At 43.1% G+C, this 62157-nt stretch overlaps 1 protein-coding gene across 1 annotated transcript; it reads right to left on the bottom strand.

The window, feature by feature from the left end:
* Positions 1-12787: 12787 nt before the first annotated feature.
* On the bottom strand, positions 12788-59807 carry LOC108554840 (neurexin-3; the record flags this gene model as incomplete). Its single annotated transcript, XM_017910243.1, has 2 exons — positions 58974-59807; positions 12788-12835 (listed from the first exon to the last, which is right to left on the bottom strand). Coding segments are annotated over exons 1-2 (663 nt in total), but the record flags the coding sequence as incomplete, so codon positions are not given.
* Between the last annotated feature and the right edge of the window lie 2350 nt (positions 59808-62157).

The raw sequence follows: 62157 nt of genomic DNA on the forward strand, positions 1-62157 counted from the left end.
CAAGAACCACCGAACTCCTACACACCTCTCCAACCAACATGCTGCCAATAGGAAGAATGCACTCACCACTTACACGCCTTGACAACCAATGACAGCAACACCTGAACTTATAAAATACTCGAAGACAGGAGAGCAGACACAGTCAAAAATCCAAAACCGATACAGTAAATACATCCATTTTTGTATCACATCGAAATAAGTTCTTATGAAAATCTCAAATAACTAGTTTACGTTTGTAAAAGGACGTAGACCTTGTCTAACCTCTTCCCATTTAATTTCGGACAAAACACACATTGAACATTGGGGGATAGTATTTTTCTTATATTACCACAAAGTAATATTTGTACGAATTTCTTCACGGAAGAATGACCAGCAAAAGGGAAACCTCTGTGACCAGTTGTCAACGTGTTGACAGAATCTAGGTCTCTTTCCTATTCTCCTAACTAAAGCGTCGCAAGTGTTTAGCAAGATCCTCCAGGGATTTAACATAGATTTATCAAATATATCCAAGGGATCTCGGAATCGAAGAAAATGATCAATCCGACCTCTATTTTTGCTCTTCCTACTTACAACCTTTTCACATCGATCCTTCAATCAATGTCGTCCAGATCGGATTCCAGTTTCCAGCGTCTCTCGTGAGAAGTCTGCAAGTATAATCTAACGCGATGAGTTTCCGTCCAATCTGAAAGCGAGGGCTCCCTTAACGGAAGCTAGAAGGATTCTCCAAAAGTACAGAGACAGAATTACGAGGAGAGTAGAGAGCGTGCAAGAAAAGGGGAGAGAGAAAGACGGAGAGAGAGAAGTCGAGTGGCCATTCCACTCGGTAGGTTAAGGACACTGAAACGGAGATCTAAGGAGGCAGACCCACGACAATAGAACCGTCAACCAATTGTTCAACTACTCGGGCTTTTCGCGATAGTTCGACAAGATCGATAGACACTAGCGCATTCGTCGAAAGGAAATTCGATTTCAAGAACATTCCGTCTAATAGTGGTATTGCGGTGCATCGGGAAACCGATGATGCCTCGAGTTTGCTGCAGTGTAATTAATTTCTCAACCGCGAGCTTTAAATTTTATTTAACTCACCCGGAGATCTCTGAAAATTTCCGACATCTTTGGAAACCAGTCCATTACACGGAGCACGAAAAATATCGAAGATCGGGAAATTGTAATTGTCGAGCAAAGACAACTTATAAGATCTAAATTTTACTTTTAATACATAGGAACTTGAAACAAACTTTATTCCGCGATGGCTCGAATCTCGTTACAGATAAAGGGGATAAAATCACAGAAAGGTAGATGGGTATTCTCCAAGTGTTGCATCTATAGAGATGCAGAACTCTATGGCTGATACCCTACAAATTTTTCCTCTTCCAATTTAATCTTGGGTTTTATTTTAATCTCGTGTCATGCTCTTACCGAGGCAAATGAAAACGCAAAAATACTAACGATTAAACGAGCAAACGCGACTGGTACACGGATACTCCGATCGAAGCTGTGTTCTAACTTATCGACTAGGCAGGTTAACGCGTAAACGTCTCCGCCAGCTTCGTGAAATCGTTTGGTTCATTATCCCGCAAGTGTTCGAAGCCAGACGAGAATGTACGTATCAATCAATCCTCGACGGAGTTAAATTCCATGGCAGACAATCGGCGAGCAATCAGACACCCCCGACGAGCGAATACTTTCCACGTCCCGTCATGCCATATAGCAAACGTTCCGATAAGACTGCATTATACCTGGAAATTATGCATTCGCTCTGATAAGATCCATCGCGCGAAATTTCAGCGATTGTGGAGCCGAGTGTCTCGCTTTCTCTTCGATCCTCTCAACGTCCTGTCTCTCTGTCTCTCCCTCCGCCTTCCTTTCCTACTACTATTCTATCTGCCGGCTCCTCTTTCCTCCATTCATCCTATAATCGACCAACTGTCTCTCTATCTCTCTTTCGAGAGAATCAACAGCATGAACCAGCTTTATGCAAATCACCAAATCTCCGCATAATGTGCCTCGTAAGCCTGTCTACGGTTGTCTTAGCTCTTATGGCAAAATGGCGGCCAGACATCCTACCTACATCCCCTGTATAATTTAAGCATTTCTTACGCTTCTGATACTCCCTATTCTTGAAATGTACGCATTATACGCGCGGATAGCTCCGTTTCGCGCCGTAACATATCGCCGCGGACGTAATTATCCGCGTGTAAATGCTTCGTCGCCTCGCTCGACTCGAACGAGGCTCGATTCTATCGGAGAATGTCGTTTACGCATGCTTTAACGATTTAATGCCAGCGAGTTGGCGAAAAAATTCTCACTCGGTAGCTGAAAGATAATATCTCTTTCACTTGAGAGGTTGGGAGATGGAAAATATTAAGATAACGGGCAATTAATGTCGAAAATATGTGTTACAGTCTTGATAATGCTTATTTCGACGCCTAGAACTTATTAAAATGCAAGTTGAAAGTGAAATAAACCGAATTATCATATGATTCATCGCCTTCGAAATAAATTTGTTTATTTTAATTTTAATTATTCCTATTTTGATTCATCCCAAACCCATCGAGAGCAATAAAGAAATTAATTTTTCAAGATAAAAGCATATATATATATAATATTTATAAATACATAATATATTATAATATTTTATATTATAAAATAATATAGGACCTCATAAATGCACCCAACACTCTGCTTTTATAATATTACTAAACTAGAAACAATTTAGCAATGATCATTGCGATAAACGATCTAATCGTTTAAACGTAGAGTATTTCGAAAGTTTGAACGACTAGCATATTGGCGCGCAATGGGCGCCACCTATAATGGTGTTAAATAAAATTATCGTAAATGATTAAAGACGATATGATTATTGCGTCATACAATGCTTTCGTATGATCAGCAATATGTTAAATCGCAAAAATGACGCTTCACGGCAAATTAATACACTGAACCGTGATAGGAAATACAAAAAACAGTATTTTCTCTTGTATACAATGCTAAAAGGGTGTTGGTTGCAAATTAATTGGTCGGAAAGAGGCGCCTTCGAGCGCGTTGAAAAAGGCGGCTTACCCCGTTGAAATGCCATGGAATGAAACCCTGCTGGACAATGGGCGTTCTGCACAGCCTAGAATTCCTTTTGCTCTTGTATTCTTCTTCTGTTTTCCGTGGTTTTTTGTTGCCACACTCGCGACACTTTCATTCAAACGAGCACACAGCACGTAAACGTAGAGAAACAAAAGTCGGAAGTGACGTCACGGATTTGGTGGCGCTGCATTACGTCGGAAACAGGTGCGGAACTAGCGCGGGTGCAATGAGCGCCCTCATGAAATATGAGTCGTACGCGTATATATTTGCAAACATTTTATTCTTACACGTCAACAATTAACGGTCTCGAACACTGTGATAATATTAATGCTTCCTACGGATATCGATGCTTCAAATAATATTAATATAATTTAACAAAATTATATTCTGGATTTCGATATACGAAATATAACACGAAAAGATTCGTAAAATAAACGTTTCGAACATCGAGTGTTTCAAAAGAGTGAAAAGAGCTAATGTTTTATGGATAATTCTAGTTGAATTAATTAAATATTTAATTCTGTTGCAAATATGTACGTCCTTGATACGCTACTTACCACACGTATGTGAGAATATTCCCTATTAACTCACTACCGATACTATTGATACTAATATATGATACGACTGTAACTATAGAAGCGAATTTCAAAATTTTTAACGTTATATATTACATAAAATAAATATATATGTAATTAAAATAGTTCCACCATACAATTTCTAACATGAGTCACGTACGAGGTTCTCTACGAAACTAAATATGGCCGTTCGACGATCAGCCAATCACAGCGCAGTGACGAAGCGTGAACGCGGGATAAGTCGTGACATCTTGCTTCTAGCAAATAGAAACAGACGCTGCAAATTATTATATTTCGTGGCCGAGAATCATAACAGTGTTCGTGTTTACATTCCAAACTGGGTTCGATACGTCGATGTTCTGCGCATAAAGTCAACGTTCTTAGTACGAAGTCGATGTTCGCACGAAGTCAACGTTTACCGTACGAAGTCGACGTTCTTCGCATAAACTCAGCGCAGTTTCGTCAAAGTCATCATAATCATCGACATTTGGTGAGTTATTATCGTATTACTTTCATCTTTTCCTCTATTAGTCCTTATTCGAAGTGCTAGATATAACCTATAGCTCTCTGCACGTAGACGTTTCGTGTCGTGTTTATATTGTGCACGAGGTTAGATTATATCGAGAAATCGCAACTGTTCATCCGTTTTGAATAAAACGTAATCATTTTAACCTATCGTTCGTGACTCGATAATAGAAAGGGAATGCTTATTTTTCTCCCCTGTGTTGGTGAAATATAGACTTATCGCGAATATTCCTTTAATATTTCCAAATTGTCAAATCAATTAATAATACGAAGTTCCATATGATATACGTTTTTCGATATATTTTCGTTTCATTAAATTCACAAATATTGTATAGTATATTCCACTGTGCACACGAATTCATTATAAATTCGCTGTAATTCACGGTACAGAGAGACATCATTTGCAAAAAACGTTTCGAAAGTTCCAAATAGTCTGCGATTTGTCAAATACTTTTACAGAATTTCCAAACTGTGAAACATGGAGTGCCAAAAAATTCGTTTGCACAGAGTGCTTTCCAGCCAAGGTTAACCGGGTTTCAGCCGCGATTAAAACGGATTTTTAATTTAATCTGTAATTTAACATTGGCGCACGGTCGACGTCGTTACGTTTTTACGCCACTTTTACAAGTACCGCGAGTACAAACACAGAGAAATTTCGGCGGCTAAAAATGTTTGATCGTGCGTCGTCGTTTAGGGAATCGAATTCGAGCGAATGCGACCGTATAAATATGGATCCGGTATCAACGCTGGGTTTGATGCTCCGTGTGTGCACTTTTAGCGTTTTTAATGGATATTCCACGATATGGAGGGAGGAAGTCCGCGCATTTTCATTTCGTCAATTTCCGAGGTTAATTTCGACGATGTTCGTTCGGGGCACGACGGGAGTGACAGTTCAATTTTTCCACGCTTTAATATGCAACTTATATCACGGATTATCCACGAAGAAAAATTTTCCTGAAGCTCTTCCGTTGTGCACACTGCGAGACAAAATATTGCCTCTCTTGACCGATGATCTGTGTGTTTTAATTATATCCTACGCCGATATAGGTTATGTTCGGCAGTTCCGCGCGGATTTCACGAAACCCGCGAATTTTAAACGTCGCTGAAGCGAATTCATTGCTTTTCGGTCGAAAGAATGCTCGCGGCAACGTAAATCGAATCGTTGCTTTTATTATCTTGGAATTCGGAACGAGGTGGTATTCTCGTTACCATTGTTCGTGTAATTTATCAATTGTAACCGTTGCATGATAATTAGCGGAAACGTAAACGGGGTTAATTCTACTGTTTGAAATTTATGTGAAACAGATACATCGGACATTTGCATTCTTCTATTAATCTTTTTATTCGTTTATTCCGTCCGCTCGAGTTTCAAACTAAACGGAGAACCGTGCTTCGTCTTTTTTTAAATTTATTCCTACGTTATCCCGGCCCATCCCGCATCGCAATTCCAGTTTCCTTTCCGCGGAATCGTTAATATCTCGCTGATTAAAAAGCGATTGTGTGCTCCGTGATAATAAAGATGTTCGACAGCGGCAAGATAGGAAAAGGCAGCCGCGCAAGTGGAATCTTCATCCACTTTGTGCAAAACGATATTACGCGATAGGACGATGGATTAAATCCACTTGCCTCTTTAAAACGCTGTGTACTGTTAATCGATCCGACGGAAATTACGTGTCCACTTTGGAGCGCGGTGTCATTTTAAAACTCGTGCGATTCCAGCCTGCAAATTGAATTCCAAAGTCGTACTGCTATATTGCTTGACTAACAGTGTCGATACTCGCGACAGGCAATACTACCACGACTGTTACAACGTACGAGAAGCGAAACACGGTTCACAGGAAAATGCATTTTAAGAGGACAGACACCGATTCTCGATTTCAAGACGTAATTTCTGCGAAGAAATAGAACTCAAACGGAATTATTCGGTGTAGTTGATTGAAATCGTAATGGAAATGGTTCAGAATATCTCATTTCTCGTAGTCAAGTGTCCTTAACATTTGGGTTACCTTTATTATTATTTATTTATTGGAATTGTGGGTTTTAACTGTAAAATAACTACGATATATAATACGTATTCTCTATTAAAATTTTATTTCCTTAGGAGGGTACATCTGCCTTTGAATGCTTCTCTAGAGAGACTGACTGACTCGCAAGGGAGTGTCAAGAGGGTACATGACGATTAGGCGGTTCGCCTAACCCCCCATTCTTATCGAATGTTTATATAAATTTAGATGTTATAATCTGTTTATTCATACTTTATATCCTAGATTGATTTTTATATGCTGCTAAACTTATCTTCTCAACATTATCTCGAAGAGAAATTATTTCTTAAACCCTGCGATACTCGGAGTAAGGAAAATCTAAGATTCAGGTTCCATGTCGGATAGTAAATTTGAAATACGAAATTGTTTAAATTTAATTTATTTATATTGATAGGAAGCAAGTCGTTATTAAGAAGTTTCTCAGCTGCACGAATTAGCATTCGATATTCCATTTGTTGTTTCACGAGTAAATGAACGAACTTAAAGGCATGGCAGTAGCGCGTACAGAAGTATTTATTAAAAATTGAGGCTCTGTTTCTTTCTTACGTCACTGCTATCAAATGAAGTTTAACGTGTTTATGAAGTTTAATATCGTTAACTGAGAGAAGAATGAATTGCTTTAGAGAACTGAGTACACTTTGCCATTATGACTGCTGCAGCCCTTGCTGTTGCTAATTGCGTCTCTTACATCATGTTTTAAGACGATTACGTACATAAGTATCAGAGGACCTTAATCCAACATTGGCCTGTATTTCCAGGAACTGAGATAAAATAGTATTAAATTTCCGTTTGGCATAAACTTCGTACTTATATCGATGTTCGCGTTGGTATTATCCCCACTATACACGGATTCTTTCTTTTGTTGCCGGTAGAGTCGGATAATCCCTTAGAAGCAATAACAGAAAATTGATGAAAATATATATATTTCATAGGATTTTGTACATATTTTTTATTCATTTAACTGCAAACGTTATTTTCTTCTTCCTTTTTCTTAAGGTTCTGTTATTATTAGATGTAACGTTCTTCAAAATATTACGTTCCTTTGATGTAGTCTTAGGCTTTTGAAAATTAAGGAAACCGAGAACGGTATAAACACGTTTTCTATTTTTCCCGTTTTCTTTCGACGGGGCAAAACCCTCGATACGCGTATCAAAGTCCTCTTGAAATTCTACAGCGTCAGTTGAAGAAGCCTCGAATTGTCAAGATTCTTTTCCTAGTTTCGCTAACTGTTCTCAATATCGTCAAGAAGATTATATCGTCGAGTACGATAAAACAGTATCGAGTATCGAGTGGTTCGGTCTTTGTAGCTAACCGATGGCAGATAGGATCTGCTGGAATTATGGGACTCTTTTTATTAATCTACTTAACAGAGCGAGTAGATCGAATTATAGTTATGGAACCCACTTTCCCACGTGCCAACTTTTCTAATTTTTTAAAACTTCCAATGGTCGCGATACTTTTCCAACGAAATTGATTTACCTTATCTATCCTATTTGCAGCTATGAGAGAAACAATTGCAAAATTCCTCAAAAAGTTAAGAGAAGAAGTCAAAAATTTCTGCTTGATTTGCTTTCGTATACAAAAGACGATCTTAGAAGAAGAGATCAGCGGTATGTCGAAGATTTATTATTGCATCGCTATGAAATTTCCACTCCTAGAGACCCCTTCTTCCATTTACAATTTCGCCGCGGTATCATTAAACTGGGTACAACGAATCTCTCTGCCAACGCGTCCTTTCACGAGGAATCACCAGCAGAAGTAAGACGAAATTGATGCCACGGGATGCACGAAGGAGAATAACAAAAATGGCTGAATAATTTAACGGGTGGCGGGTTTTACACGCGCGGGAAACCTGAAAAGGGTATTCAGTTGAGCGAGAAGTCCTCGTCGGGTGCAGCGAGTGCATAGAGCGGGCGGAAAATTTGAAATCTTAGAGTAGGCAGTGAAAGGGTTAAAAGCGTACTTAAACCCGGAGGACATAAAGTCGTAAAAGGCATCGCTGGCCCATTGACGTATGAAGCTGTAACCCGGTTCGCGTGGAAGATATCGCTCGATATGGCCGGCATGCGATGCCTAAACGTGTTTACAATGCATCAGTTTTATGATCGGAGTTGCATTACCAGGCCGCGGACCATTTCCCTTAATGAACATTGCGCGCTTTTATCATACGCCATTTGTCAAATCACACTTTTGCCCGGCGGCTTCGCCTCTCGGAAGCCGCCCACCCAGGCAATTTGTTTTCATTTCTGCTAACGATTCGCCCGCCTCCATCCTCGCGGCCCACTTTCCATGCAGCCCAACGTACGAATCCTTTCGAAAGAGTGCAATCCTTTCCGAACGATCGATCTTGCCCAACGTGGCTTCTTCCTGCGCGGCTTGTGCGCCCGGAGGAACCTTTCGCCAGGGATTTATGATACGCATCGGTGTAAATTTCGCTTAGCCCGGGATGGATGAAGATAGATAATGCACGGGCTCTAATAATGTCAATTATCGGGGGAAAAGGAGTGTTCCGTGTAGACGGAATATGGACGAAATAATCGATGTTTCGGCTTCTAGGAAGTCTATTCGAACGTTAGACAGGGGGAGCAAGAATCTAGCGGTGTTACAGCCCATCTAACAAGGAGAGTGCGAGTCCTTCGGGTCGTTGATTTAGTTGAACTTTGCAGAAACTTGGCTTGGTTTGTAGATGACTAAATAGTCGTCCAGTTCAAGAAAATATACCATTATAATGTGGTAAGAACGGGTTAATAAATTATAAAGAATTAATAAATAATAAATCTTCCATGATGCGTGTTGCATACGGTGGACTGCCTAAAGAGTGTTACATTGAACCCTTCGGCAAGGTTTTCATGGACTCTGTGACAGCTCGTTGTGTTACTCAATTCAGCTTCGAGGAGAATTAATAAACTAAATGGGTCCTCGAAGCAAAGATAGATCCCGATGCAGAGTGAAGCTATCTAAATAAGGATTCCTCCGATAGTTTTTCAGATATTTATGATTAAAGCTTTATTATTCTTGACTACCGATATTAACTTCCGTATAGTTATCTATATTTATCATGTGCCATTGTGGCTTAATGGTGACATCCGAAAATTCCTACGCTAGTGGCCCAGGTAATAATTTTTATCCATCTATATTTTATTTTGCATTAATTTTTCGCCCATGGAAACATATAATTTTAAATAAATTGTGAATAAAATTTTTTAATAAAGAGGTACTTACATATTGTTGATTACAACAGTGGTGCTTATCATAAAAGCAGGGAATATTATTATAGGAAATCTGCTATTTATTAATAAGCCTTTAAGAAAACTGACTTAATTAATATTTTCAAAAATGTCAAATATATACTAGCATTTTTAATATTTTTATTAAGAAATTTTATTTACAATTTATTTAAAATATTTTGTTTTCATGGACGGAAAATTAATACAAAATAAAAGCAGATTGAAAGAAAAAGCTATTAATTATGAACAAGATCAAACCTCAAGGCCATCATCAGCATGAAAATTTTCGGATGTCGCCATTAGGTCACAATGGTATTTGATAAATATTCGAAACAAATTTGTAATTAAGGCGATAATATAACTTTAATCGCAAGTGTCTCAAAAACTATTGAGTAGATCTTTTATAATGATACATTTTCTTGAACTGGGTGACTAAATCTACAAACCTGCAAAGTTTCAACTAAATCAATGACCCGAAAGACTCGTCCTCTCCTTGTAAGCTCAGTAAAATCTGAACTTTGGTTTGAGAGTTCTGCATTCAACGTTGTCGCTTTGTCACTCGACTTCATGATCTTTCTCATCACGTACGTATACATAATTCATCTATGATACTTTTTACACGATGAATGCCTATCATATAGAAAGAGAACTGTGCACTGTTTCGAAAATCATTAACAGGGAGTTTTGGATCGTCTAATTCTTAACGATATTGCAATTAATCTAGTATTAGTTTGCCTAAACAGCCCTATTGAAATTTTCGTAACACACCGATACTATGCAGGTCTCTTTCGTACATTATCGATACATCATTAGGTTCGTATTAAACCAAACAAAGCTCTCTCGTCTTACGTATTCGGGCCCTTCAAGTATCGCGCTAATTGCGAATGATAATTTCTCTCAAAGCGAGAAGCGATATCAGTGGAGACTGCAATTAATTAAGCCCTCTTTCGCGAGTATGGCTTCGAAGTTCTAAGCGTGCAATTACACGGAGTAGGATAAATTCGCGACTTCTTTGCAGCGGCGTTAGAGCAAAATTGTTTCCGTTGTTCCCGTCGATACGACGGAGAGATAGAAATAACGCGGATCGCCCCGAGAAATGGGAAAAGCTCGAGCGAATAACGGCGGATTGAATTTTCCCCGGATGCCGAAATTTCGTTCCGTCAGGTAGAAGGAGAGTGGTTCAAATAATTTCGCATAGCGAGTGGCAGCAGTTTGGTGTCAGGCGGAAAATAGACGAGAGAACGTGTAATATTGTTGCTCCGTAGCAAATCACAACGGCACGCTAGGCGACGAAGCGACGTATCGTTATTCCAGCGAGCATACGATGCATCTGACGCAATGCAGTTGTATGCACTGTACGTATGTACATACGTGCGGCGCATTGTTTTCACATTTTCTCCTTCCACGCCATTTTCGACTTTACCTCGTCTTATCCTCTTCTGCCTACGCTTTGCTCCGCGCTGATTTTCTCTCCGTCTTCCCGATATTCTTATCGCCCATGCTATTTGCAGTTAATCCTTGATTTCATTTTCCGAATATTCATCCATTTAAATTTATTTTCCGCCTGCACGAATGTCCATCAGTATCTTCGTCTCGAGTATCTTTACTTTGGATTAATTTTAGAAAATTAACTCTCTGACAATTATAGTTGTCTAATTCATTAGTACCAATTAATAGCTATTATCACGAGTGTTAGAACTCGATCGAGATCGAAGGGTAGTTTGATGTTCGATTAAACTGCTCCTGGCATTAATCACCCTCCACAGAACAAATTTTCCATAAATTTAATTGCCATGTAACATTATTGCGTTAATTATTCCGACTCTATTTGCTATATGTCAACACTAACCGCTTTAATTCCCAATCAAATCAGCAGAGATCCGTGACCACTGTTAGGAAGACATTACTAATTATTATTAACCCTATTGTGGTTCCGTCTCCATCCAGACTCCAGGCCCATTTCTAATTCCAAATATGAACGTTCCCATTATAGCTTAATTCCATGCAAATATGCCAAGTAACAAACGTTCAGTTTGCTACAATTAAGACTTTCATATGAGCAGTTCACTGCACAAATCGATTAACTCCACTTTTTGGAAAATCTTAAATTTAAGTGTCAAAACACTTGGTATAGTCTTAACTTTTTATATTTAAGATTTTTCGAAAAGTGGAGTTAATCGATTTGTGCAGTGAACGGCTTATATTTTGCTATTCCTTTGTTCCAGTTCGCCATAGTTATATAGTATCATCACATAGAATGTCTTCTCCAAGTTTAAATTGTTAAATCGTTTAAAACTTTATGTATCAGTTATATACATATATTATCTTTTATTTTTCATTAGTGACACAAAACGAGCATAATATTCGACGTGTTTAATCCTGCTGTAAGATTGAACATGCCAAATTTTTTGAACGAATCGTATGATATTTCGTCAAACACATGTCTTCTCCAAGTTTAAATTATTAAATCGTATAAAAGTTTATGAATTAGTTATATATATTATATTTTATTTTTCATTGGCACCTCAAAACGGGTATAATATTCGAGGTGTTTAATTCCGGTGTAAGACTAAGCTTGCCAAATTTTTTGGTCGAATCGAACATTTTGTCGAACGCAGCCAATTGCCGAATAGCCTGTGCAGCAATTTGCATCCGGTATAACACGTTCCAGCGACGCGAGCTAGCTATCATTTGCCGGTGTTCCGCAAATCTTGCTCATTTTCGGCCGCATAATCACTCACTGAACAATCCTATGGGCAAGCAGGGCCAAGTTCGGTAATAGGCTCGTAAGACGAACACACAGGACGATACCATGCGCATTCCCGCGCGTTGTGTGTCCCATGTTACATTCAATCCCGTACGCTCCGAATTGCTATTCGCAAACAACGCGTGGTTTCTGCATACATGCATCGAATGTGCGGTTAATTACGATCGCGTATGCGCTCGCGCGCACCTGCGTTGCGCGTGTGATCGCGCGAGTACACCCATACCCCTGCGTGCAGACGAGCGAACGAAGTCGGGCGGTGCAGCGTGTCGTCGCGTTATCGAGACTCTATTAATTGGATTCGCGTAATTTGATTACATAAGAAAGACGTCTGAATACCCACAAATTCATCCTGCGAAGCTTCTTTCCTCGCCCCGTCACGGCAAGTCGACGGGGCGCAAGGGAGACGGATCACGGGACCACCTTATCGTCTTCAGCTACGTACGGCCTTTGAAATCTAATTTCCATGCCGGCTTCGATACACGCGGGTATATTCGATTCGATGTCGCTTCGCAAGAACGACGGAAATCAGGGGAAAGTCGCGTTTCTGGCGTTTAGGGGTTGCGTCGCACTTACCCTCGGCGATTTGCGCTTCACGTTCTCCACGCATGGATATCCACCGCACTGAAACAATAGGAACGTCTATTATTACGTTGGGGTCGTAGAGAAGAGGGTGAATTAAGTGAAATATTTTATTTACGAAGTACCGAGTAGGTAACGCGATTATCTATGGTGTTTTCATATCTGACGAATCCTGTCAAAGTTAAGACAATATTGCAATGGATCGATTTGTGTAATAGTTTGACAGGTGTCGTAGGTTAACACTTTGACTGCCACGTTGGTCATATATGACCGGACATGGTTTCTCTGTGACGCCATAGTGGTCATTAGTGACAGGAGCGCTTCAGCTACTTACAATTATAAAAATTAAATAAAACTTGACAGTTAGTGCATTTTTAATATAACAGCTAATTAGAAGATACTTTGAAATAAAGAGTACCCTATTAAACGAATACAAATTTTTATTAGATCATCGATTTAAAAAATATTAGAACAAATCTTGTATCTAGCGATGCACTGGATTAAAAATAAAATGGCGTCCTGAGGGAATCATGTGATTTAAATGTGGCAGTCAATGGGTTAATATTCATCGCAGTCCTTAAACTGTCAACTATCTTAATTATCTTAATTTTCTAAGTTTTCGTTTCGAAGATATTTTAGTCCAAGAAGTTCATTTCCGCTTCTCATTTCTGCAGTCTCTACACCTTCTTACGTTCTTATTTAAATTGAGTCGTCAAAAGTTTTTCGTCCTAGATATTTTATGCAAGATTTATATTTTACCTTCGATACCTACATCGGAATATTTTTTCCATAAAATGCAATAACGCGTAAAAAAGTGGATGGGAGTATGGATCGTATTATAGATCGGATATGTGTGGTAATAGGGACTCGATAAGTTTAAGAAATAAGGTTTTTATATTCATCCAAGAAGTACGCCGATAATTAACACGTTAAACGTCACGTTGATCCCTACGGACTTTCCGTTTGCGCAAATTCGGTCCTCTGGGACCAGCAGCAGACTTTAGGTTGATGATACCACCGCATATTTTAGCCCTCACGTACTGACTGTAAAACTAAGTATTTCCTTCAACCGAGCTCGGTTTTCATCCAATTAATGCTTTAAGAAAAAGAACATAATATTTAAAAATAGATTACTGCGATTTATTAAAACAAGTTTTAGAATTTGGGATTGCAGTGGAGTTAAAAAAGGAAGGAACATTAATTATGGAAAGGCAACGCTTTAATAATTGGCAACTCGATCGGTGTGTTACTGTACAACGATTGCTTAGAGACTGATTCGTTTGAACAGAGGAATTTGGCTGGCGACCGACACGTACACAATCATACATTAATATGTAATAGAAAGAAAACATTTTAACATTGACGTTACATGTAAAATGTCTCGACTTATGTCTATATTCAAGAACAAGATGAACAAAAGTATGGTATTTCTTCACAGTCATTACAAAGGGTGGTAACTTTTGGTATTAAATTTTTCGCCATCTTTGGTCCCAACATTAACGATTTCTTATTATAAAATTCAGAACAGTATCTCCTAATTTTATGCATATTACTTTCCTTCTTTTCCAAATGATGCTCAAATTTTGTCCCACTGTCAGTCATCAAGCGGGCCTAAGCGTGTTAATTTCGAGTAATACCCATACGTTGAGCCCTTTGCGAGTTTACACACCCCCGTAGGATGGAAATATTCCGACCATGGCAGCTTCTCTTCTCGCAAAGGAATTCCAAGATGGATCTCCTTACACGAGTTCAAAGAATTTCTCGTGTCGATGCCACCGCCATATTTTGTATCTCGCTATAGCCGTTGCCCCGCAAAGATATACGGTCCCATGAAAAAAGATTATCCGACGATCTTCTATGCTTCGCGTCTCGAGTCAGAGAGAGGGATATCTTCAAAGAGCTTACAATGCGATTTTGGCGAATCCTTTTCCACCCCGACCGTTTTCGTTCTTCCATGTTATCGTCTTATACGTGCACGTCGTGTCACGGCCGGTGGTGTGTGTGATAAGATAAGTTCCCCGTGGCTGAACCATCGTGCGATAAAAATATCACCATACCACGTCGCGATCCGCGATTAGTTCAATCGATCATCCACGTTTTCGTCAAAACCGAAAATCCATCCGATCTGTCACACAGCACCGTCGTCTTAACAATTCCGACTGTGCTTCGTTGATGCTGAAACTATCCATATCGATGCTTCTATTACTAGCATTCTCGGTATGTCGCTCGATTATTAATTTTCCAATTCGTAGACGGGATAGTCTGCAATTTCGTCGATGGTACTAAGAATTAGGATGTCGATGGTATTATTTATTCATCGAGAAACAGACTATTGCGACGGCAATAATACATGGATGACGTACCTTACCGTGCTTCTTGAGGATTAGCAAATTATAAATCAAAGACAAGGGCTATGGACAGCAGTACTTGGGACCAGATCCAACAGACGGGACGCACATGTGTCTACGTGTCTAAACAGACATACCCATAAATCTTGAAACTAAACAATACCAAAGGGAAACTGCACTGACATCCACCTTCAATCACTCTCCACCAATCACCGCAAACCTGGACTAGACAAGTCAGACGATAGTTAGAAGTCAAAGACGAAACATCAGGCGGTTTTGAGAAGTCAGGCACAACGCATCGAGACGGTAGTTTGGGACAGAACGAGAAGACAGGTAAAGTAAAATGGCAGAAAGTGGAGACGATACAACGCATACACGAATCACTCATACAATCCATCAAATCGTGTAATAAAGTGTACATACAAGACAAATGGCGCCTTATTACACAACCTAAGTGGTCGGTATCCCGTAAGGATTCGGCATACTGAGAAGAAGGCATCGACAATTGACCAAGGTGCCTTCGCTACGGTACACAGACAAACGGAATAGTCACGTGAATCTATTTAACCCCCTGGGCTACTATAGGCGCTTAGAAATTTTGCGTTTGTGACGGATGGCGCATATGGGCGCTTAGAAATTTTGCGTTTGTGACACGGAAGGCGCATATGGACGCTTAGAAATTTTGCGTTTGTGACGGATGGCGCCTATGGCCGTTTAGAAATTTTGCGTTTGTGACGGATGGCGCCTATGGGCGCTTAGAAATTTTGCGTTTGTGACACGGAAGGCGCCTATGGGCGCTTAGAAATTTTGCGTTTGTGACACGGAAGACGCCTATGGGCGCTTAGAAATTTTGCGTTTGTGACACGGAAGGCGCATATGGGCGCTTAGAAATTTTGCGTTTGTGACGGATGGCGCCTATGGCCGCTTAGAAATTTTGCGTTTGTGACGGATGGCGTCTATGGTCGCTTAGAAATTTTGCGTTTGTGACACGAAGGATGCCTATAAACGCTTAGAAATTTTGCGTTTGTGACACGGAGGGCGCCTATAGGCGCTCGGCGTAGTTTGGCTTTCTGACACGGAGGGTGCTTGTTTTCACAAAAATGGCGCACAACGTAACTCAATTCCTGCCGTTTAGTACGGCCACTGCGTATCAAAATCTGCCGTAGTCAAGGGGTTAATAACAGAGTCAGGTTAGAATAGAAATATTAATCGCGTTTTTATGAGATGCTTGCAATTATTCTCCAGCGAGCACCGAGACCACGGAGTCCATAACTCGATACGTATAACCTCGTTCTATTTCGCCGTTGGCGGTCTCTAAAAATTTAATAACTCTAATTCGCACGGTGTTGTGCCAGCGAGGTTGTAAAAACGTACGAAACGCGTTAACCCAGGCCATCCAGCGTCCCTTGCAGCTTTATCATTCGATAAATTATCCAGCTACCCGCCGGGAATGCGTTGATACCTTGTATACGATACCCGCGACGATCGCAGCGCCGCCCGCATAATCCGCGACTCCTTTTTGTAATACGCCCATTACGAAAGTACTTGGATTATACATATAATGCCGCAACCCAGCGCATAAAAGGCGAGCCGGGTTACAAAGGAGAGCATTACAATGGCCGATGTAAACCGACCCAGTGTCGAGCTTATCAAAAATTGTATGCCTTGTATATCCTTGCAACGGTGCACGCGATACAATCGCGTTCGGTTCTGAAAGGCAGATTCGAAGCAGGTCGACGAAAGTGTTACACCTACGATGTAACGACTGTGGTAGGATCGGGTTAATAAATCTCAATAAGAACTTTTACTCTTGATATAAACATACAAATGCGTCAAACCCAAAAACAATAAAAGGCAAACACATAAAATAGTCATTATAATGAGACAAAATTTGGCGTTGACATGGTTGACCAAATGGCGCGAAAGTAAGAACCTTCTTGATTTTATTCGGAATGGTGTAAGAGGTAATAATACAATTATTAATGAACGTATTCGACAGAAATATTTTTACAACCAGGCTCTGCTGTCACTGATGAAAGATAGAAAAACAATGACTTATATCTTGGGCTATTTAATTACAACTGAAGGCTTTACATTCTTTTGCGTGATGAAGGCACACCTCCATGGACACAACAATGCTTCCCGCGCTTTTTGCAATTTTTTTCTCATCTTGCATGCACTCTCTCTTGCAGATTTGTCGTTTGCCAGGTAAAGAAAGGAATGCTGGTTGTCTAATTAAAACTATTCTTTGGGCTGAACTTAATAAAGAATGTAGAAAACTTTATGGCGTTCTTAAGCGTTTATTTATTAATTTATTGGTATTGTTAGCGGTAATTATTAAACGCTAATATTTCCGCGAAATATTATGAATAGTAATATACAGAATATATAATAGTAATAATAATATAATAATATACAGCGTATATTATGAATAATAATAATCCAGCGTATATTATGAATAATAATAATCCAGCGGTAATAATTGAATGGTGGTTTAAGCGTTTATTTCGGAATGGTGTAATCGGAGACTTGAGTTTTCCTGCACACGGTGGACTGCCAAAGAAAAGTATCCCTTCGAATCCTTCTACAAGGATTTTATAGGCTCTATGACATTTGCCCATTGCGTTATTCAACCTAATTCCAAGGAACCATCCAACTTATTAATTTTCCTCTAAGCAAGGATGGATCCCGATGTAGGGTGTCATTTAAATAAAGATTCCTCTCAGAGGACGTGGAAGGATAAAGATGACAGGCTTTTGAAATCGTAATCCGTGCACTCGGTCAATCTCGCGGTGGGCCCCGCGAAAGGATTATTTAAAATAACAGCGTTGCGTCGCGGGATTATCAGAGAAACTTTCGTCTCCGTACGACCGATTTAATTCCGTTGTGAAAAAGAAGGAAAAAGAAAAGGAAGGAAAAGGAAAAATGTGCAATTCCAATTTTCCACCTTTACAGGGTCGGATTTCGGGAATCCGCTTACAATGTCCGCTACCCCTGTAGGTCGGGTTCCTTTTTGTTTTGAAAATTCGACCGGTCCCGCGGATGGCAAAGCCCCTTATAGACGAAGGAGACTTGGCCGAATTCCATCGGCGAGTCAAACGACGGATTAAGGCCAGAGCGGATAAATTCCGTGCGTAGAAATTTCGACTGCTCCTAATCGACGGGAAATGAATATTAACGGGCCCCGTTTATGCGGCCACGCGCAGCTCTCTAACTGTCGTTAATTATATTTCAACTTTTCCAATTTGCTCCTGACTAAATATTGCCGCGTTACCGAAACTTTCACGTTATAATTTCCCTCCCCCCACTCGAGACAATTTTAACCGGCTCATTACCGAGCACGATAATAATCGTTTTCCGCTGATCAGCTTTTTCCCAGACGATTTTGCTTCTCGCTGGAACATGAACCCGTTGCGTTTGTCGATTCATGATGAATTGATCGAACTGGGAATATTAGCATGGCGTATATTATCTGATGTATTCTCTGAATGAACGCAATTTTATGATAGACTATCTCCGGTTTAACCTGTATTCGAACATCTAATCATTACCAAACTGTAAACCATCCGAAGTTAAACTTCAATTCTGTAGTTGCCTAACGAACCAATTATCCTCGATTAACCCCTTAAGCGTCTAATCCGTCACACTCGTGGCTGTATATACGATTTGGGAAATTTCAATCGCGAGCATAGGTCCCTTCATTTTGGGTGGTAATTAATGCTCCTCTTTTTACGTCAGAAGGGTACAGTTTCGTCGGATTTCTTCAAATTTGCGGAACGCTTAAGGAGTTAATCACTCCGTGGCTTTTACATCCCTCCAATTAGCGGATCTCTTTCAAGCGTACCTTTCCTTTTGACAAATTTTAATCGTTCAGCTAGCTAGTTAGCTGAATGCCCGTAGTTGTAATCTGTAGGTGGTTCCGGGGATCGGTGACTTGAAGGGTGTCCTTTTGAAATCTATACTTCTGACATACATACAAGGATGAGTTACGTCGGTATTCTTTTTATCCTACGTTGAATAAGTGAGCACTATTTCCACGTCAGTGCCTCGTCGCTGTATCCTATTTAGTCTCCACGTGACCTGTTTACTTTCTTCATTTCCAGGGTGCAATATAATTCTATTTGTAAACGGGATACTTTCGACCAATAATGGAGATTCGCGTGACCTATATATAACGTTAGCTATAGTAGAGAACATGCTCCTATTATCTCGCCAACTATCAGACCCGCATTCCTTTCGCGTGCAAACCCTTCAGTCTACACAGCCTCTAGATGAGAGATGAAAAACGGAGAGTGCATCGTATATGTAACATCAAAACGCGCCATTATACTCCGTATATTGGGTTATACTTGTTAACGTAACTACGAGCTAACTTAATATTTAATTAATTTAATGACCAGACCAGTTTCTTTTAACAAAGTACTCTCGTGACATTAACGCGTTAGGTGCCCAGCCCGTTTTGCTTGCCGTTCCGTTCAGGCCCAAACTCGATCTTCAAATGGACTACCGCTGACGGACGAAGTGTTCATAAAACTCGGAGATACTGTACCAATTGTTATAATAGAAATTTCCAAAGTTAGGTCCAAAAATGGCGAAGAATTTGACACCAGAAGTTAGCATCCTTTGGTCCTAGCCTGGGCCGGTCCCTGAGGACCAATCGGGCCCAAATGGAAAGTCTAGCACCGATCCCTAGGGACCTACGTGGCACTTAACGTGTTCATTTAACGCGAGAGTATAGGAAGTTCGCGAGACCGCCGATATAGTGCCACGCGGCGCTAGTTGTCGAGTTCGCGACGCATCTCTTTTATACGAATGCATCAGGGTATCTATGGCTAGCACGGAAGCTACGAATCCGCTGGCAAACTCTGAAGGAAGACTCCCTTTTTCTTTTCTCTTCTGTTCTTTCGTCGCACATTAATTTTTTTCTTTATGGAGACACTCAAACTTTCCAACTTTCGAAAAGTTTCCCGATTTTGATAAGAACGAACCTGCTACGTGAAATTGGAAGGGAAAACGACACCCTTTGATAACTAACTTTTCCGTGTTTAATTCGGCGGTAATAGTTAAGATAAAATGGGACACGTTTGAGTCCAGAGCAAGAATTCAAGATTAGTATTCATGGGATAAAAATATCGTTAACTGGAGCAATACTGTCGTTGAACCAAACGGAGGATTTAGGAATAATGATGAAAACGGTGGGATATTCAGGTGTGAAGCTCAGTCTGTGAGAAAAAATCGATTGACGAAAAAGAGGATTCCAGAGCAAACGTGGTGATCTCGACTACGCACCATTCGATATTTACGACTGATCTTTATTGTCGCGGAAAACTAGGACGTTCCACGTGTCAAGTATACTTTTCAGGAGGACGTATCGCCGAGCGATTCAATAAATGTGCCAGATTGCATCTGTTCCGGGACAAGTCTGCACGGATACATCACCTTTCCCCCGTAATCGTGATTCATAAAGTCTCGTTTGCTTTGTTGCAGGCACAAAACGTGTCTAGCAGTTCAATAAAACTTAAAGCGTGTGCCGGTGGCAATAACGTCTGACGTAACCGTGTTACGAGAGCGATAATCTCGTACGGTCGTGGTATACAGAGGGGAAGAATATACCACGAGAAAAAGCAGAGTCGAAGACCATTATGGAGCCCCTGCAACCTCCCCCTTTCGACGATAAATTCACGAGAAACTGGATGTTGCGATCCCCTTTGCGATCGTTAGTCCGCGAATGAATTAATATTCCACGAGGAGAAGAGTATTATAGCGATTTAGGATTCAGGTCGCTTAACAAATTTATATCCATGTACGCTCCGAACTTTCTATTTTTTCATTAGCATAGGCCATAATTCGTGATCTCGATTGTGCGATATGCTGTGATATGGAGTGTAAATTGCATTCTCGGATTTTCGTTGTTCTTTTTAAATTGCTCGGAAATTCTTCTCGAACTCGCCGATTTCAGAGCGTGTAATTTGGGTCGTTTTCTAATCCTTCGGATGTATTCCTATGGTTTGAGTGATTTATGTCAATTACGTCCACGTAGATCTCCTCGTCTTGATATATTACATGCGAAGTCTCTAAACGCTGCCATGGTAAAAGCTACTGTCGTGACAAGGATGAGCTGTTAAGAAGGCCGAAGGATATTTTCCTTGACTTTCTAGGACAGAGAACGCTGGAATATTAATTGGAATAACAGACGGAATTATCGAACATCTCGTCGCTCTCATTCCTTCGTCTACGAGCAATTTAGAATCGTTGCCTGCGAGTATAACTTGACCGATACGAAAACGATGGAGCATTGTTGACTCGAAACGTCGAGGATTTGCGAAACGTGACCCGTTCTTCGATGAGAAGCTTACTCGTCCTAGTCGGTGAATGATGGAAGAAGCTGAGCTAAATTTCAATTAAATCTCCCAAAAGACTTACTTGCTACGATCATTTTTAATCTTTCTTATCGCTCGTCTCCATTTGGGAATCTTCTCTTGGAATCTCCTCGAATTCTCAGGTTCGGTTGAGCGGGCATACCAGTGAGAATACAAACGAAATCCATCGATCATTTTACATTCTTCTTCCAACGAGTTTCCTGTCCAGACGTTCGAAAGAAATTCCATCGAAAGATGGAACGAGTGGAGCACTTATAAATCGCGTATACGCGTTTAAAATCTTGCTATTGCACTCGAAGAGGGACGCTTCTCTGGCACTAGCCAGGTACCTCGAGGAAATCGCGTATTTCGAATTGTAGGAAGTTGCTGGTCCACGTGGAGGCTTTAATACCGGTGGTTTATGGGTCGGTGGCGGTCGAAACTCGGAATTGCGACGTTCGGAAAGGTCCGGTGGTCCTTGGTCGTATCTCGATTATTAGGTTTACGTTTCAGCGGAGATGCAAATATGCAGTTTTGCGCAACGGAGTTTACTCTAGGAAGTTTCGCCTTTTGTAAACACCTGCAACTGGAAATAAGGCTAAAACGAGCCGAGCTTTTTGATCGCTCGTGTGGCTCGTTCGTTCGAACACGCGATTCTTTCTTTCGCAATGCTGGCCAGTTTATGAAACTTTTTCTTGTAACTCTACACGAAAGGGGCTGTAAAGGTCTGTACAACCTGCAGAGCGAACAGTTTCTCGGGAATACCTGTGTTATTCCGAAAACATGAAGAGCGAATAGGGTTCGCGAAAATTTATGGTTCACGCAGGTGCTTGGTATTTATGATTTATCGTCGGTCACGAGACGTTCGATTTCCAAGAAATTCACTCGGACTAAGGGGTACGTACGTATACAGGGTGTTGGGAAAAGATGCTCGACTTAATCTCGTGAATTCTTTCCTTGTCAGCAATAACTGACAATGATTTACGAGAAGTTGAAGCTGCTTTGAGCGTTCGTGATACTAAAGACAGTTTATGGGTAGTAAATTAGCAGCAAGTGGTAGTTGACGAAGTAAATTAAAAAACAAGCTTAATCTTCGATTCTTTTCTTCGCTAAGTACCTACAACTGTAGACTACAAACTGTCACGAGGTGACATGAATTTTATTTTATTTTATCATTTTATCACCAGTCAAAATCGCCTTATTATCTTGATAGAATCATTTACAAGCCTACTAGACAGCACTCGAATCGTATATATTTGAAAACCTATATTTTAAAAATTTGCAAAGGTCGTGCGACGTAGAAACAAGGAACCCCACTCGTCGGGACTGAAAAATCCCTATTCCGGAATATCCCTATACGTGGAACGTTTTCGCGTGAAATACGATTACATGGCGGCGTTTGAAGACGGCAAGGGACGAAGGAAAATGCATTTCTCGCGACTTCCTTGGGATTATCCGATTCGGAGAATCGGTCGTAACCAGCGAGCAAACAAGAGATCGGAAGTCAGGCGGTGCAGGTGACTCGATAAAAGGAACGGCGCGGGGTAGGTTTAAAGGACAAGGGTGAAAGAAAGAAATAGCATCTCGACTGCTCCAGGTGGCGAGAGTAGACGAAGACGTATCGATTATCTCGCTCGACTTTGCGCAAACGAGACCGCAGCGGCGCGAAAGTACGATCGAAGATAAAGCCACGTTTCTCCCTCCCTGTAAGGCTGGCCGAGTAGGAAAAGGACGAAGTAGGGGGTGGCTCGAGCCTTCCCGGCAGACCGTCCTACCCTCCGAGGATAAAGCTCCGGGGACGACTTAATCATCGATGGGCAAGGCCTTTTTCCTCGATCCGACAAAAGAACGGGGAACTGCCGCAACGTCTAACGATTGCGAACCCTCGCGAGGAAAAAACGGACAACCGATTGTTCATCGTCCGAGGAACTTCCCGTAGACTCTTCCGGGGCTAATCACCGATTTTGTAGCGCCGAATAAACCTCGATTTCCGGCGGATATTAGAAATGGTTGCGGCCATCGATGTCTCTTCCCTTTGTAATTTCCAGTCGTGCCTGGATATTTATTTCTTCAACCCCCTGCGGTCCAATTCGACTTCCATATTTTATTCTAACTGGCCCCTAATCGATTATCATATTTGGAAACCGTCCCCAAGATTTTATTCTATTTTTCTATATTTTCTATTAGAAATAGCTGCGACCATCGATGTCTCACCCCTTTGTAATTTCCAGTCGTGTCTAGATATTTATTTCTTCAACCTTCTGCGGTCCAATTCGACTTCCATACTTTATTCTAACTGGTCCCTAATCGATTATCATATTTGGAAACTGTCCTCAAGATTTTATTCTATTTTTGTATATTTTCTATTACAAATAGCAGGGGCCATCGATGTCTCATCCCTTTGTAATTTCTACTCGTGTCTCGATATTTATTTTTCCAACCCCCTACGGTCTAATTCGCGTTCCCTATTTTATTCTAACTGGTCCCTAATCGATTATCATATTAGGAAACCGTCACCAAGATTTTATTCTATTCTTCTATATTTTCTATTAGAAATAGCTGCGACCATCGTTGTCTCACCCCTTTGTAATTTCCAGTCGTGTCTAGATATTTATTTCTTCAACCCCCTGCGGTCCAATTCGACTTCCATACTTTATTCTAACTGGTCCCTAATCGATTATCATATTTGGAAACTGTCCTCAAGATTTTATTCTATTTTTGTATATTTTCTATTAGAAATAGCAGAGGCCATCGATATCTCTTCCCTTTGTAATTTCCAGTCGTGTCTAGATATTTATTTTTTCAACCCCCTGCGGTCCAATTCGACTTCCATACTTTATTCTAACTGGTCCCTAATCGATTATCATATTTGGAAACTGTCCTCAAGATTTTATTCTATTTTTGTATATTTTCTATTAGAAATAGCAGAGGCCATCGATATCTCTTCCCTTTGTAATTTCCAGTCGTGTCTAGATATTTATTTTTCCAATCTTCTGTGGTCCAAATCGAATTCAATGATTTATTCTAGCTGGTCCCTAATCGAGTATTATGCTTAGAAACTGTTCCCAAAATTTTATTCTATTTTTGTATATTTTCTATTAGAAATAGCAGGGGCCATCGATGTCTCATCCCTTTGTAATTTCTACTCGTGCCTCGATATTTATTTTTCCAACCCCCTGCGGTCTAATTCACGTTCCCTCTTTTATTCTAACTGGTCCCTAATCGATTATCATATTAGGAAACCGTCACCAAGATTTTATTCTATTTTTCTATATTTTCTATTAGAAATAGCTGCGACCATCGTTGTCTCACCCCTTTGTAATTTCCAGTCGTGTCTAGATATTTATTTCTTCAACCCCCTGCGGTCCAATTCGACTTCCATACTTTATTCTAACTGGTCCTTAATCGAATATCATACTTGGAAACATTGTCCAAGTTCTATTTTTATATTTTTATATTTTCCTCGACAATGATCTTATCTAGTCAGGAAGCTCTGTCTCCCAAAAATTGTGTTTTTGAAGTAACAATTACTCGAGGAACATCTTCGACCTTTTACACATTCATCAACCCAGAATCGAATTATGCAGTTCGATTAAAAAATTAAATGCCCGCTGTATAATTCCTACGTGAACTCGCGGTGACAGCGCAACAAGTTAATTAAACGTCATCGAATAAAATTCACCGTGGCCACATTCCATATATCATCGCGAACGTGTGAGGCGTGTATAACAGAGCGAGCTTGAAAATATACTCGAGTATCATGATCTGAAATCTTCATCGAGGTCTGTTTTAATATCCACGCTTCTCCTTAACTTCTTATTCATTCAAAAGCCAATTCAAAAACCAGGAACGTTATACATTTTCACTTTTGTCTTAAGGTGTCTCCGACGTTTGGAGCCCTAGCTTGAAACTGGCGTGAACATTTGAGAGTTGCAACGGACCAATCGTTTATTCTTTTCTGACAGTTGCATGTCATTCTTCGCTGCATTCAGACGGGACGGGTCGAACTTTACTTTTCACCATGATTCCAGACATCGAATCGTACATTCCACAACTGTATTATAATTCCTCATTTTCTCTATTCTTAATTAACCACTTTGCGCTGCCAAGAAATTCACAGACGCGTGTGCCAGAACGATCCAATGTATACCACGTGTATACCACGTCGTTGGCGATTCTGCGACAAAAGGATTACGACGTGCGTGACACGTCTTCCCAACGCAAGTGGTTAAAATTGCTATTTCACTACAAACGTGTACACTGTTTCTTAACCTTAACCACTTGCGCTGGAAAGACGTGTCACGCACGTCGTAACGCTTTTGTCACAGAATCGCCAACGACGTGGTATACACGTCGTTAGGCAATTATTACAGAAACACTGGACCGTTCTGGCACACGCGTTTGTGAATTTCTTACCATCACAAGTGCTTAAATCTACAATAGGAACCATACCGATCCCTAATACTGAATCCAGAAATGAAAAATTGACGTGTATTAATCTTACAGAATTTACGTCGAAATATCGTCAATATTTGTACCATTATTTATTTTCTCAGAAAATAAAATTTTGATTGCATATCTACCGAATAATAAAGCCACGAGGTTTCCAAAATGGAGTGGACCAGTTGCACTTCTTGGAGACTCGATTATCCAAGCATTCTCGCCACTCGTGGAACGCAACGGACAAAGTTATCGAGAATACGACCATCGAGATTCCTACTCGGCGTGAATTTCGACCCCGCGATCAGACGGGCCTGGAAATAACGAGTACTCGCGTAGACGCTCGTGCTACATCTGCGAAATTAAAGCTCGATATATACGACGCCGAGACGCACTGGCCGGATATTTCGGAATTTACAGCTCTAATACCTATCGAGCCGCCGGGTTTACACATCGACGTAGCCGGGAATGTCGATATCAGCATCGCTCCTCATTTTTCCTCCCCCGTCGCCTTTCTCACGTCGAATTACGCGATCGAGCAGCAAGAGAGCTCCGGGCACCGAATTTATCGAATTTCTCCAGGGACCCGGCCACTGGAGCTGCTTTAACGTTCGAGATTCTCGACGGCTGCTGCAACACGACGTCGTCGTCGTCCAACAGGGAGGAAGTGGAAAAAGAAGAGGAGTAGGCGGGTGGCACGGGGCGGGGCGGAAGCGAAAATAGCCAGAAGAAGTCGGATGTATAAGTGAAAGGCATAAAAGTGGAAGAAGGGAGTATGTCGGGTCCAGGGAGGAAAGTAGACGGGGGTGGAGGGTGTATCGGGGTGAGCGGGAAATCAATGGTTTATAAATAATCGCAGCGTCGCTGGCGTCGAGATCTCTTCCTCGTCTTCCGTTTTACTCCCGAAGCTACGGTATTAAATTCCTATTATGTCGGTGCTGAGTGGAAGCCAGGTTGCCGGAGGCAAGAAGACGGTGGATAGAGACTCGAGTTAAGGGTGTAAGAAACGAAAGACCCCGAGCCGAGGGTATAAGGTATCGTTTGAAAGGAGACTCGATGGCAGTCGAGGCCAGACTTCCACTTCTAGACATTTTCTTCGGACCCCTTCATACATACAACCAACCACGACGACTCGCCGCTTCGTAGCCTCGCTTCCGCCTTGTCTTTTCCGCTCGGAGGGAAACGAAGAGCCGGGTGTCCGTCCATCTCGCTCCTCATCTCGACGTCTGACCAGAGGACACCTGGGCCGGTTCCCGCCTCGTGGACAATTCGCCGTGTTCTATCGCGCGAGGAATAAGCGTTGGAAGAAAAATACACGGTGATTTATTCAACGTTCACGATGTGATCCGTTGTATCCTCTCCTATAGCGGAATAAGAGAAAGGATACTTTCGGAAAAGTCGATCCTTTTCGGTGAGAAATCGTGGACTTATCTCCGGAAGAGCTTGCTCGATGAAATATTTATATTCGCGGCGTACAGTGGACACGTAGTTTAACGAAGTCGTGGCCACGGTCCGGGAGTGAAGAAGGGAATAATAGAAGTTGGCTGGAGGGAGGAAAGGGGCGCTTATTAAAGAAAATTGCGAGCCATCGTCCAAGGATAACAGTGGCTCGATTTCCTCGAGCCGAGGCAGAAGTTGACTCTGGCAAACTTCTGCGAGTTAAAGCGAGGATCCGGGAAAATCTCGTTCCCTACAGACCAAGTCCCGACGGTAACAACGATAACAACGATAACGCGCCGCTGACGACGCTTCGAGTGGCATTCCCGTTCGATAAAAGCTGCACGGCCACGAAGTAGTTCGGTAGTCATAAATATTCTAAAACCAGCCAGAGCTGGCAGCGTGTGAGCTTACTCCCGGCTCGCGTCTTCGCGTTTTTCGACCTTTTCATCCCTCCGTTCCGCGCTCTGCGCTCGCTGCCTGCAGCCAGCAGACGCGGCCTTAACGCTTTTCCAACTTCAACGTGAACTTCGGTCAGAGTAAATAGTTCCGCTCTGTAAACACCGTTGAATTATTCATCGATTCGACGGAGATAATTCATAAAAGAACACGCGCCAAGCTGTCAACCTTTATTCCCTTGATACAACCACGCCGAGAGGGACGTGGAGTTGCGCGGGACAAGGAACCGTGGTAGCTTCTCAGCAAATTCCAAGGAAATCTCTGATACCGTTCTGTATATCGTTATGGTCGAGATGTTCAAAGATGACGGAAACGATTTTCTTCAAAGAAATTACGCTTTTCCCACAGTCGTTCGGTTATAACGTAATTCACGGTGGGCAGAAATATAAATGGATTAAGGGCTATTTGCGCAGAAAATATTTGCATTTCTATGGATTCCTATGTGGAAAATAGTTAATCGAATGTTGTACCGCGGTATTTTCTTCAAAGAAATTACAGTTTTCCCACAGTCGTTCGGTTATTACATAATTGACAATAGGTGGAATAATGAATGGGTCAAGGGCTAATTGCGCAGAAAATATTTGCATTTCTATGGATTTCTATGTGGAAAATATATTATGGAAAGTTGTGCCGTGGGATTTTCTTCAAAGAAATTACAGTTTTCCCACAGTCGTTCGATTATAACGTAATTAACAATGGGTGGAATAATGAATGGGTCAAGGGCTAATTGCGCAGAAAATATTTGCATTTCTATGGATTTCTACGTGGAAAAATAGTTTATGGAAACTGGTGTCGTGTGATTTTCTTCAAAGAAATTACAATTTTCCCGCAATCGTTCGGTTATAACGTAATCGACAGTGGACAGAATAATAAATGGACTAAGGGCTATTTGCGCAGAAAATATTTGCATTTCTACGAATTCCTATATTAAAAAATGCTTATCAAAAATTGGGCCGTGTGTATTGCAAAGTGTAAATATTAAAAATCGTATCTGTATCGCTATTTTATTTCGGAATTGCGTAATAAATATCGTTTGTCTGCCAATATTTAAATCTTCGCCGATATTTTTGTTTTCATACGCGTTGCACGCGAATCGCGGTTTATTTGCAGTTTACGGTAAATAGAAATATCAGAGGTTCGGGAATTATTTCGAATCTCGCGTGGATCGTTAACCGTCCGACGACGAAAAGTTCCCTTGATTAGCTTTTAACTCGATATTGGCGGGATAGGGCACATTCGTGCTGGGACGAAACGACTCGCGTTCTGCCTTCCAAGGTTGCGTTATACGACCGAGTTTCAAGAAACACGTAAAAGCTGCGAGATACTATCGGGTAATAACGGGAAGCACAAGCGATTTTGCTTCGAAATTGAAGTTAAGAGCCGCGAAGTAAGAAATCACGATCCATCTCGGGGTTACCGTGATCACCTTTGAATTCCTTTTACGAGCATGACGTTTCTTCGAATGACTTCGTCCATATCGACGCGCCATTTTACACGGAACTCGAGAATAAATCCAATGCGAGTCTAGCTTCTTATTTCACGATTACTCGCATTTCCATACCTCTGCCATATTTCTTTATTCTTCCGCTTTACAGCGGACAATGCAAATGATATTTTTGCAATCTTCTTATCTCGAATCGAGTTTAATGCGTATACGGAAAAACTTGTCTCGAAAGTTTCACGGAAATAAAAGTCAGAGGCGTCGTAAAGGAAGTTTAATATACACAGCGGTTTGATATCTGCCATGGCGATCTTTGTAACGGGTAACGAGAAGGCAATCTCACGAAATATCTGACAGTCCAGGCTGATCTGTCTGGATAAAACACGAACGATTCCTAAATATTGTGGAAAAAATATTGACCCTTTGCACTCTGAGCAATTTTTAATATCACCTACCAGCAACTTCGTGTCATTTTACCTTTCTTGTTAGCTTTTATAGTGCAATGTTTACCTGTCAAGTAGCATTTCATATTCATCGGTTCTTCTGCCAAAGGTATACTGATATAATATTTGTCAGTAAACACATGGCAACCCAGTGCTTCGGAAATTTTATTTTTAACAATATTTGATATAAATCCAGCACAATTTTTGTTCCATACCGATTACAACGGAGTGCTAAGGGTTAATCCCTTAACTCTTTATTTAATTTCTTTTGGCTAAAGAAGAGTGGGAGTTGAAAGCTTTTCTGCTATAAAGCTGATGATAATTGGTTGAGCAGTAAATAAGAAATCGTAAGATAATTAACACGTAGAATTATTTAATTTCGATACCTCTTACACCATTACATTATTTTAAATTTGACATATTAATTAATATCGATCTTCGAAATTTTACTAAATGGCGACTGAAGGGTGCCCCTCGATTGCAAAGGGTTAATCTAGTCCGAATAAAATTCGCATGTACATTACTCATTTGCAATATCGTTACACCTATTTCGATATTCAACTCTCTCGTATTTTATTTTCTGATATCCCAGTAATATCCTAAACGAGTGGTCCTCGACCTGTCTCCCTCGCGTAGCGTAAAGTTAAAAAAAGGAAGAAATTGATATAGGGGAAACCTAGGGAAACTAAAATTCACCGCACTTTACGAGGCATTTTTCGCGATACAGTATGAACTTCGCTCGTAACTCTGCATTTTCCGCAGTACTGCAACGATTAATCAGAAGATTGGTTGGTCGAAATCGGCGTAAAAGTTTTCTGGAGAACAAGCACCATCGACTCTCCCTGGGTCTAGAATACTCGTGACTGGGTTAACACGTTGACTGGCATGGTGGTCATCAGTGAACCGTGCCTGTCTCCTCAGTGGAGCCATGGTGGTCACCAATGTCCAGCGATACTAATTTCTTAAATTTATATTTCCTTTATTCTGACCAATTTTAAATGAATAGAGAACTTCGAATAGAAGACATTAATAATTTGTACCATTCCCACTTGAAGTGAGCCAATTTTACTCATACAAGGAAATTGAAACCTTTGCAAAGAAAATAGTTCCAAATCAATTTAAATGAAAGATTTATTATTAAAAAATTCATCGAAAACATTTTTTACGTATAAACTCTGTTTTTGAAATACATTTTCCACAAACATTTCTATTACATTTAGCACAAATGCTCTTGCATCTGTTTCTATTACATGATTCTTGAACTTGACAATTCTTCCGTGCGTCAGTAGTATGAATTTTTGTCAATGGAATGGAAGTGTTCTCGACATCTCTATATTTACTTCTTATCTCCTCAGCCAATTGGAAAATAAAATCTTTTCTCGAAATATTTACTCGAGTGGTCTCTTTATACAGAATCCAAGCATCGATAGCTGCTAAATCTAAAATGTTATAGAAAACTTGTAGAAGCCATCTGCGAGAGCCTGCTTTAACGCTGTATTTTCGGGCCATTTGGTCAAGTACATCTTGGTAATATTATAAAATGTCACTGTTTCCAGAATAAGTTTCTTATTTTTTTCAATTATTATATTTTCATGTTTTGAACTTGGTAGTAAAACATTTTTATTAGGCTTGCTTTTATAAATGGTTGCAAAAGTTGGCCAGGCCTGATGTAAGCTATAAATTTCACGTGTTATGCGATTAACTGTTAAATCATTTTACGAGTCAAATTGGCTCGCAACCGTAAAAGTAGGTATACCACATTCGACAATGCGAAACGAAGGGGTCTGCGGGGAGAGGAACCGACATTTACATATATTTCATTACGTAACTAAAAACCATCATATGTTTTTAAAAAATAATATTTAAGTTTTATATGTATAATAATCGAATTCTTAATGGGTCAAATTGCCTCAGTGCGTAAATCTAGCGTTAAGAGATAGGGGAGCGCGAGAAAGCTGCGGATAAGCGTAGTTTCCTCGCGGACGGGAGAAAAAAGAGAGCGCTTTCACCTTTGCGCTGTTGAACAATCTCCGGTCGCGGAATCGATATCCAAAGCGCATCCGCAACCGCACCCGTAGGGTTTCCGCGTGTGCCCCCCGCGAACGTTTGCCATCTGTTTCGACGACGAGGAAATATCTTGCCTCCGTACGCCGGCTGTATTTCGCCCATGAAATTGCTGTCCCAAGTGAGGCGAGAACGTCGTAAAAAACATTTCAGTTTCGCGTTCGAAACACCGATTGCTTGCCCTTCCCCGAACACGAATTTTCCACGGAACAATTTCCTCCGTTTCCCTGCCTCCGCTACCTTTACGATCGCGACACGTGCTTCGCCACCCATTGTTATTCTCGTGCTCCATGAACCTCGCGAATTTCCACCTTTCCCGGCCAAGCTTCCAACTTCTTCAAATTCCCCGATTAATCGTCGGAGTTGCCGAAAGTTGTAAACGAAACGAAACAACGAAGCGAGCTGCCGAAATGTTCTCAGGAGTCAAATGTATTCTCGATATTGCAGATCCGTGGTGCCTGTTTCCCAATTATGCCAGTGAAAATTAAGCTCTGCTGTGAAATTTGCAATTTTTTAGATTCGTGGAATTGCGAGCTGTGAAGGACTCTATAGCAAAGGAAATAGTATTAAGAACGGTAGATTATGCCAGTGAAAATTAAACTCTGCTATAAAATTGGCAATTTTATAGATTTGTGCAATTGCGAGCTGTGAAGGACTCTATAGCAAAGGAAATAGTATTAAGAGCGGTATCGGGTTCGGCTCGGACGTTCGGGGTGATATCTGGGGTGCGTTCGAACGGACAAATGACAGCGTGCAGGGATCGTATGGATGAGATATTTATGACCGAGTCGAGTGCAAGCAATGAACGAAAGTCTAGGAACGCGTCCGAGTGTCTGAAGCACCTGGCCCACCGAGGACGAGGTCGCGTGGGAAATGAGTGATCAACGAAGAGAGCTTGCGTATGACAGGAGAGAGTGTTAGGATTTAAATAAGGGTGCAAGGACACGGGCGAGTCAGAATGCGTGCTGTTGAGTCATAGTGAGTAGAGAATCGTGTGTTTGAGAGTTAGAGTTCAAGAATCGAGTGAAAGATAGTGTAATATTTTAGTTCAAATAAATCTGTTTCTTATTAAAAAGGAGCCATTCGTTATTAAACGAGCAGATCTCTGTCAGCATAGGATGAATCTTGCGTTAATCCTACATATTTTAGAATGGTAGATTCTTAAGCTAATTTCTTCTCCCTTTTTCTTTGCCATATTGCTTGATAAGTCACCATTGTATTCTAAGATTAATGAATATTTTATCGTGACGCCACCATTTCGTGGTAGTCAAAGTGTTAAGCTATAGTTTCTTCGTTTGGAACTCGAAATAGCGGTAGTACACTTATATCGATGTCACCTAACTTCGATTTTCCACGTTTCATGGAAGAACATACCCGTTAATTTTCCATTCGATAAAATTCTCTAAAAATCGAGTTACTTGGCGCAAGTTTGAAATTGCTCGTTAATGAAACAGAAGCTCGATTGTGCCAGAAAGTTTAAACGTTTTACGTTGGTAATAGCTTTGTCTGTTTCAAAGTGGCTATCGCCTAGTCTTGCTGCAATTACGTGAGAATTTTGCATTGCCCGAAAGACGTTGAAAACTATGTCAGTCTTAATGCGTTTCATTCTAGTAAACAACAAAGGAGCCGCGTTTGCGATTAATTAACACTTGTCCAAATGTTAGAAGTTCCGCATCTAATTGCTCGTCAGAGTGACTAAAGCCTGAGTGCCTTGGAACCCGTGCGAATTGACTGAGAATATTCGGAGCCTGATTGCTTCTAAGACTGACTCTGGAAGTGTAATGATTCTGTTTCACGATTGACTGCTAACTGTCTGGCCAACTAACTGCTAATTGACCACTAACGTCCAACGATCCCAGGACTTCCCTTACGCTAGGCTTCCCTCGCGCACAGGAATTTTCTTTCTGGTCTCATCTCGAAGAGTTTCCTCTTCTGAGTACTACGAAACAGGCATTTTCGAATTCTCGAAACTCGAATGGGGAATCTTGCAAAATTTCGAAACTTTCGGAATTCGGGACTCGCGATATTCAAAGTCCCGATATTAACTCGTAAGAGGAATACTTCGCTCTAAGAACTGTGGGCCTCCGCACACTTTCCTTGCGAATTTTTCGTTGATTATGGTTAAACGAAAACGAGATTATTTTAAAAGACACGTAATTTAAATTCTCTGTTCAGGAATACCAATTTTTCCAGATGAATTCGCTCCCTTTATCGACTACAGCACTGTTTCAGAGTGTGCATCGTGGTCAGTGCTGTACTTCATATTTCTGTATAGCCGGATATTGAGAATTCGGAATCGCAAATAGAGTTAAAAAACACCAAATTCTAATCCACCAAAGAATTTTTACATATATTTTTCTCAAATACTTCCGTCGAAACAGGTCTGAAATTTTTCCAAATACCGACAATTCGTCCCCGCGCATAGGGACATGCACCAAGTAGGACAGCAGTCCGAAGTACAGGTCCCATAGCGCAGGGAATACCGGTACTGTCCTCTGGTATTTTATCGAGATGGTGTTGTACGTGGCACAAAAGGGAACAGGTCAGTCATCGCGGAATGGGCGGATTTGGATCATTCCTCGAAGGGAGGTAAAGGGAGGAGACGATAGTGAATTACACAGATCCGGAAGTGGCGCGCTCTGGGAATATGGCGAGAATTTCGCCGGAAGCGGAAAGCATTCCCACTCTTCCGCGTCGCCACCGCGGCCTGGTCTGTTCGGGGAACCACCGACAAAACCGAGCATCGTTTCTCCAATGCTCGTAATTCGTCTAGCTACGAACCGCTGCGCGCGGGTGTTTGAAGTTCCCGCTCTTTTTCCATTCAATGGGGATGCCTGGCAGGACAATCGCTAATGGTTCCACGAGCCGTTTCGCCCGTGACGTTTCAAATTCATCGATAGGAATATTCCTCTACCTTTTCATACTTCCTCGCTAATGGAATTTTATTCCTCCCTATCAGGGTATCTTTTTCTCTTTACAAAATTTATGCCTCTTATCTTCCCTCGCTTCTGCTAAATAGACGTCTTTTGTAATACGATCTACAGCTCGTTCAATTATTTCTGGGATAAAATTTAGAGCAATCGTTCCTTTTGGAAGCTGCTTTTAATCGAGGAGTTATATCTTCGGTCATATATTATTATCTCTTCGCCATCCTTTTCTGGGCCCTTTTATTGCATACGGCGAAAACCATTGTGTCTATGATACACTGGCAACGGATATTCGCGAAAATCTTTCTTTTTCTTTTCATTTTTCTACTCGTCGGCTATTTAACGCGTTAAACGCCACGCTGGCCCCTAAGAAACGGCCCTAGACTTTCCGTTCAGGCCTCGTACGGGCCGGAAGGGCCCGCATGACGACTAACTGTGGCGTGAACAGAACGGCACGTAAAACTTTTCTTGTTGGGAACATTTCGTCCAGGTCTAGGGCACCTGTCAGCATTTGGCTACCAGATGGGACCTACCATAGGTCACTACCGTAGGAGGTCGGGGCCAGGCCACGTGAGGTAGTCTCACGCAACCCCGACTTTCCCTAGCATAAATCGAGAGTGACGCTGCCGCGGTCCCCGCGAGGGTGACCGTTCGGAGGGGCTAACTCGGAGGCAGGAGTCTCCACCATCCTTGACCTTGATGTAGAAGGAGTTTCTCCTCCTTCGGGGAGACGCTTGTCCTCTACACGGGCTTTAAAAGGGGCCCGTTCTTAACACTAGATTTCGGAACCCGTCAATTTGACGGGTGGGTTGCTCCAATTATACGATGATAACAGATTTAGTTAACTTATATTAAGACTGTTAATATTGCAAATGTTTTTAAATTAAACTAATCGTTGAAAAAAGACACGTGGTTTCCTTTACCTGTCAATTTGACAGGCGTCAAATATGTAGAAATAAGTATACAGATAACGTCCGTGAACCTAGTGTTAAAGACAGTTGTTTGTGAGAGTCAGTCGCTAGTCGCCAGGGTTAGAGTTAAGAATTTATAGTTGAGAATTAATTAACAGTGCAGTCGCAAGAGTTAAGGATTGACAGTTAAGAGTCAGTTGTTGAGAGTTGTCAGATTAAGAATTAAGAATTGTAGAGAGGAATACCATAATTAATGAATCGAGTTACAGTCATAGTCGCCTAGTAAAAGCCTTATCACTTTGACTTTGCTTAAACACCTCGCACAAGACCACCAACCACCTTGATCCTACAATGCCGAACATGAAATAAGTCAGCACTTAGGGTCTGTCTGTCAGAAGACTGTAACAAGTTATCCAGGTCTGGGATTTGTCTCGCGATGGGACAGCGTGCAATATGAGAATCCTGAACATTATATTCTAGCGAAATGAGATTCTCGTGAATAAAAAGAATCGAAGCTGATCGTCTCTCCCAAGGGGTACGCGTAGTGCAAAGCTTCGGGACCATGATCGCCGCACCGTTGACTGGGAATGAAATTATCGCAGTGAATAATCGTTCGATTATCGTGACCGATGCCATGGAACATTCGCATAACGCTACTTGCGTCGACAAGCAGCCACTGATGAATCGCTAATTGTATCGTGCAATTGCGAAAGGATGGAAAAAAGCCTGTTTCCCCGTGTCGCTGCGTTGTTATGCCGCGCGTACGGCCGCAGAGCAATGAAGGGTTGACGTGCAATCGATTAAGAAGCGCATTGGTATTCCATGATTCTGCTTGTCCTGAATCACCACTCAGACAAGCCAATGCAAATCGAGGACGCTTCGCAGCCAGGCCGATGCACGCATTAAAACGCAAATACACGGCTCCGCGAGCGGCGCAGCCACGATGCCCCCTTTTGTAATTGCATTGGCATGAAATTGCTTTTCATAATGACAAACCGTTTCAACCTCTTCGCCGTGGTGAAACTTTCGCGGCAGTTCGCCGGGTATTCGGCTCGCAGGGAGCACTTTCATCGACTGCTACGCCGTTCATCCTCTCGTCAATTTAATTAGCCTTTCGCGATAGAGTGTCTTTTAGACGATTACGCGACGGGAAGTGTGTCCTTCTTCGTCTTATATCCGGGATAAATCGCTGAAATGCTGCGCGATTATCGCTTAAGCGTCGCTGAGCAGGGGTTGCTTCGATTCGGGATCTCGCGGTGAATTCTCTTTGCGGGTAGCTTTAGTTTATCGGATTGCAGATGAACCGTACATTTTCGCGGCTTTCGATCGCTAGGATCTTTGAAATTTTATCTCCTTATCGCGAAGAAAGTGATATCAGGACTCTGTGTTTCGAGTATTTTCGAACCGGAAATATTATAATCGTTCTTACTTTGATTATTCTCTTCTCTGTACACGTAATATCACTGTTACTCTTCTTGGAATTGCGATGGTTCTTCTGTCTTTCATTCGGAGAGATATACCTGATCCCGAAACCCTAAATCTAAATCTAAATCTAAAAATCTTTCGCTAACCTATCGATAACGCATTTGGATTCCTCTCATCTGGCCTGTATCTTGGTGTCTAAGTCAGGATTCTTTTAGGTAAGCTTCCTGCTCTTTTTCTCATCTCTCCCAGAAATGATAACGCAAATAAAATTGTAGCGAACAACATTCGCACCCTCACCTCTAGATGAGGGTGAAAACGGAGGTTTAAGGTTTCTCCCAAGTCCTCAGTGAATCCTTGGCCTTCTCTTTAAGTAGAAGTTTCTACGCTACCTAAGTACTCCGCGTATAAGGCAGGGCCTGCTGACGAGTCCACTAGCAGGCCCAGAACGAAGCGCATCCTTTCCTTTACGTCCTTCCACCTACTACCCTATCATAGCACGACGACCAAAGGGGATACTAATCGGCAGTACCGTAGGAACCACAAGAGACCATCGCAACCCCGTGGGGGGGTGGATCCCCACAAATCTTATCGCTAACCTATCGATTACACACTTAGATTCTCATCTACCCCCTGTCTTGGTGTCTAAGTGACGATTCTGGTAGGTAACGTTCCTCCTCTTCTTCTCTCCTCTCCCAAATAACGCGAATAAATAAAATAATAATGTAGCAGAAGTATGAGGGAGTAGGCCTAGTGATTCAGAAGACTTTCTTCATCAAAGGTCTTTATTTGACTGGCAGTCCTTCGGCTCGAGAAGCTTCGACACCCCTTGACCGATCGTCTCGCCATCGATGGGTTTAAGTGTTGTAGGCGTAAACAGTGGGAGATGTCTAGTCTGTTGAGATCGTCTATTCTAAGATCGCTTGCAGTAATATGGCGGTCGTCCCCCACGGTGTGCATGATGATTGTAAGTTCCTGCAGGCTGCTATTGGTATCCACTTGGTCATGATAGGGTATAGCAGGTAGAAGAACGCAGGGAAGAGATTCGTTTCGTCCTGGGTCTGCTAGAAAGCCTTATTGACGAGTCCACTAGCAGGCCCAGAATGAAACGAATCCCTTTCCTGAATCCTTCTACCTGCTACCCTATCATAGCACCACAATCAAAGGTGTACCAATGGTAGCACCGCAGGAATCGTCAGTAAGGCTTTCTAGCAGGCCCTGCTTTAGACAGAGGATACTTAGGTAGCCTAGGAACTTCTATTTATGAGAAGTCAAGGGTTTCGAGAAACCTGGAACCTCCATTTTCCACCTAGCTGTAAGGGTGTAAACGTTGGTCGCTACAATAATAAGATAAAATGAAATACGATAAATAAAATAAAGAAAAGAGAAAGGCAATTGTTCTGTACCCGTTTACGCGAGGAATGAAATACGTTTCAGCAGTCTGGCTATATAACAAATGGATTATCCATCGGCGATAGACCACTGAAATACCGGGTGCATTGAAAAAGAGGAATCTCGCGTGGTCAAGCGAAAATACCGAACGGATCAAGCCGTTGGAGTTCATCGACTGAAAACGGTAACAGCAACGCGGGCATTAATCACCCGGGTCCATTATACAGGCTGGGCTTTTTGACAAACGATGAATACTTGAAGCCATAAAGTTATAAAGGTTTCGCGAAACAGCTCGCTATTATCTCGTTGAAAACAATAGAAACGCGCGTAAAATATGCACCGATGGCGTAAAAATAGATTTTATCGGAAAGCTACGTGCAACGACGAAACCTGCTACACTGGGGGTGGGAATATCGGAGTGGCTCAAAGGGCTGTACTTTCGTTCCGTGGCGTAATTATGGGTTCAAATTTTGCTCCAGAACGCTCTTTAACGTCCTCCAATCTGTATCGCAAACATTTCAAACGCGTGTCCGCCGAGATCGCCATTTTGCTTTCGCTACTGTTTCGTTGAGAGACACGTTGACTGCGAAATTAAAAGAAGAACAAAGGCGTTGGTAACGTTATACCTCATTAATGTCGCTCAAGTGCTCGAAGGACTCGTTGGGTTTTGACAGGATGTAGCTTAATCGCATAATTACGGATAAAAGGATCCTCTAATTAATTCCATTCTCTGTATACAGTGAATCTACATCAGGTAATCCTGAGGAAATTGAGAAACATAACGAGTTTTACTCCGTTGCAATTTAATTCCTGCTATTTTCCCACTTTTTGGAATTAAGTTCGTTACTTGAGCGTTCATCGTGCTTGTCATTTTCTATCGGAAATATAAATATGTCGACGAGAAAAATGATTGTCTCTGTCCTTTAATTGCTTTCCCGTTGGAGCGAAACATTTACTCTCTAAATCCGTGTGTCAATTGATAAATATGCACACGTACGTATCGGAGTCGAGGAAATTTTATTTGAAATTAAACTAAGGTGTATCGAATCGAAACAACGGTACACGCTTGCATTTATAATGACAATATTCCTATTAAAAATCGAATTTCGATTTTCTAGAAATGAACGCAATTTATTACAACAATATACTTCCCTATTAATTCCTTTCTTTATTCCGTCATTTGTAAAATTTAAAAATATTTTACGAAAATATTTGCATTTCCTAAATCGCCTAAATTATTTCTCTCTTTTTCTTCTTTTATTCAGAGACAGGGAAGAACGGAGAAAATATTGTAGTTTCGCGAAAAATGGCATCTGACATTTGCATTGCATTGCATAAATATGCAAGGAAACTATACGTACCCTCTTCTAAGCCATTATGAACCGAGAAATACGAAGTACTTATCATCCAATTTTACACATGAACGAACACGCAATGCATGTCTCCTGCAACCAACTTTGCTAATGCTTCCGTCTACTTACATCGTATTTTCGTTGACTCCAGCGAAAGCTTTCAAAAGTGTTTGAAGAGGGGCGATTAACGCGTCAAAGAAACTACCCTGTTCTCTCCTCGAGTAATCGATACTCGTGCCGTTTCAGCCATTTCGAGATACTCGAGATATCGTTTCGTTTAACGTCCCAAAATACTCCGAATTTCGTATCTGTTTCGAAGCTACTTCGTCCTTCGCAAGGCTCAGCTAGTGACATGTCTTCGTTGAGAGTTGAGCGAATGAAAAATAAGAAAAATATGAAAAATGTTCATGATCCTTCCGCAGTAGGTCCTCGCAAAGCTAGTACTTAAGAGGAACAAGAATATAGAAGAAACAAGAGCTATCGATGATCCACTTACTCGCTCTGCTAGGACCTAATCTAACCCACAGTCCTCTGTACACGTGTTAAAATTGCACACCCTCGCTGAGGTTTCAGGTACTCCTCGATCTGTCATGCAAAAAGCAGCTATTTGCTTTTGTCTTCGATACAGTTATCTTTACAGCGTGTCTAAAATTGGAAATAAAATATTTGACAATTTCATTTTACAATTATACTTCGAAAATTCCATTTCCGATTTTTATTCACGGTGGTATTTATATATTCTTTCCCTCTAAATTGGTCTGAAAAATCTTTGTTCTTTGTCGTTCCTTTGTCGTAATCACGTTTCGCTCGTTTTTATTCGAAAATTCCACCATGGCCCTGATAAAATTAATTACAGTTCCGTTCTAATTAAAATATCATAGTTTCTCCGGCCACGAGTATCGGACTGCTTTAAATGTCAAGGTAAGAGGGAACGTGGATCGTTAAATGCAAAAATGAAGGGTATATGGCAGTGGTAACAGGAGTAGAATTTGGTGATCGTAATCCTGGATCGTATTCGGTTACGTTTCAATTACTCGGGAGTATGTGTCGATCGCATTATAGCGCGAATTAACAGAACGCGCTCTAGTCTGCTGTCCGAAATGCATATAAGAAACGCAAACACATTTATCAATCGCTTCAAAGGTAAATTTCGCGCATCCCACGATACACGTGCCTCGCGACCGCTATTGATCGGCACATAATCTACGAATCCATCCATCATAGTCCACTCGTTGATAGATCATGGACGCGTTATCCGCTACAGTGACAGCGATAGTACAGACCTATTACCCACGGTACTTTTAATGCAGATATTTTCATTAGCCGAGGAAAATTATTTCACGTGATGATCTTTGACACTATGGAACTCGATGGCAGCTTCGTCTTCGCGTCACAGTTTCGATCGATATCTCGGTTTGACACAGTTTAGGGTAAAATAGTGACTATTTGACACAGTTTAGGGTATAACAGTGACTATTTGACACAGTTTAGAGTAAAACAGTGACTATTTGACACAGTTTAGGGTAAAACAGTGACTATTTGACACAGTTTAGGGTAAAACAGTGACTATTTGACACAGTTTAGGGTAAAACAGTGACTATTTGACACAGTTTAGGGTAAAACAGTGACTATTTGACACAGTTTAGGGTAAAACAGTGACTATTTGACACAGTTTAGGGTAAAACAGTGACTATTTGACACAGTTTAGGGTAAAACATTGACAAATTTTATTTCTCGCTTATGGCTATTCTTAACGTACCTTCACGGCCAAGTGATCATTGGTGTCACTCATCGAGGAAACAAACGAATTGTTCGTTAACATTTTGACTGTCACGCCGAAATTACACCCAATGGAGCATTAATCTTATTAGTAATCACAGGTGACCACCGTAGTGCCTTGGTAGCGGTTGAAATTGACACTAAAGCTGTCAATTTTCATTCAATTTTTACAATTGTAAGTAGTTCAAACGCTCCGGTCACCAATGACCACCGTGACGGCTTGGTAACGGTTGACAATTGACACTGTCAATTTTCATTGAATTTTTACAATTGTAAAAGGTTCAAACGCTCCGGTTACTAATAATGACCACCATGACACCGTGGTGACAGCTAAAATTGACACTAAAACTGTCAATTTTCATTCAATTTTTACAACTGTAAGTAGTTCAAGCGCTCCAGTCACTGATGACCACTATGGCGTCACAGAAGCGACCCTGACCTGTCATATATGACCAACGTGGGTCAGTCAAAGCGTTAATTCAACGATCTGACGAAATAACCATATTTCTGATAGCTTCCTTCTCCCTGGCTCGTAGAAGTGATACCTAAACTCTGTCACGGTGTCGGTCCGATGCTCAATCGTTAAATCCAACCGTGAGATTTATTACATAATAGTAATTGCTCGTGATCGATTGCAACGTGTTCCTGCGGATCGTCGGATCGCAATAACATCGTAGAACGCGTCGCATCGCGAACGTAACGTCGTATTAATTGCATCGCGGCGGATTAAGGAAATTAATCAAAGCTCGCGTGGATACCGGGCTGAATAATTACGTCTCCTGGCGCTAATTGCCGCGTAGGAAAAATGAAATAAGTTTCGCGGATATCGGCGGCGATTAATCCACCACGATCAGTCAACGTCGAACCGGTTGGTGGGGAACTTATCTTTTCAGCAACGATATCCTTTCCTCGTCTATTAATCACGTTCATCGCCATTTTCCTTCCTTTCGATCTCGCGGCTCCTCGGATCGTCGACGAAACACCGCTCGATCCCGGCACGGCTGAATTCCAACTCGAAAAACACCCTCGGAACATGCATAATTGATGACCTGTCGCATACGCGTTAACTTATTCGCGTTGCAGTTTATCGCGCGGAATTATGCCACGTGACCGGACGATTATCACGGGCAACGATAATGGCCGCGGACCACAGCGGATCACGAGGGATTACCAGTGGCGAAGAAGTTGGAGAGATGTTCCGGAAGAAATATCGCGAGAAGGGACTAACCTCCCGTTCCCTTGGCTAACCCCCTGTAAACTATGAATATTCGCGGAGGATATTAAGTATTCGGATCGAAGACCGAACACGGTCAACTTTCGGAATCAACCTTCTGCTATTAAGACGTTGTAAAGCCCGGATATTAAGGCGGATAACCGATAGCTTCGGATTTTTGCCAGACCGCGCGATTTATTACTTGCAAAGTTGCTGGAAAATCTGGCTTTAAAGGGTTCCCCGGTGTATATCGCCTTCTTTTGTCGCGTACACCGCTTATCCCCTTTGTGATCCCGCGTTTGTCGCGGAAATTTATTAATCACGCGGATATATGTGCCTCTTAAACCGGAACTTATTGCACGGACGCGAGCAGCCGAGTGAGGCATCGCTGTCATAAATCGCCATGTCGGATGATAAGATGCGTATTGCAGCTTTCTTTGCATTCCTTTCGAGCACGTTTCGAAACGTTTCAGGCTTTCGTGCAGAGACGAAATTACGGTGGAAATTGTTAGAATTATTCCATGGTACCATGGTAGTCATTGACAGCTCGTAGCATTCCTAGAATTAACCCGGATTCTTCGAATCGGGTAAGGAAATATCGTTCTATTCCAAGTGAGTCTTTACTTTCGTTACAAACTTACGTGCGAACTTTGCGTGTATCAACGTGACCGAATTCCTGCCGGATCTTTAGACACTGTGACAGCAAACTGACTGCTAGAGGAAGAATCACGCGAGATTTGGGATAATGAACAATATTTATACCCAAATTAGGAAATAAATGGTGATTGTCTGGTAACACAGGGAAGGTCGAGGTCCAAGTGAACAATAGGGCAATTAGGATGAGTAAGTAATAAAAAGGAAAAGTTAGACGATCTGGAATCTATCTAATGCACATAGGTAAACATCTATAGATGAGTAAACAGTCATCTAACAATATTCGGTCATCGGAGTAATACGTATTATATCCATTGGCTGGATATAACTGAGGAGAAAACGCGACCTTACCTAATGGTAAACCGCGACGCGGTTCCCATTAGTGCTGCAATGATCGCGGAATAACAACATCGCACGTGTAATTGCGCTTTCCGCGGCAAGTATTTAACCTAGCCGCGAAATCACGCTTCGGCATCCGGCACAGGCGGAACACGATAATCGGTTCGCGTTCGTCTCTCTTCTCTGCCAAGCAATAATATTAACGCTTGGAAATCAACCGTGAACGTTTGCTCTCGTACAACTTCCAAACTATCGGAATCCGGCGAATGTTCGATTTCAACAGCGTACGCGTGCTGGTTAATCCGGTTTTGACGCCTTGTCGCTCTCGCTGATGGTAGACAGTGCTCGAGGGCTAATCGTTCTTTAATAAGCACTTTATTCGAGGTGTCCCTATTGTAGTGGTCAAGATGGAGATGGAAAATGAAGTTGTAGAGGGTTCTCCGCCATTGTTGTGACGTTGGCTGGTCGCAGGTATCCTCGATGTGGTGAAGGTGCTAGACGTGACGAAACGAGAAGGAAGAGAGTCTGCATTTCGTCATTTACGAAGCGACCCGGTCGATGGACTTCTCGATACTCTTAAACGTCATTTACTACCCACAACCGGTACAGTTCTCGTGTTAAATCGCTTGTAGTGACCACTATTCTCACCCTCGTCACTAGATGGATTCCGTCTTCGAGGACTTTCTCGCAGTTCCTATATATGTGGGATTGGAATAAGTACGGCCCTGAAAGAATGTCAATTGTGTTTGGGCTCAGAATAAAAGTGACCGTGTTCAAGAGGACTGACTGCAAGGAACGTTTATGGTAAAGTCGAGTGAAAATTTGGGGATGCATACAGAGTGCTTGAAGTACCTGACCCACCGAGGTTGCATGGGAAAGGGACATGATTGGAAAGGAAAGCCTGGATATGGAAAAGGACAGAATGAATGCTTTAAATAAGGGTGCAAGCGCGGGCAGGGCCAGTTTATAGTCTCCAGTCTTTTAACAATTTTTAAGAGTTCTTAACCGTTTGAGTGCCGAGCGGCGCGATCGCGCTTCTTCTATTTTGTGTCCAAAAATTCCAGCGCTCTGAGCTGCGAAGCTGACAATCAGCGCGCTCGGAACGCGGAATATGAGAAGCGCTATCGCGCCGCTCGGCATTTTTGGACACGGAATATGACAAGCGCTATCGCGCCGCTTGGCAAATGTCGATTGGGAAACAATAATGACCCGTGGCACTCAAACGGTTAAGCTAGTGTCAGTATGTGAGTAAGAAGTCAAAGTCGAACATGCCCATAGCGAATCCCTCTTGTTTCATAGCCGTCAATCTACGTATAAGCGTCCTTTATTCTATCAAGAAGTAAAATAACGCTATTTTGGCCAGTCCAGCCAATCCGATCCTACATATATATAACTTCCCGAACTTTCAATAGTACCCCAGTGTCTAAGGCAGGGCCTGCTAGGGTAGCCTTACCGATAGCAGGCCCTGGACGAAACGCATCCCTTCCTTTTCCTTTCGTCCTTTCCAGCTACGCCGGCATAGAGAATACCTGCGATCAGCACGACTTCGAAACGACCGTGGGGCGAGGACCCCCCACGCGCTTATGTCTCGCGTTCGCGAGGTTGATCTACGACCCCCTGTCCGCGGCCGAAATTTCATACGATAACTTGCCCGCGTGGATGACATTCGCCGTCTCAGCGATATCAATTTAGCCCCGTAGTCGCTATTTTATTAGCGAATTCGTGGCAGCTGTTGGTCCGTGTACGAATGAAGCACGAAGGATGAATGTAATCTCGAACGTTCCCGGGGTGGTCCCGGGGTGGTCCCGGCGCAGGTATCCAAAGGACGAAACCGAGGGAAATACAATTTCTGGCACGTCGATAAATCCAAGTCGTCCAAGTGCATTGTAGGCAACGTTTGTTGCATAGAGCACGTTCTGATCTAGGAAGGACGATAACGTCGGCCGAATTATACTATGGCGTGCGAGTTACGTTGACCAAGCAACCACCCGCCCACCCCTGACGGATATTCTCGATTTGTCTCCTTATCTAATCGTTCGCAGATACGTCCGTTATGCCTGGCCGCTGGCAAACGAGCAGCGTCCTTAAAATTCGCTCGGTTCAGCGTAATAACGAACAAGCGCGGATGCATTCTTGGCATCCCGCCACGCAGAGAAATATGAACCGGCGCTGGCAGGAACAATGTCCGATTTCCTTTCGCGAAACGCCTTTTTCAGAGTTCGTTACCCGGCACCCTCGCGTAGCAGGCTGTAGAAGATACCGCGGGGGTGTGAATTAGAGAACGGGGTGTACGGGGTAAACTGCGATCGAAGACTTTCTTTATAATGGCTGTAGATCTGGGTGTCAAAGGCGAAAATACAAATACGATAGTGTAGGATATTTTTGGTACATCGGGTTTAGAATTAAGCGTTAAAATGGATTCCTGCTTGAAGGAGGTTCGAGGACTTTCTCGCAAATCCTCGGTGAGTCCTCAACCTCAGGGAATGAAATTATCGCAGTGAATAATCGTTCGATTATCGTGACCGATGCCATGGAACATTCGCATAACGCTACTTGCGTCGACAAGCAGCCACTGATGAATCGCTAATTGTATCGTGCAATTGCGAAAGGATGGAAAAAAGCCTGTTTCCCCGTGTCGCTGCGTTGTTATGCCGCGCGTACGGCCGCAGAGCAATGAAGGGTTGACGTGCAATCGATTAAGAAGCGCATTGGTATTCCATGATTCTGCTTGTCCTGAATCACCACTCAGACAAGCCAATGCAAATCGAGGACGCTTCGCAGCCAGGCCGATGCACGCATTAAAACGCAAATACACGGCTCCGCGAGCGGCGCAGCCACGATGCCCCCTTTTGTAATTGCATTGGCATGAAATTGCTTTTCATAATGACAAACCGTTTCAACCTCTTCGCCGTGGTGAAACTTTCGCGGCAGTTCGCCGGGTATTCGGCTCGCAGGGAGCACTTTCATCGACTGCTACGCCGTTCATCCTCTCGTCAATTTAATTAGCCTTTCGCGATAGAGTGTCTTTTAGACGATTACGCGACGGGAAGTGTGTCCTTCTTCGTCTTATATCCGGGATAAATCGCGGAAATGCTGCGCGATTATCGCTTAAGCGTCGCTGAGCAGGGGTTGCTTCGATTCGGGATCTCGCGGTGAATTCTCTTTGCGGGTAGCTTTAGTTTATCGGATTGCAGATGAACCGTACATTTTCGCGGCTTTCGATCGCTAGGATCTTTGAAATTTTATCTCCTTATCGCGAAGAAAGTGATATCAGGACTCTGTGTTTCGAGTATTTTCGAACCGGAAATATTATAATCGTTCTTACTTTGATTATTCTCTTCTCTGTACACGTAATATCACTGTTACTCTTCTTGGAATTGCGATGGTTCTTCTGTCTTTCATTCGGAGAGATATACCTGATCCCGAAACCCTAAATCTAAATCTAAATCTAAAAATCTTTCGCTAACCTATCGATAACGCATTTGGATTCCTCTCATCTGGCCTGTATCTTGGTGTCTAAGTCAGGGTTCTTTTAGGTAAGCTTCCTGCTCTTTTTCTCATCTCTCCCAGAAATGATAACGCAAATAAAATTGTAGCGAACAACATTCGCACCCTCACCTCTAGATGAGGGTGAAAACGGAGGTTTAAGGTTTCTCCCAAGTCCTCAGTGAATCCTTGGCCTTCTCTTTAAGTAGAAGTTTCTACGCTACCTAAGTACTCCGCGTATAAGGCAGGGCCTGCTGACGAGTCCACTAGCAGGCCCAGAACGAAGCGCATCCTTTCCTTTACGTCCTTCCACCTACTACCCTATCATAGCACGACGACCAAAGGGGATACTAATCGGCAGTACCGTAGGAACCACAAGAGACCATCGCAACCCCGTGGGGGGGTGGATCCCCACAAATCTTATCGCTAACCTATCGATTACACACTTAGATTCTCATCTACCCCCTGTCTTGGTGTCTAAGTGACGATTCTGGTAGGTAACGTTCCTCCTCTTCTTCTCTCCTCTCCCAAATAACGCGAATAAATAAAATAATAATGTAGCAGAAGTATGAGGGAGTAGGCCTAGTGATTCAGAAGACTTTCTTCATCAAAGGTCTTTATTTGACTGGCAGTCCTTCGGCTCGAGAAGCTTCGACACCCCTTGACCGATCGTCTCGCCATCGATGGGTTTAAGTGTTGTAGGCGTAAACAGTGGGAGATGTCTAGTCTGTTGAGATCGTCTATTCTAAGATCGCTTGCAGTAATATGGCGGTCGTCCCCCACGGTGTGCATGATGATTGTAAGTTCCTGCAGGCTGCTATTGAGGCTGCCATTGGTATCCACTTGGTCATGATAGGGTATAGCAGGTAGAAGAACGCAGGGAAGAGATTCGTTTCGTCCTGGGTCTGCTAGAAAGCCTTATTGACGAGTCCACTAGCAGGCCCAGAATGAAACGAATCCCTTTCCTGAATCCTTCTACCTGCTACCCTATCATAGCACCACAATCAAAGGTGTACCAATGGTAGCACCGCAGGAATCGTCAGTAAGGCTTTCTAGCAGGCCCTGCTTTAGACAGAGGATACTTAGGTAGCCTAGGAACTTCTATTTATGAGAAGTCAAGGGTTTCGAGAAACCTGGAACCTCCATTTTCCACCTAGCTGTAAGGGTGTAAACGTTGGTCGCTACAATAATAAGATAAAATGAAATACGATAAATAAAATAAAGAAAAGAGAAAGGGAATTGTTCTGTACCCGTTTACGCGAGGAATGAAATACGTTTCAGCAGTCTGGCTATATAACAAATGGATTATCCATCGGCGATAGACCACTGAAATACCGGGTGCATTGAAAAAGAGGAATCTCGCGTGGTCAAGCGAAAATACCGAACGGATCAAGCCGTTGGAGTTCATCGACTGAAAACGGTAACAGCAACGCGGGCATTAATCACCCGGGTCCATTATACAGGCTGGGCTTTTTGACAAACGATGAATACTTGAAGCCATAAAGTTATAAAGGTTTCGCGAAACAGCTCGCTATTATCTCGTTGAAAACAATAGAAACGCGCGTAAAATATGCACCGATGGCGTAAAAATAGATTTTATCGGAAAGCTACGTGCAACGACGAAACCTGCTACACTGGGGGTGGGAATATCGGAGTGGCTCAAAGGGCTGTACTTTCGTTCCGTGGCGTAATTATGGGTTCAAATTTTGCTCCAGAACGCTCTTTAACGTCCTCCAATCTGTATCGCAAACATTTCAAACGCGTGTCCGCCGAGATCGCCATTTTGCTTTCGCTACTGTTTCGTTGAGAGACACGTTGACTGCGAAATTAAAAGAAGAACAAAGGCGTTGGTAACGTTATACCTCATTAATGTCGCTCAAGTGCTCGAAGGACTCGTTGGGTTTTGACAGGATGTAGCTTAATCGCATAATTACGGATAAAAGGATCCTCTAATTAATTCCATTCTCTGTATACAGTGAATCTACATCAGGTAATCCTGAGGAAATTGAGAAACATAACGAGTTTTACTCCGTTGCAATTTAATTCCTGCTATTTTCCCACTTTTTGGAATTAAGTTCGTTACTTGAGCGTTCATCGTGCTTGTCATTTTCTATCGGAAATATAAATATGTCGACGAGAAAAATGATTGTCTCTGTCCTTTAATTGCTTTCCCGTTGGAGCGAAACATTTACTCTCTAAATCCGTGTGTCAATTGATAAATATGCACACGTACGTATCGGAGTCGAGGAAATTTTATTTGAAATTAAACTAAGGTGTATCGAATCGAAACAACGGTACACGCTTGCATTTATAATGACAATATTCCTATTAAAAATCGAATTTCGATTTTCTAGAAATGAACGCAATTTATTACAACAATATACTTCCCTATTAATTCCTTTCTTTATTCCGTCATTTGTAAAATTTAAAAATATTTTACGAAAATATTTGCATTTCCTAAATCGCCTAAATTATTTCTCTCTTTTTCTTCTTTTATTCAGAGACAGGGAAGAACGGAGAAAATATTGTAGTTTCGCGAAAAATGGCATCTGACATTTGCATTGCATTGCATAAATATGCAAGGAAACTATACGTACCCTCTTCTAAGCCATTATGAACCGAGAAATACGAAGTACTTATCATCCAATTTTACACATGAACGAACACGCAATGCATGTCTCCTGCAACCAACTTTGCTAATGCTTCCGTCTACTTACATCGTATTTTCGTTGACTCCAGCGAAAGCTTTCAAAAGTGTTTGAAGAGGGGCGATTAACGCGTCAAAGAAACTACCCTGTTCTCTCCTCGAGTAATCGATACTCGTGCCGTTTCAGCCATTTCGAGATACTCGAGATATCGTTTCGTTTAACGTCCCAAAATACTCCGAATTTCGTATCTGTTTCGAAGCTACTTCGTCCTTCGCAAGGCTCAGCTAGTGACATGTCTTCGTTGAGAGTTGAGCGAATGAAAAATAAGAAAAATATGAAAAATGTTCATGATCCTTCCGCAGTAGGTCCTCGCAAAGCTAGTACTTAAGAGGAACAAGAATATAGAAGAAACAAGAGCTATCGATGATCCACTTACTCGCTCTGCTAGGACCTAATCTAACCCACAGTCCTCTGTACACGTGTTAAAATTGCACACCCTCGCTGAGGTTTCAGGTACTCCTCGATCTGTCATGCAAAAAGCAGCTATTTGCTTTTGTCTTCGATACAGTTATCTTTACAGCGTGTCTAAAATTGGAAATAAAATATTTGACAATTTCATTTTACAATTATACTTCGAAAATTCCATTTCCGATTTTTATTCACGGTGGTATTTATATATTCTTTCCCTCTAAATTGGTCTGAAAAATCTTTGTTCTTTGTCGTTCCTTTGTCGTAATCACGTTTCGCTCGTTTTTATTCGAAAATTCCACCATGGCCCTGATAAAATTAATTACAGTTCCGTTCTAATTAAAATATCATAGTTTCTCCGGCCACGAGTATCGGACTGCTTTAAATGTCAAGGTAAGAGGGAACGTGGATCGTTAAATGCAAAAATGAAGGGTATATGGCAGTGGTAACAGGAGTAGAATTTGGTGATCGTAATCCTGGATCGTATTCGGTTACGTTTCAATTACTCGGGAGTATGTGTCGATCGCATTATAGCGCGAATTAACAGAACGCGCTCTAGTCTGCTGTCCGAAATGCATATAAGAAACGCAAACACATTTATCAATCGCTTCAAAGGTAAATTTCGCGCATCCCACGATACACGTGCCTCGCGACCGCTATTGATCGGCACATAATCTACGAATCCATCCATCATAGTCCACTCGTTGATAGATCATGGACGCGTTATCCGCTACAGTGACAGCGATAGTACAGACCTATTACCCACGGTACTTTTAATGCAGATATTTTCATTAGCCGAGGAAAATTATTTCACGTGATGATCTTTGACACTATGGAACTCGATGGCAGCTTCGTCTTCGCGTCACAGTTTCGATCGATATCTCGGTTTGACACAGTTTAGGGTAAAATAGTGACTATTTGACACAGTTTAGGGTATAACAGTGACTATTTGACACAGTTTAGAGTAAAACAGTGACTATTTGACACAGTTTAGGGCAAAACAGTGACTATTTGACACAGTTTAGGGTATAACAGTGACTATTTGTCACAGTTTAGGGTAAAACAGTGACTATTTGACACAGTTTAGGGTATAACAGTGACTATTTGACACAGTTTAGGGTGAAACAGTGACTATTTGACACAGTTTAGGGCAAAACAGTGACTATTTGCCACAGTTTAGGGTATAACAGTGACTATTTGACACAGTTTAGGGTAAAACAGTGACTATTTGACACAGTTTAGGGTAAAACATTGACAAATTTTATTTCTCGCTTATGGCTATTCTTAACGTACCTTCACGGCCAAGTGATCATTGGTGTCACTCATCGAGGAAACAAACGAATTGTTCGTTAACATTTTGACTGTCACGCCGAAATTACACCCAATGGAGCATTAATCTTATTAGTAATCACAGGTGACCACCGTAGTGCCTTGGTAGCGGTTGAAATTGACACTAAAGCTGTCAATTTTCATTCAATTTTTACAATTGTAAGTAGTTCAAACGCTCCGGTCACCAATGACCACCGTGACGGCTTGGTAACGGTTGACAATTGACACTGTCAATTTTCATTGAATTTTTACAATTGTAAAAGGTTCAAACGCTCCGGTTACTAATAATGACCACCATGACACCGTGGTGACAGCTAAAATTGACACTAAAACTGTCAATTTTCATTCAATTTTTACAACTGTAAGTAGTTCAAGCGCTCCAGTCACTGATGACCACTATGGCGTCACAGAAGCGACCCTGACCTGTCATATATGACCAACGTGGGTCAGTCAAAGCGTTAATTCAACGATCTGACGAAATAACCATATTTCTGATAGCTTCCTTCTCCCTGGCTCGTAGAAGTGATACCTAAACTCTGTCACGGTGTCGGTCCGATGCTCAATCGTTAAATCCAACCGTGAGATTTATTACATAATAGTAATTGCTCGTGATCGATTGCAACGTGTTCCTGCGGATCGTCGGATCGCAATAACATCGTAGAACGCGTCGCATCGCGAACGTAACGTCGTATTAATTGCATCGCGGCGGATTAAGGAAATTAATCAAAGCTCGCGTGGATACCGGGCTGAATAATTACGTCTCCTGGCGCTAATTGCCGCGTAGGAAAAATGAAATAAGTTTCGCGGATATCGGCGGCGATTAATCCACCACGATCAGTCAACGTCGAACCGGTTGGTGGGGAACTTATCTTTTCAGCAACGATATCCTTTCCTCGTCTATTAATCACGTTCATCGCCATTTTCCTTCCTTTCGATCTCGCGGCTCCTCGGATCGTCGACGAAACACCGCTCGATCCCGGCACGGCTGAATTCCAACTCGAAAAACACCCTCGGAACATGCATAATTGATGACCTGTCGCATACGCGTTAACTTATTCGCGTTGCAGTTTATCGCGCGGAATTATGCCACGTGACCGGACGATTATCACGGGCAACGATAATGGCCGCGGACCACAGCGGATCACGAGGGATTACCAGTGGCGAAGAAGTTGGAGAGATGTTCCGGAAGAAATATCGCGAGAAGGGACTAACCTCCCGTTCCCTTGGCTAACCCCCTGTAAACTATGAATATTCGCGGAGGATATTAAGTATTCGGATCGAAGACCGAACACGGTCAACTTTCGGAATCAACCTTCTGCTATTAAGACGTTGTAAAGCCCGGATATTAAGGCGGATAACCGATAGCTTCGGATTTTTGCCAGACCGCGCGATTTATTACTTGCAAAGTTGCTGGAAAATCTGGCTTTAAAGGGTTCCCCGGTGTATATCGCCTTCTTTTGTCGCGTACACCGCTTATCCCCTTTGTGATCCCGCGTTTGTCGCGGAAATTTATTAATCACGCGGATATATGTGCCTCTTAAACCGGAACTTATTGCACGGACGCGAGCAGCCGAGTGAGGCATCGCTGTCATAAATCGCCATGTCGGATGATAAGATGCGTATTGCAGCTTTCTTTGCATTCCTTTCGAGCACGTTTCGAAACGTTTCAGGCTTTCGTGCAGAGACGAAATTACGGTGGAAATTGTTAGAATTATTCCATGGTACCATGGTAGTCATTGACAGCTCGTAGCATTCCTAGAATTAACCCGGATTCTTCGAATCGGGTAAGGAAATATCGTTCTATTCCAAGTGAGTCTTTACTTTCGTTACAAACTTACGTGCGAACTTTGCGTGTATCAACGTGACCGAATTCCTGCCGGATCTTTAGACACTGTGACAGCAAACTGACTGCTAGAGGAAGAATCACGCGAGATTTGGGATAATGAACAATATTTATACCCAAATTAGGAAATAAATGGTGATTGTCTGGTAACACAGGGAAGGTCGAGGTCCAAGTGAACAATAGGGCAATTAGGATGAGTAAGTAATAAAAAGGAAAAGTTAGACGATCTGGAATCTATCTAATGCACATAGGTAAACATCTATAGATGAGTAAACAGTCATCTAACAATATTCGGTCATCGGAGTAATACGTATTATATCCATTGGCTGGATATAACTGAGGAGAAAACGCGACCTTACCTAATGGTAAACCGCGACGCGGTTCCCATTAGTGCTGCAATGATCGCGGAATAACAACATCGCACGTGTAATTGCGCTTTCCGCGGCAAGTATTTAACCTAGCCGCGAAATCACGCTTCGGCATCCGGCACAGGCGGAACACGATAATCGGTTCGCGTTCGTCTCTCTTCTCTGCCAAGCAATAATATTAACGCTTGGAAATCAACCGTGAACGTTTGCTCTCGTACAACTTCCAAACTATCGGAATCCGGCGAATGTTCGATTTCAACAGCGTACGCGTGCTGGTTAATCCGGTTTTGACGCCTTGTCGCTCTCGCTGATGGTAGACAGTGCTCGAGGGCTAATCGTTCTTTAATAAGCACTTTATTCGAGGTGTCCCTATTGTAGTGGTCAAGATGGAGATGGAAAATGAAGTTGTAGAGGGTTCTCCGCCATTGTTGTGACGTTGGCTGGTCGCAGGTATCCTCGATGTGGTGAAGGTGCTAGACGTGACGAAACGAGAAGGAAGAGAGTCTGCATTTCGTCATTTACGAAGCGACCCGGTCGATGGACTTCTCGATACTCTTAAACGTCATTTACTACCCACAACCGGTACAGTTCTCGTGTTAAATCGCTTGTAGTGACCACTATTCTCACCCTCGTCACTAGATGGATTCCGTCTTCGAGGACTTTCTCGCAGTTCCTATATATGTGGGATTGGAATAAGTACGGCCCTGAAAGAATGTCAATTGTGTTTGGGCTCAGAATAAAAGTGACCGTGTTCAAGAGGACTGACTGCAAGGAACGTTTATGGTAAAGTCGAGTGAAAATTTGGGGATGCATACAGAGTGCTTGAAGTACCTGACCCACCGAGGTTGCATGGGAAAGGGACATGATTGGAAAGGAAAGCCTGGATATGGAAAAGGACAGAATGAATGCTTTAAATAAGGGTGCAAGCGCGGGCAGGGCCAGTTTATAGTCTCCAGTCTTTTAACAATTTTTAAGAGTTCTTAACCGTTTGAGTGCCGAGCGGCGCGATCGCGCTTCTTCTATTTTGTGTCCAAAAATTCCAGCGCTCTGAGCTGCGAAGCTGACAATCAGCGCGCTCGGAACGCGGAATATGAGAAGCGCTATCGCGCCGCTCGGCATTTTTGGACACGGAATATGACAAGCGCTATCGCGCCGCTTGGCAAATGTCGATTGGGAAACAATAATGACCCGTGGCACTCAAACGGTTAAGCTAGTGTCAGTATGTGAGTAAGAAGTCAAAGTCGAACATGCCCATAGCGAATCCCTCTTGTTTCATAGCCGTCAATCTACGTATAAGCGTCCTTTATTCTATCAAGAAGTAAAATAACGCTATTTTGGCCAGTCCAGCCAATCCGATCCTACATATATATAACTTCCCGAACTTTCAATAGTACCCCAGTGTCTAAGGCAGGGCCTGCTAGGGTAGCCTTACCGATAGCAGGCCCTGGACGAAACGCATCCCTTCCTTTTCCTTTCGTCCTTTCCAGCTACGCCGGCATAGAGAATACCTGCGATCAGCACGACTTCGAAACGACCGTGGGGCGAGGACCCCCCACGCGCTTATGTCTCGCGTTCGCGAGGTTGATCTACGACCCCCTGTCCGCGGCCGAAATTTCATACGATAACTTGCCCGCGTGGATGACATTCGCCGTCTCAGCGATATCAATTTAGCCCCGTAGTCGCTATTTTATTAGCGAATTCGTGGCAGCTGTTGGTCCGTGTACGAATGAAGCACGAAGGATGAATGTAATCTCGAACGTTCCCGGGGTGGTCCCGGGGTGGTCCCGGCGCAGGTATCCAAAGGACGAAACCGAGGGAAATACAATTTCTGGCACGTCGATAAATCCAAGTCGTCCAAGTGCATTGTAGGCAACGTTTGTTGCATAGAGCACGTTCTGATCTAGGAAGGACGATAACGTCGGCCGAATTATACTATGGCGTGCGAGTTACGTTGACCAAGCAACCACCCGCCCACCCCTGACGGATATTCTCGATTTGTCTCCTTATCTAATCGTTCGCAGATACGTCCGTTATGCCTGGCCGCTGGCAAACGAGCAGCGTCCTTAAAATTCGCTCGGTTCAGCGTAATAACGAACAAGCGCGGATGCATTCTTGGCATCCCGCCACGCAGAGAAATATGAACCGGCGCTGGCAGGAACAATGTCCGATTTCCTTTCGCGAAACGCCTTTTTCAGAGTTCGTTACCCGGCACCCTCGCGTAGCAGGCTGTAGAAGATACCGCGGGGGTGTGAATTAGAGAACGGGGTGTACGGGGTAAACTGCGATCGAAGACTTTCTTTATAATGGCTGTAGATCTGGGTGTCAAAGGCGAAAATACAAATACGATAGTGTAGGATATTTTTGGTACATCGGGTTTAGAATTAAGCGTTAAAATGGATTCCTGCTTGAAGGAGGTTCGAGGACTTTCTCGCAAATCCTCGGTGAGTCCTCAACCTCCCTTAAATAGAAGTTCCTTCCAATAGTATCCCTAAGGCAGGGTCTGCTAGGTAGCCTTACCGATGAGTTCACTAGCAGGCCCTGGACGAAACGCATCCCTTCTTTTTCCTGTCATCCTATCCTAGGGGATGCCAACAGGCCAGCACCATAGGAACACCATCGGTAGGAACCACAAAAGCCTGGACCGACTAAAGCAATGATGACACACAATCTTAATGAAAAATTCCCACACGACGTAACCGAGAAATGATGGAATATTATAGTAACTACAATAGGAAACTTGATATGTTTAATATTGCAAAATTGTTCACATATTCGATCGTAAAACAGAGCTTTCCAATTTTTCAATTTAGTGTACAGTCTTTTGTAAAGCCAGGAGATGAATCCGTCTTTAGTAAATCTTGGTACCCCATTGTTGCGATTATGGGGGCACTGGGAATGCGTGATCGTTGCGTTGGTTAGACGCAACTATTTTTGTCCATAAATATGGGGATGAAAGATTGTTTCGAAGATGCTAATGTAAATTCGAGATGCTTTTCGCTGCCAAAATATTTCAATACCTAGGGCACGAGGAAATAGCGTGTCTTTGTTTAAATAAATTCCGAATAACTAATAATACAATCGGCCTGTAACGAACTAATTTCCAAAGTGAAACGTTTAATAAATTCAGAATCGGGAAACAGAAGAACGCGAAAGCGGAAATGCCGGCGAATCGTCGCACGGTTAACCGTAACGCGAAAAATTGAACGCGAGCGCGGCTTGGCTTTAATTGTTATCCAATTTTCGAACAGAGAACAATTACCTCGTGGAAACTTGGAGCAGTTGGTGTACCGCGCGTGTAAACGCCAGCGTTTAAATACCGAACGATTTAAAATCCGAATAAATCCTTTGAAATATACGCGCCCTCTCGCGCCCATGTCTAAGTAGTTGCAGCACGTGCGGTTCGGACAGGTGCGCTCGCGAAATCCAGTTAAACGTTAAATTACTTTCCGAGTTTATCGTTGATTTACGCAGCCGGTTGCGTCCGAAAGAGTAACAGGAAAAACAAGTCTGGCCTTTTTGATTAATGTAACGACCAGGCTAACAACGTTCCTAGAACCGTGCCCCCTATTGTTAAACAAGAGTCCGCTCCGAGAGCAAAGAGGAGCGCAAGGGAATTTCCAGTTGTAGTTGCAAAGAACAAAAACCCATTTCCTTTTTTCCCGTCTACATTTCCCCTCTCTCTCTCACACACAGACACTCAATTCTTTCCCACCCCTCTTTCTCCGAGACGAGTCTCGCGTTATGAAGCACCAAAACGGTGTCAGCAGCGTGCGTAACAATACGTCTGCGCGATGGCTGGCCCAGATTAACGTGGACGTAAGGAATTCTTAGGCACGCTGTGGATATCGTGCTGATTCGAGTTATGAAATTTTTCTCTCGGGTACGCACCAGCCATGGATTTAATATTTAGTGCCACCGTACGTTGTACAGCAACCAGACGTTAGTTGTGATTTTATTCGTGACGGTATGCGGCGAGCTATGAGCTAAATCGTTCCTTTGCACGGAGGTTCTTACGTTGATGAAATTACGTGCTGTTCTTCGACGTTACGTGGTTGGGATGCCGTAAAAATAAAAATGGAAGACGTAACGTAAATTTCATTTTCTTTTCGAGAGAATCTAGACTTTGACAGCATAGTAGGGATTGTGCACTCATCAAAACATCAAATTTTTTCGGATTTTTAGGCATACGTTGTCTAGAATGTGTCAAAAGGGTATGGATTTTGTTACAATATGTAATAAATTCGAGTTTTAAGTCTCTTAGATGTAAGAACACGATGAGAACCTCTGTCAGGGGCTATTCTGCTTCAGCTCGAGTCACGATAATCCACCCCCGAGACATTTTTTGACACGCCACGGATCGAAGACCTGGAAACGAAAACTTTTCCCTGCCCGATAGCACAAATACTTAGAGGCTGCCAAAAATAAACTGGCCATTAGGGGAGTCACTGCACCATTTTATCCTCTCTTCCTATCGATCGCTCGTTCTCTACCATTTTCGACGTATTGTTCGAGGGATGGGTCTGTCGAGTCATCCCCAAGACAACAACGCGCGAATCACAATTTTCCACTCCCATTACCGCGGGTTCTAACGTCGCGTTGATCTCGATACGAGACTCGCGATGAAAGTCGAAAGTGCCGACTGCTTCCTGGTGTTAAAAAATTCATCGAACTAGATATTACCCTTCAGATAAGGCACGACAAAGTTGGAAACCTTGCTCGACCATTGATCGTTAAAATCCTATACCCCGAGTCGCTATAGCGATCCTGTGCACTTGAAACGGACGAATTGACAGAATTTACCCAACGCTCACGACGTGACACCGCGTCAGTCAGTTACGCAAGAAATATTAATACGCAGTCGAACGTTCGATATCGCGAGGTGCAACGTTCACCCTCCCCGATGCGAAATTTACGCCTGGTGCTATTTCGAGCGCGTTCATCCTCTGTCGAGCCTCTCGCGCATCCTACGCACGAGTAAATACACCCTTTGCACCCTATTCGCCGCGAACAATCGCGCGGTTCGTTATTAGCCGAGCTTCCTAGAGAAAATTCGTTTACCTTAGCATCCCGACTCTTCATTTCCTGCCTCCTGGGCATCGTGTTCTCGCCATCGGCGTACACCAGGTTCCTGATGAATCCGTTGAACCTCGGCTCGAAGATCACGCTCGGTAGCGCGAGCAACGTGAGCTTGCTGTTGTACCAGCTGGGCATACCGCCTACGTACACGTCGGAATTCCCTGCCAGCTTGCCAAACTCGAACTCCTTGCCACGCGACGTCGAGACCGCGCTCACCCCGTCCACTGTCAACGTGGTGTTCTCGTTACACCTGGTGATCTGCACTTTGTGCCAGTGGCCATCTCCCAGGTCGTGGCCGACGGTGACGATCTGCGCACCACCGCCGAGGTTGTATCTCAATCTGAGCGCGCTCTCGACGAGCTTCACCTCGAAGAAGTCGTAGGTACCACCGTCGTCTGTGTACAGCAGCAGACCGTTGCCTTGCTCGGTCTTGAACTCGAACTCCAGCGTGCCGTTCTGACCCGCGTTCCATTTCCTGAACTGAGCGTAACTGGTCGCCGAGCCCTCCAGCACGAACGACAGGGCCAGCTGGCTCAGCGATACCACCAGGAACGGCAGCAGCGCGCCTACGTTGCTGGTCACGAGCGAGGAATGCATGGTTGGCGTGGTAGCTGGGGATCACTGCTAGATGCTGTTCATCAGATTGTTCAAGAACACGGATGTTTCGCCTCTACTCGTGAGAGCAGTGCACTTGGCACGAACGGTGTCTCGATCGGTCCTCCTTTTCTTCGTCACATCACACCGTACGCGGATCAGCGTCTCTAATTTGGGATCAAAAGCTGCGAATCGTCATCCGATCGCGCGAGGATGGCGAAATTTCCGGATTGTCGGATCGGTAGCGTGGCGTTCGATCAGTGTGGCTCGGTACTGTGCTAGTACGGTTGTGTACTCGTTCGCTAGCCACGTTGTACCGGCTGCAATCGCACGTGAGCACGCACGCGCGGACCGTCTCGGCTGCGTGCGTGGGTGGCGGATATGGAAAGAGAGAGTGACTGTGCACACGTCCGTGCGGAATCGCAGGCCAGTCTTTTTCCTGGACGCTCGTACGCTTCGCACCCTTGCCTTGGGGTTACGTTTCAGCGCCCGCCGAGTCCGCCTCGTGGCGATCACACGGATCACGAGCGATTATCGACGAGAGTCCATGCCGGATAAAGATTGGCGAGAAAGAAAATTGTCCGATCGAAGGAAAACTCTGGACTCGAGGTAGAAATCGGTCCAAGCGGGAGTCTAATTTAAGCGGAATTTCGAGCAAACAGCGAACACGTCTTCGTTACCGATATTTTGTCTCGCGTCGATCGAGGGACGAAACGAAACGATTCGAGGATTGTCGATGACACGGAACACCCTTGCAACACCTTACCACCTCACCACCCGGGATTCCCTTAACGCGGGTACACACGTTCGAATTACACTTGGATCCGGTGTAATCAACCGAATGCTTTATCAGAGTATCACTTCACAATCACGTTACGCACAATTTGATCCTGATGAATCTTTTCCGGCCACTCGTACGTGTGCGCAAATCGACACTAGATCGCGCTTAACGAATTCACTTTCCGGTAATCAAACCGATGAAACCTCGTTAGCGTGATTTTCATCTGCCGAATCGACGTACGCTCGGTATTTTCTCGTCGGGATCATATTCGCGATTATAGAAAATTCTCGAGGTTATTAGCAAAATGCAGGATTATTCGTTTCCTTTCGATTTTCGAGGCTCGATGTCAAGGCTAAGCGGTTGTTAAACCCTAATTCGACGTCTGCGTGAAAGTTATCGGGCTTCGATAAGACGTTTCGATCATTTCCGTCATCGCGTCGATGATTCCTCCCCCGCGCTTTCGTCGAGTGTCACTTCACCCCGCGGAAAGTATTCCAATTGCAGGATAATTAACGCGACGTTGGCTCGAGGGTTTGTTATTCTATCGTCGCCTCGCATCAAGGGACTTCAGCAGCGACCTAACCTAAGGCACCTCGAGGCGCCTCGTACCACGTCGGTGACACACTTTCTCCGTCTGTCCTCTCGACGTCGTCTCTTCGAGTACCCCTCAACCTCCACTTGGTCGATTCCTGGTGTCACCTCTTTCTTTCTTCCTCCCCGTACGGCCACCCTCCTCCTTCTATGGTGATCACGAGCGAGCGAGCGTGCGAGAGAGAGATACGCCAATTACGACGTAGCTCGATTTCCTCAGGGTCACGAGAATTCGCACCGTCGAAAGGGAATCGTTCGACCCCGAATCGTCGACACTCCGGATATATTCTTCGATACGTGGCACGACCTCGACCTCCTGATACACGTTAGCACGACCACTTTCACCACGCACCCTACGCAACGAGGTATACCTACCACTACCCTACGAAAACGCAGCACACGCTCCCCTTACGCGCAGAACCTCCGCTTTCGTTTGCACTGTCACGCAGCCTCGCGACCCTCTGTCCCTGTGCGTTTCCTGTCCGCCGCGTAGAAATACGCGACACGGAAAAATAACTCACCGCCACGGTCCCACGGCACTATGGCGCGAGTGTTTCCGTGGATAACTGACACCAGCACCGTTGTGTACGTAGCCTGCTGCGTGTAGCCTCTACGTTCCGTTCGGTTTCCACTCTCGAGAGAGGTTACTCCACGTCGTCGTCCATCCAGCGTACGTTTATTTCGCGATCGATCCGGCTCTCGTGGCTCGGCGTACGCCCCATTTTTCTCATCCAACCCGTGAGTTCTGTTGGCAGCCACACACTGCACCTGAACGAGAGCAGCAGCTACCACGGTACACCCGCGCACCAGAGTACTAGCTTCGACTTCGGCGTTGGTCGAGCGTGGCTGATGCGTCCGTTGCGTCTGGTCAGATACGTACGTGGTAAGAGCGTAGCGTGAGCGCCGATTGCGGAGGTGGATCAACCCTCTCGACGGCTCCCGGCTTGATACTGGCCTAGCGAGAGGAGAACGCTCGGTTGAGACGGTCGGTCGGTCGGTTGGCCGACGACGTTGGTGCGACGCCCCCGGCACGACGCCGACGCCTCGCGCCGTTTCCACGCGCAAGCGCTCGCTTAGAACGCGGAACAGAACAAACGAGCGGGTAGAGCGACGGAGATGGCCGGTGCCGAACGATCCGGTTGAAAGAGGACGCGGCCGTTTCGAAGATGCCACGGAGGAGAGAGGATTCCTCGTCGTGTA

This window comes from Eufriesea mexicana, unplaced genomic scaffold (assembly GCF_001483705.2).
Source record: "Eufriesea mexicana isolate 0111107269 unplaced genomic scaffold, ASM148370v2 scaffold4744748425, whole genome shotgun sequence".
NCBI lineage: Eukaryota > Metazoa > Arthropoda > Insecta > Hymenoptera > Apidae > Eufriesea > Eufriesea mexicana.